Below are 72,089 nucleotides of genomic sequence, written 5' to 3'. Positions count from 1 at the left end.
AGCATTCTCTCAGGTGTCTGTACGTTATGCTGTCGTGACTGGGAAAAGAGCTGTGTTAGCTATGGACTATTTGTTGAATGTCTTGTGTTGTTACTGGAGTATTGAGTTCTGTTTGTCAGACGTTGTCGAGGTAATGGAAGGTAGGAGCGAGGAACGAGAGTGAAGTATTGTTTTTCTCATGGACTGTCTGGAATAAGAAGTAATCGAAGTTGGGGTCGTCACGGATGTTCAAGTTGTCAGAGAGGTAGAATTCAAAGTGCTTTGGTTAGATTGTCGGCAGGAGGCGGTAGGAGGGAGCAGGATTGTTGCCAGTGAGGCGGTGAAATCCCTTCTAAGACCTGGGAGAGTTTACGGGCAGTGTAACGTTGAACCTGCAAGTTTGGCCCCAAGTTCGGCATTTCTTTGCTTTCAGTAGATCTGTAAAACAGCATTATACTTGAAACTTCCTGGCAGATTAAAACTGTGTCCCGGACCGAGACTCGAACTCGCGACCTTTGCCTTTCGCGGGCAAGTGCTCCACCATCCGAGATACCTAAGCACGACTCACGACCCGTCCGCACAACTTCACTTCTGCCAGTACCTCATCTCCAACCTTCCAAACTTCACAGAAGCTCTCCTGCGAATCTTTCAGAACTAGCACTCCCGGCATAAAGAATATTGCGGAGACATGGCTCTGCCACAGCGTGGCGGAAGTGAAGCTGTGAGGACGGGTATTGAGTCGTGCTCGGGTAGCTCAGTTGGTAGAGCACTTGCCCGCTAAAGGCAAAGGTCCCGAGTTCGAGTCTCCGTCCGACAAACAGTTTTAATCTGCCAGGAAGTTTCAACTCAGCGCACACTCCGCTGCAGAGTGAAAATCTCATTCTGGAAACATTCTAGTTGTCGGTGGCTTCTAAATGTGTCTCGGTCAAAGGTCTGTGGGAAGGAGCGGTATAGGCGACAGGATTCGTGGAGGAATAGGATAGCACGAAGAGGGAGTGCGGGACAGTGTGGATTGATGGGCCACTCGGAAGGTGGTGAGTTATGCCGTTGGAAGGATAACGGATGGCTTCCTAGTAAGGTAGCAATGGATACCCTGCAGGCATCGCAGTTGGTACATGAACAGTCCTGGATGTGTTTGGGGAAGATTGGAGGAGTAGGTGCGCGGTTAGTGTGTGTGGTCTAGCGGAAGGTGAGCCGGACAGTGAGATGGTCCCTGTCAAATGGGTCGACGACTGCTGCAGTAACGCTTCCAAGTAGTAGCCATCTTACGTTGTACAATTCCTATGTTATGTCAAGTTCGTTAAAATCTAACGAGAGATGCATTGATGGGCATGTATAAATCCATATGGAATTGTTATTTTTATGTTTACTTCACGCATTAACAAAAATTAAAAGCATATTTGTAATGGAATTCGCATTTTGTACATGTTTGTACTTGTCTGTGATATTTCATACAGAGTCCGTGTTATGGTGTTTTGAACGTAACCAGATGGTGGCTGACTAATTTCCCTCCTAGCCGGTGGCTGTGTCACCGCCAGTTTCCTTTTTTTACGAAAAATATTTTTTGTACTAGGTGTAAACAGTTTTATGTCCCATGTTTACACTTCATGCCTTATGACACATCCGGTGATGGCAACCGAGTGTCCATTGACTTTTATAAAGATGTCCTGTCTGTTATTTTTTATTGAGAATAACTAGTCAGCGACAGACTATTTAATAAAAACATCCTTCAAGTATTGTTTGAATAAACTTTGCTTACAAAAATTGTCCACTTTTAGTTTGAACGCACTTGTGTCGAACAAGATGAAACTGCAGGCGAAGACGCTACAGATATGAGATATACGTGTTAAGTATGTTAAGTAAATATGAAATGTGTGTGTGTGTGTGTGTGTGTGTGTGTGTGTGTGTGTGTGTGGGAGTGATAGATAGACAGATGGAGAGAGAGAGAGAGAGAGAGAGAGAGAGAGAGACAGGGCGAAAGAGATGAAATATAAATGTGACACGTGCGCACATTAGTGAAGGAGTCAGAACTTGTTACTAGAGACGGATCGTAAATTGCTGTATAGGTCACACATACGAGTACTGGGCTTCCATATATCGCAGGCTACGGACCGTATTATTAATGCTAAAGGACGTATCATTAATGTGACGGACCTCTAGAGAGGTCTATATATCATGAGGGTAATACACATCGCGTCAGCCATACGGACCCTTATCGGACACTGTCGGCCATTTATGAAGACAGTGAGAACAATATACGGGCGAGCAACCACCCAGAGTGGTTAACAAGCCCGCCCGACCTGCGTACAACGGTCACAGCGATGGCCCTCACAGTCGACTGGCTGGCACGTTTCCACAGGGTAGAACTCATAAAAATTCGCCTGCACGTGCCACAGAGAGGTGGGTGAATTGTGGCAGTAACAGTTCATTTCAGAAATAGCGTAAAAATAACACATTATTATATATTCAGAACTACATTAACGATTTCTTAGACTGCTCCGCTGTACATAAATAGCAACACTCGATGCCAACGTGCTCTTTAACAACCAGAAGCTGTCTGTAAATCAAAAACGGAAACATAAACTCCAATATTCTACGTTCCTTTCTCTTACAAAAACTAAATATAGTCTTATGATAAACACCTGAACTCATTCAAAAATAAAATACTGGAGAACATTTTCTGTTTTCATCGATAACTTTCATTGAACTTTGCAATAATAGAAGAATTCACGAAGATAGTGGGAATTAGGGCATGAAATAATTTTCAGAATCATAAGATGGCAACACGAAAGCAGAAATGACTAGATTGAGGGGAAAAAAATGAAGTTCCAAACCTATCCAAATTACTGCTGGAAAGTGGAATTAACCTCGGAGGAGCCACTGCGCATGATCGCCAAGTATTGCTTCCGTCATGCAGCATTCGCATTTCTTCACACTTAATATCGTCAGTGTCGCGGATAAATTGAGTCGATGTTTATAGACTTTCGGAAATATTTTTGTTCACTACTAAGTCGACTCCTAACCAATGTATGTTCGTATGTGATATCTGAATATGTTTGTGAGCGAAGCGAAAACTTTCTGACTAGCATGCCCCTGAGCATTATTCTAAATGGAGAGTACTCATGTCTTTGCTAAGTGTAATAATTCCCTCAGTATTTATGTTAGACATTAATGAATTAGCGCATATTATTAGATGCAGCAAATGGCAGATATCGATTCATTGGTAGGATACCGAAAAACTGCATTTTGTTCGCAAAACACACTGCCTACGTAACAGGTGCACATCTATTTATGGTATACAAGTAAGGACGCGCAAATGCTCAGGCGTCATTAACTGATTATGTAGTGCAGCAAATGTTGAGAGACTTTAACCAAATACCCGAAGAATTACGATGTATATTTCGCAACAACAGTTAACAAAATTCCAGAACTAGATTCCAGAGCGGTAACTACGACTACTGGTAACTGTAGTACTTCCCGATTCCGTATAGGTCCTGAAGATAAAATACAGCTAACAGTGGATCACCGAGCATTAAGCGCGGTAGCTAAAAACATAATTTCCTATTTGTTGATTCTACACTGAAGAGCAAAAGAAACTGGTACAGGCATGTCTATTCAAATTCAGAGATATGTAAACTGGCAGAATACGATGCTGCGGTCGCCAACGTCTATATAACAAGTGCCCGGCGCAGTTCTTAGATAGGTTACTGCTACTACAATGGCAGGTTATCAAGATTTAAGTGAGTTTCAACGTGGTGCTAAAGTCGGCGCACGAGCGATGAGACACATCATCTCCGAACTATCAATGAAGTGGGGATTTTCCAGAACGACCATTTCACAAATCTACCCTGAACATCACGAATCCGGTAAAATATCAAATCTACGACGTCGGTGCAGCTGGGAATAGATCCTACATAAACGGGGCCAACGACGAGTGAAGAGGATCGTTAAACGTGACAGAAGTGCAACCTTTCCGCAAATTGCTGCAGATTTCAGTGCTGGGCCATCAACAAAGTGCACGTACGATTCACTGAAACATCGATATCAGCTTTCGGAGCCGAAGACTGCACGACATAAAGCTTTACACGTCGTCTGGGCCCATCAACACCGACATTGGACTGTTGATGAGTGGAAAGATGTTTCCTGGTCACACGAATCTCGTTTCAAATTGTATCAAGTGGATGAACGTGTACGTACATGGAGATAACCTCATGAATCCATGGACGCTGCATGTCAGCAGGAGACTGTTTAAGCTGCTGGAGGCTCTGTAATGGTATAGGACGTATGCAGTTGGAGTGGTTACCCCCCCCTCCCCCCGATACGTCAAGATACGACTCTGACAGGTGACACGTATGTAAGGATCCTGTCTGGTCACTGCATCCATTCATGTCCATTGCGCATTCCGACGGACTTGGGCAATTCCAGGAGGACAATGCGACACCACACATATCCATAATTGCTACAGAGTGGCTCCAGGAACATTCTTCGGAGTTTAGATACTTCCGCTCTCCAACAAACTCCCCAGACATGAACATTATTGAGCATATCTGGGATGCCTTGCAGCGTGCTGTTCACAAGATATCTCCACCCATTTGTACTCTTACGGATTTATGGACAACCTGCAGGATTCATGCCGAGCTGGGTAGGCGCGCGGTCTTGGACGTGTTGCTACGGTTCGCGCGGCTCCCCCCCGTCGGAGGTTCGATTCCTCCCTCGGGCATGGGTGAGTGTGTTGTCCTTAGCATAAGTTAGTATAAGTTAGATTAAGTAGTGAGTCATCCTAGGGACCGATGGCCTCAACAGTTTGTTCCCATACGAACTTACCACAAATCTCCATTTCCTGCAGGATTCATGGTCTCAGTTTCCTCCAGCACTACTCCAAACACTGGTCGAGTCCATGCCGCGTTGTGTGTGGCAGTTTCGGCGGGTGTATCAGTTCCTTTGCCTCTTCAGTGTATATAGATAGTCAAGATAAAATCAGGCCAGCAGAAGGTCGTATATATATGCATATAAGCTTACTTCCATCCCCAGCCATGAATGGATTGAATAAAATTTTGAAGTAGAATGTACTCTCCACCACTCTCTTCGCACTTATTCTGCGTGTATAAATGTAGTATTAGAAATGAAATGAATCAAAATTTGATTAAATCCGACGATAAAATTTTATTGTTTTTCATGTGAAGCGTCGGCAATTAATAGATATGATAATAACGACAGCTATCCAGTTTTTTTTCAATCCTCAGCATTGCGTAGCCTTTTTATTCAGTTAGTGAAATCAGTACGACCTCAGAATGAAGTAAAATATACACATTTCAATAAGTCTTTTTTCTACGACAAAATGAAAACAATGGTACAACGCTGAATCCAAAGTTGAATTTTTTGTAACAAGAACTAGATTCATTCTTAATTGTATAACTTACAATTGTGTAACTTACAAAACAACAATTGCGAAAGATACCCTTTGCACATTCTTTTCATATTGTGAGTTAGCATATCCAGAATGACTCCATGATTACGGTTATCATCGTCCTATTTTTATTTATCCATTTTTATCCCATATCTTTAAGACGTCGATGTGTCGCTTTTCGAATCTGGAAATTCTAGCGGTAGAGTGTATCATGAAGTCATTCGTGTCCAGGGCAACACATCCAAGCAGCCTTAATGTAGTTAATACTGATCACCTGACATAATTTTGAATGGATACTATAGTAGTTCCCGAACATGCGTCAGAGCATTAAGCAATGTGGCTTTGGAATCTGGGTGAGACATCTAAGTCATAACACCCCTCGCATCTCCCCAACCGTTATACGAGACATGATGGGCTCAAAAAGAAGGTTTCTAATGTGTGTGTATCATAATATTTAGGCGAATAGTTTTTGAGACACAGTTATGTTCTTTTATTGTGTTCGTCCTTCGAAGCGGCGTTGTCCAATGCGACCTTTTCTGTTGTGTAGAGTACATGGTAAACGTCGCGAATCCGTCCTTACATAAACACGCCCATTTACCCGACAATGGTAATACATATTGCAATATTTTGCGCAAAAATTAACTGATAATGTCGCGCAAATATTATTCAGTTATTTGACAACAGTGATACCAAAATAGTAGACAACATACAATATTAAAATACTACAAGATGTTAATACACTTTAAGTAACAGAAATACAAATGTAAATGGGGAGGCCCTTATTGGTCAGAATTATTTCGTACTTAATTGTTTCTTATTTGAAAATATTTACTATTGATCACAATACGAAGCAAATACACACAAAGACGCAAAATACACACTGTACAAGATACGAAACTCTACTGAAGCATGTGCTCAAAATGCTTCCCCTCTGCTGGAATGCACATTTGTAGTCGCCGTTCGAATGATTTGTGAACGGCTGCGAGGGTGTCACGTGAGATATCTTCGCACGCTTCGATGATACGTTGCTTGATACAGTCTGGCGTAGTTGGTATTTGAGCACACATTTAATGTTTGATTTCTCCCCACAGAAAAAATTCAAGAGGGGCCAAATCAGGAGACGGGCTGGCCACTTCACTTCAGTACGTAATCCTATACAACAATCCGGGTTAACAGCTCTGTAGCCACACGCGAAGAGTGAGCAGGACAGCCGTCATGTTGGAACCACATGCACTGACGTGTAGTTACTGGTTCCTCTTACAGCAAAATGGTCAGAACGTTTCGCAGGAACTGTGCATAGTTATTGCTTTTTAGTACACCCGGAATGACAAACGACCTCACAATGACATTTCCGACGATGCCGAACCACACGTTAACCCTCCACGGTTGCTGATGCTATACCTGCCGAGGAGTCAAGCAGTATATTGCTCCCTCCTACGTATATCTCGCGAAGAGACCATGAGGATAAAATCAGAGAGATTAGAGCCCACACAGAGGCATACCGACAATCCTTCTTTCCACGAACAATACGAGACTGGAATAGAAGGGAGAACCGATAGAGGTACTCAAGGTACCCTCCGCCACACACCGTCAGGTGGCTTGCGGAGTATGGATGTAGATGTAGATGTAGAAGCCAATGAGGGTTCTCTACTGACCAATAATGCATATTATGCAAATTCACATTTCCGTGGTTGGTGCAAGTCGCATCCTTAGTAAAAAGCACACATTGAAAAAACGTTGGATCATCTTGCAGGCGCTGCAGAGCAAACCGGCAAAATTCCTGGCGCCGTTGGAAATCCACACCCCAGAATGCTTGATGTAATGAAGCGGGTGAAATCTATGCTGGTGTAATATGCATAGAATACTTCTCTGACTTACATCACATTTCGAGGCGATACGTGGCTACGAAGCAGTAAGGTCGTTATGCGCCAACGATAGAATGCCCTCTTCATGTACCTCGACAGTTGCAGTTTTCTACCTTGTCCTCTGTAAGGCGTTCCATGATCCCGATTCAAGTAGTTTCTTGCAAATATGTGCAAGAAGCTGGCGCGTAGGACGCTCACGATCAGGAAACAGCTCTCCATATCGCTTTATTGCTCTAACAGCACTTCTTCTGCATTCGCCAAACACTAGAAGCGTATCTAGCTTTTCTTCGTTGGTGTACATGTCTGCTCCAAGAAACTGTGACTGAAATGCGATGTTTCATTACCCCAGCAGCACATTTATACCCTTCTCTCCAGCTACCTCGTGAGTTATCGAGAAGCAGGAAAACAACGCTTTTCCTGTTAAGTTCCCCAGTGGTCAACAGGAAAAGTCTCATTGGACAACGCCGGTTTGAAAGACGCATACGATACGGGAGCATATCTATGTCTCAAAAACTATTCGCCTCAATATTATGATATACACATATTTGAAACAGTCTTTTTAAGCACATCATGTTACGCTAAGATTTAACACAGGGTTCCATTAAAAAAAAGAAGGCCCTCATATCTCTGTAATAAAAAATAGCACAAACAGAAGCTACACGATGTCAAAGTTAGCTTAAGGAGCGCTATGCGTGAAGCGTTCAGTGAATTCGAAAGTAAAATTCTATGTACCGACTTGACAGAAAATCTTAGGAAGTTCTGGTCTTATGATAAATATGTAAGTGGATCGAAAGAGCATATCCAGACTCTCTGGGATGATAATGGCATTGAAACAGACTATGACACGCGTAAGGCTGAAATACTAAACACCTTTTTCCAAAGCAGTTTCACAGAGGAAGACCGAACTGCAGTTCCTTCTCTAAATCCTCGCACGAACGAAAAAATGGCTGAAATCAAAATAAGTGTCCAAGAAATGAAAAATCACTCAACAGAAGAAAGTCCACTAGATCTGACGGGATACCAGTTCGATTCTACACAGAGTACGCGAAAGAACTTGCCCTCCTTCTAATAGCCGTTTACCGCATGTATCTGGAGGAACAGAAGGTTCCAAATGATTGGAAAAGAGCACAGGTAGTTCCAGTATTCAAGAAGGGTCCTCGAGCAGATGCTCAAAACTATCGGCCTATATCTCTGACATCGATCTGTTGTAGAATTTTAGGACATGTTTTTTCCCCGCGTATCATGTCGTTTCTGGAAACCCAGAATCTACTCTGTAGGAATCAACATGGATTCCGGAAACAGCGACCATGTGAGACCGAACTCGCTTTATTTGTTCATGAGACCTAGAAAATACTAGATACAGGCTCCCAGGTAGATGCCATTTTCCTTGACTTCCGGAAGGCTTTCGATACAGTTCCGTACTGTCGCCTGATAAACAAAGTAAGAGCCTACGGAATATCAGACCAGCTGTGTAGCTGGATTGAAGAGTTTTTATCAAACAGAACACAACATGTTGTTCTCAATTGAGAGACGTCTAAGTAACGTTAAAGTAACCTCTAGCGTGCCACAGGGGAGTGTTATGGGACCATTGCTTTTCACAATATATATGTTATTGACCTAGTAGATAGTGTCAGAGGTTCCATGCGGCTTCTCGCGGATGATGCTGTAGTATATAGAGAAGTTGCAGCTTTAGAAAATTGCAGCAAAATGCAGGAAGATCTGCAGCGGATAGGCTCTTGGTGCAGGGAGTGGCAACTGACCCTTAACATAGACAAATGTAATGTATTGCGAATACATAGAAAATAAGGATCCTATATTGTATGATTATATGATAGCGGAACAAACACTGGTAGTAGTTACTTCTGTAAAATATCTGGGAGTATGCGTACGGAACTATTTAAAGTGGAATGACCATACAAAGTAATTGTTGGTAAGGAGGGTGATAGGTTGAGATTCATTTGGAGAGTCCTTAGAAAATGTAGTCCATCAACAAAGGAGGTGGCTTACAAAACACTCGCTCGACCTATACTTGAGTGTTGCTCATCAATATGGGACCCGTACCAGGTAGGGTTGACGGGGGAGATAGAGAAGATCCAAACAAGAGCGGCGCGTTTCGTCACAAGGTAATGTGGTAAGCGTGATAACGTTACGGAGATGTTTAGCAAACTCAAGTGGCAGACTCTGCAAGAGAGGCGCTCTGCATCGCGGTGTAGCTTGCTGTCCAGGTTTCGAGCGGGTGCGTTTCTGGATGAGGTATCGAATATACTGCTTCCCCCTACTTATACCTCCCGAGGGGATAACGAATGTAAAATTAGAGAGACTTGAGCGCGCACGGAGGCTTTCCCGGCAGTCGTTCTTCCCGCGTACCATACGCGACTGGAACAGAAAAGGGAGGTAATGAGAGTGGCACGTAAAGTGCCCTCCGCCAAACACCGTTGGGTGGCTTGCGGAGTATAAATGTAGATGTAGATGTAGATGTAGATGTAGATGTAGAAATTAATGTATGCAAGTAGCCCTATCCAAGCAACCCACTGTCCAAACGGCATCTTTGTATCATTTTGTTTTGACATAATCGATTTCGAGTAAAAGATAACCACATTAATATTTTATTTACAAGATAGCTGTTCTGTACTTTATTCAAATGATGTTTTAGAAAATCGTAAATACAAAAAACTTGATCATAAAGGTATAGCCGAGCGGTTCTAGGCGCTTCAGTCTGGAACCGCGCGACCGCTATGGTGGCAGGTTCGAATCCTGCCTCGGGCATGGATTTGTGTGATGTGTTTAGGTTAGTTAGGTTTAAGTAGTCTAAGTTATAGGGGACTTATGACCTCAATTCTTAAGTCCCACGGTGCTCAGGGACATTTTTTGAAGAAAGGTATAATTATCTCTGTTCGTGATAGATTTCCGTACAGAGAACAACAAAGAGTCTAATGTCACTATTTTGGTTTTGCACGTGATCCTGTTCTGACATTTTTGCTGTTTATCCTACTTCTTTATAGCTGGCACATAAGCTGGAAAATGTCTTTCAATACGACCAGAGTTCTCGTTTTCCAATTTTGTCAGGTGGTACTTCAGAACCAGATTTCAACCAGTGTTTGAATTATTTTTTTTTTTCGTCCTGGACCTCAAGTAAGTGAATACATTATTGGTGCTGCACAAATGTTATTTAAGGCACATCGGCTTGAAGTTCAGTGCGTCGAGCTGATCAGTGTAGATGACTCAGCTTCATTGTCGAACTAACAATGCATTCTACTGACGTATGATTCACTACTTTCGTTCGATTTTTCAATGTGTTGCTCATGAGTACCCGCCTAGTCATGTTTCCACACACACACACACACACACACACACACACACACACACCGACCCACCCACCCATACACACACACACACACACACACACACACACACACATGCAGCCATCTAACAGCTGCCACGTTACCGCATTCTGTATAGTCGTTTCATAAATTTATATACAGGAGGAGGTGGAGACGACGCTAAAATACACTGACGGAAAACACTCTCAACAGCAAGAAGGAGTTGTGCAACATAAGCGAAATTTGGTAGGCGTTTTCTGCATCAGGAAGATGAAGTCTGTTACGATTTCACGCCACTCACACAAGATTGGCGCTAGTAGTGGCACTATGAAAATGCAAATCGGGTTTCTTTAAGTACACGCTGTAACGGACGTGAGTGTTAATTACCTTTGAGATTGGACGTAGTGAGTTGATGTTAGTCAAGAATGCCTATAAGGCGACAAAGACGACAATCTCAACACTTCAATGAGTTTTAACAAGCTCGTGTAATAGGACTTCGAGAAACTCACTGTTACTTGTGCGATATTGCGTAAAGACTCGGAAGAAATGTAGCCACAGTACACTGTTGCTGGCAGTGGTGGCCACGAGAAGGTACGGTCACAAGGAGACTGTGCTCCGGACGGCCAATACCGAGTTGGTCCTTTTCAGAATAGTTCTCTGGAGCATCGTACTGCATCAGCAGCAGCAGTTTGAGCAGCATTTGACACCACAGTGACACAACCTACTCTTACAAATCAGTTACTTCAAGGACTGCTCCCAACCAGACGCCCTGCAGCGTGTATTCCACTGACCCAAAACCACCGTCATTTGCAGCATCAGTGGTGTCAAGTGAGAGCTCGTTGGAGGACAGAGTGGAAGTGTTTTCTGATGAAAGCTGGTTCTGCCTCGGTGCCAGTGATGGCCGTGAGTTGGTTAGGAGGAAGCCAGTTGAGGGCCAGCAAACAACCTGTATCTGTGCTAGACGAACTGGACCTACACCTGGAGCTATCGTTTGGGGTGCGATTTCGTATGACAGCCGGAGCACGCTCGTGCTGCAGTCTGTCTGCAAAACTGTACGTCAGGCTGGTGATTCGACCTGTTGTGCTGCTATTCATGAATAGCATTCAGGGGGTTGTTTTCCAACAGGATAAGGCCCGCCCACATCCCGCTGTCGTAACCGAACGTGCTTTGCAGAGTGTCGACATGCTGCCTTGGCCCGTTCGGTCACCAAATTCTTCTCCAATCCAGCATATATGGGACATCATGGAACAACAACTCGCACGTCATCTACAACCAGCGTCAGCCGTCGCTATACTGGACAAATGCGACGGGCATGGAACTCCGTCCTACAAACTGACGTTCCGAACTTTTACAACACAATGTGTTGTATCCACGGACCCAACCAACCAACCAACCAACTCGCGCACGCGCGCCCTGACCGTGACATCGCTGGCCACAATTCCTGCCGCGGCCGTCAGCGTCTCAGGGCGTTACCGCCGACGGAAGAGGTCGCGCCATGATGGACCTCGGGTCCGCAGCGCCCTCTGCCTTTTGTGTATAAGGAGGAGCGCTGACCCCGAGGCGGACAGTCTATTGTCGATTGTCTACTGCTAGCCTTTCGTGGAGTTTATAGCGGAGCCATTCCAGTGTGATACTTGCTACTGTATTCGATTAGGCTCAGTACACGGATTACTCTTGGATATTACTTGGACTTGTATTGCTGGTGCACGTTTCGTCAGAAATAAAGATAAGTTATCTCTTCTTTCTAGCTGGCGCAATTCTTTACCATTAATTATTTTTCGGCCAACAGACATAGCTACATCCTGGTCACTACCGACGCTTCATACAATTTGTGGTGGCTGCCCCAAAAGTACCGCCGAGAACCTTGGGTTTGGGAGCCGTCACAAAACAATGCATGAAGGTCTGCAAGCTTGCATTCAACATTCTGGCGGCTACATCTGTAATTATCGTACCACTATTTCACAACTGCAATGGCTTATCTCGCGCTTGCATTAACCTGTTAACTTGGTGGAAGTCAAAAATCACGCCAGTCTGTGTGTGGTGGACAGGGTCAAAGGGAGACTGAATGTCATTTGAGCTGTGAACTTTCTCTTTATTTTAACAGAGCACGCAGAGCTAGATTTATTAAACATCTTTTGGAAAAATACCTCGAACGGTATTGACTACTGAGAAACGAAATAATTTACAAACATAAAACAGTACCAGATTGATTCAAAGCAAATAGGTTATTTACAATAACAAAAAATTTAGCAGTACATTAAAAAATCAAAATAAAAAATATTTCTGGAAGAAAGTTTAAGATTTACAATCCAAAATAGCAGTAGACTCCGCGAACACGAACTATATAAGAAAATTACTATACCACTGGATAACGGAGGTGAGCAAGAAATAGCCAGACAAAATTGATGTTAAATATAGCGTTCGGAACTGTACAACCTTCATGAATTTAGCAGATCTGAAGTCTATTAGAGTTTGGACAGTTCAAAAATTAACAGTGCATACAATGGGTACGATTAATAACCATTCAGTTGGCCGAGCCGTACTTGCATAAACACATTGAAGTAAATAAATCAAGTAATTACTCAAGTGGCAAATTATCCCGTTAACACATCAAAAATTTACATAAGCTAAAAGTAAAAAATTAAAGGGAGAGCTGCGTTAGGGTCGCGATAATGAGACACAAATAAATATATCAACGTGGTGTACAACCTGGGCTTGGCAATGCGTAGCGGGCTCGGACAGATTAAGTGGTGCAGGATCACCTGCATTTGGCTGGCCGTTCGATCGGCCGCTGATTTGGTTCCGCTTTCGGACGCTGCGCCTGCTCTCTCAGCCAGGCAAATTTCAGCCTAGTCCCACCAAAGTAAACACAAATGGTAGCCTAATTAAGAAAGCAATACACAATTTAGTACAGGAACTGTGTCAAGCACCTGCTATTAACCAAACGTATCTCACGATAGTCAAAATTACAACAACAAGAAAAACAAGTAAATAATTTTTCAGGGAGTTAACTTAGTCCAATCAGCTCCACTCATAAGGCGACCGAAATGTATATACAATTGCAGAGCAGCAAGTTCTGCTGCCAACCACATATTGCACCAAACCTCATCCGCGTGGGCGAAGGGTAAACAAGTAACCGCCGTGAGGAGCGGAGTACTAACTCCAAAGCTAACGCGTTCGATTGGCTAACGAAACACCCACTAAAGGCGTATATAACATAATTTTTGAATAACATTACAGCTACGTGTAAGGCAAACATGACCAACGCAAAATAATATTCTCACTGAGGGAGACCTAATTAAGGTTAAGAGGCCCTATGCTTACAAACAATAAGAAAACCCACAGACGGACTAGGTAGTATAAACACCCAATAACGCAACAGATGAAGTAGTGGGTTCCAATAATATGCTATTGGCCATTAAAATTGCTACAACATGAAGAAATTCAGACGATAAACAGGTATTCATTGAACAAATATATTATAGTAGAACTGACATGTGATTACATTTTCACGCAATTTAGGTGCATGCATCCTGAGAAATCAGTACCCAGATAAACCACTTCTGACCATAATAACGGTCTTGATACGCCTGGGCATTGAGTCAAACAGAGCCTGGATGGCGTGTACAGGTACAACTGCCCATGCAGCTTCAACACGACACCACAGTTCATCAAGAGTAGTGACTGGCACATTGTGACGATCCAGTTGCTCGGCCACCATTGACCAGACGTTTTCAATTGGTGAGAGCTCTGGAGAATGTGCTGGCCAGGGCTGCAGTCGAACATTTTCTGTATCCAAAAAGGCCCGTACAGGATCTGTGACATGCGGTCATGCATTATCTTGCTGAAACGTAGGGTTTCGCAGGGATCGAATGAAGGGTAGAGCCACGGGTCGTAACACATCTGAAATGTAACGTCCACTGTTCAAAGTGCCGCCAATGGGAACAAGAGGTGACCGAGACGTGTAACCAATGGCACCCCATACCATCATGCCGGGTGATACGCCAGTATGGCGATGACTAATACACGCTTCCAATGTGCGTTCACCGCGATGTCGCCAAACACGGATGAGACCATCATGATGCTGTAAACAGAACCTGGATTAATCCGAGAGAAATGACGTTTTGCCATTCGTGCACCCAGGTTCGTCGTTGAGTACACCAACACAGGCGCTCCTGTCTGTGATGCAGCGTCAAGGGTAACCGCAGCCATGGTCTCCGAGCTGATAGTCCGTGCTGCTGCAAACGTCGTCGAACTGTTCGTGCAGATGGTTGTTGCCTTGCAAACGTCACCATCTGTTGACTCAGGGATCGAGACGTGGCTGCACGATCCGTTACAGCCATGCGGATAAGATGCCTGTCATCTCGACTGCTAATGACACGAGGCCACTGGGATTCAGCACGGCGTTCCGTTTTACCCTTCTGAACCCACCGAGTCCATATTGTGATAACAGTCACTCGATCTCGACCAACGCGAGCAGTAATGTCACGATACGATAAACCTCAATCGCGATAGGCTACAATGCGACCTTTATCAAAGTCGGAAACGTGATGGTACGCATTTCTCCTCCTTACACAATGCATCACAACCACGTTTCACCAGGCAGTGCCGGTCAACTGCTGTTTGTGTTTGAGAAATGGGTTGGAAACTTTCCTCATGTCAGCTACCGGCGCCAACCTTGCGTGAAAGCTCTGAAAAGCTAATCATTTGCATATCAGAGCATCCTATTCCGGTCGGTTAAATTTCGCTTATGTAGCACGTCATCTTCGTGGTGTTGCAACTTTAATGGCCAGTAGCGTAGTACACGTGGGGCATGATACATGAAATAAACCCGCTTAATACATGATTCCGCGCCGCCACAAATCCGATGACTTACAGCAAATATCACACAGATTGAAGCATTAAATAAAGAAACAAAATCGTTGGTTTCATAGGAGTACACACACAACTTTCCCGCCTAGAGTCAGAAGCGGGATCAGTAGCCAGAGGTCTGGTATGGAACCGGACGTGAACCTCTAACAGAGAGGAGTCGCAGTACAGGTACAGGAAATGGCAATTATAGCTGTTTTTCTGCCAATGCTCGGCTCACTCGCATCCGATAAACAAAATAGGAAGCTCACCAGTCATATCTGTACAGTGATCCAGTAATGACAGCCAGGAGCCGACACACAACTTCAATACAGCGGCGGCCTGCCATCCATATCCGGGTCCGGTCGGTCGCTGAAGCACACAACACCCACCTTCCCTCGGTACGCGACCCACAAGTCCAAAGGTTTTGAAGCCCGCGCAGACGAGGTAATAATGGTTCGCAATCCAGGAACCCACCTGAATGTCTCTTCCTGGTATCGCTGTTACGCTGACAGCCTGTTCCTACAAACTGCCTAAACTGTACTAGCTGTCAACTGCAGGCAAACTATTCACCTCGCCGCCAGGTTCCAAGCCGCCTCACACGGAGAAAACTGTTTCACCCTCCCGATCTCACTGTCACGACCCTCACGCCTCCGATATTCGTGCAGATCACGCCACCATAGGGCAAATATGTTCCGCTAGTGACTGCATCCTGACCTACAGATCGCACAACGATTAATCGCTTATATATATTACATAGAGAAATGCATTCCCAAAATTTCATTACATCAAAAATTTTTTTTAGTTGCAATTTTTTTTTCAGGCAGTGCACTTCCGTTCATGCCAACACAATGCAGCACCTACCGTAAGCAGGTCATGTGACGAAAAATGGTGTCAAAAACAAACAAAATAGAAAGCTATTGGCCAGAACTTGACATTGCGTTTAAAAAAAGGTGGATGCCACCTAAATCAGCGTAATATTGCGTCAAAAACTGGGGTCGATAATTTCACGAAGGACGATTTTTGGTAATTGGGCTGGACGTATAAATGTAGGTGGGGAGAGAATATTGAACTTTGCAGGAACATACGAACTAGTCATCACGAACACCTACTTCAAGAAGAGGATGTCCCACCTGTGGACTTACTGCAGTGGTAACAACATAAGCCAGATAGATTTCATTCCTGTACGGCGAAGCGACATAAACTTCGTTTCGGATACAAAAGCTATTCCATACGAAACAGTTTCTACACAACACCGCCCGCTAGTTGTCAAATTGCGCATCAAACCTCCAAATCAAAGGAAGAGAGAATGCAATGGCCCAGCGCGTACAAAATGGTGGCGACTCAAAGAAGCAGAAAAGGAGATTATTTCATCCATCACTCTTCACGCTCCAAGATCGTGCACTTTAAAAAGCAGCTATACAAAAAGTTCCTCGCCTTTAAGACAGATGAAACCTGGTAGGATTATCGTGAAGCTAGGAATGCAGCAAAGAACGCAGTTGCGGCAGCCGAATAGGCTCACTTCAGCAAGTCTGCGGTGAACTAGAAATACCTACTTGAGAACGAGAAATTTATCGACTGCTCCAATTGCAGTGTTAACTCTAGTAGAGGGACCCATTGCACCAGTCACCAAGGATGAGGTTGTCGAAGTATTACGGAAAATGAATAACGGAAAGACAACGGGGCCAGATGATATTCCTGCAGACTTGTGAAAATCAAAACTCTGGGATTCAGCTGAATGGTTGACGGATTACTTTAATAAGATCTTTGAGGGGGACAGATTCCAGCTAACTGGACTTGTAGCACAACAGCTCCGTTTTGGAAGTAGAAGGGAAGTACAGGTGAATGTAACAGCTACCCCAAAACGCCTTCTGTCAAACACCATGAAAATATTCGAGGGCATCATCGATATAAGGATCCGACAAATTATCAGTCTCTCCATCAATCAATGTGGATTCGTGAAGGTCTGTGGAACGGCAGATGCTATCCACGCAGCTCGCCTGCCTCTCGAAAAGCGCCGTGAGAAGTCAAAACATCTACACTTTGCCTTTGTTGATCTCGAAAAGGCCTTTGACCGAGTGCCACACGAGTTAATTTGGCTGGCCCTGAGAGAGCATGAGGTACCTGAAGAGATCGTTATGTGCGTCAGACTGCTCTACCAGAACCCGAAGAGCCGGATACAGTCGCCGGCCGAAGTGGCCGTGCGCTTAAAGGCGCTGCAGTCTGGAACCGCAAGACCGCTACGATCGCAGGTTCGAATCCTGCCTCGGGCATGGATGTGTGTGATGTCCTTGGGTTAGTTAGGTTTAAGTAGTTCTAAGTTCTATGGGACTGATAACCTCAGAAGTTAAGTCCCATAGTGATCAGAGCCATTTGAACCATTTTTGAACCACGTCACAAATAATGAAGTTCGCAAACTATACGGTGTTGCACCAATAGTAGACAAAATGAGAGAAAGCCGCCTACGTTGCTACGGGCGTGTCCTTAGCGCAGACGAGACAACAGTGGTAATGACTACTTTCAGCCTAAATGTAAATAGGAAACGGAGGCAGGACGACCAAGGCAGCAGTGGCTTGACACCCTGGATTAAGATAGAAGGTCTGAGGCCTTCATCCTGTTCAGGCACACGATAGCAAGAAGTGGCGACAACGAGCCGAAACAGCGGACCCCGCCAGCACGCGGAACAAAATGAAATGGCTGTGAGCAGCATGGGACTTAACTTCTAAGGTCATCAGTCGCCTAGAACTTAGAACTACTCAAACCTAACTAACCTAAGGACATCACACACATCCATGCCCGAGGCAAGATTCAAACCTGCGACCGTAATGGTAGCGCGGTTCCGGACTGTATCGCCTAGAACCGCTCGGAAAAAACAGGCCGGCCACGCGAGACAAACGCAAAGCAAGAAGAAGATCGCAGTGTATCGAAGCAGGTGAACGAAACCTGTTGCTGCCAGCAGGAGGGTGAGGAACCTAAAGCAGCATCGTGACAAGCGGCTATACAGGGTGTTACAAAAAGGTACAGCCAAACTTTCAGGAAACATTCCTCACACACAGATAAAGAAAAGATGTTATGTGGGCATGTGTCCGGAAACGCTTAATTTCCATGTTAGAGCTCATTTTAGTTTCTTCCACCTACGCTCAATGGAACACGTTATCATGATTTCATACGGGATACTCTACCTGTGCTACTAGAACATGTGCCTTTACAAGTACGACACAACATGTGGTTCATGCACGATGGAGCTCCTGCACATTTCAGTCGAAGTGTTCGCACGCTTCTCAACAACAGATTCGGTGACCGATGGATTGGTAGAGGCGGACCAATTCCATGGCCTCCACGCTCTCCTGACCGCAACGCTCTTGACTTTCGTTTATGGGGGCATTTGAAAGCTCTTGTCTACGCAACCCCGGTACCAAATTTAGAGACTCTTCGTGCTCGTATTGTGGACGGCTGTGATACAATACGCCATTCTCCAGGGCTGCATCAGCGCATCAGGGATTCCATGCGACGGAGGGTGGATGCTTGTATCCTCGCTAACGGAGGACATTTTGAACATTTCCTGTAACAAAGTTTTTGAAGTCACGCTGGTATGTTGTGTTTCTGTGTGTTTCCATTCCATGATTAATGTGATTTGAAGAGAAGTAATAAAATGAGCTCTGACATGGAAAGTAAGCGTTTCCGGACACATGTCCACATAACATATTTTCTTCCTTTGTGTGTGAGGAATGGTTCCTGAAAGTTTGGCCGTACCTTTTAGTAACACCCTGTATAACGATAGACCCCGATGCTGTGCCTTCCGCGACGTCCTACCTGATGGTAGTGCGTGGCGGCGGCGCACCGCACCGCACCGCTCTGCCCAGCCCACCTCTGTGGCAGGCACGTCCCCAGCCCGCGTCGGCGGGCCTCTGCACTTTGTGGCTTTGATTAGCACGGCCTTTGTAGTGGCACTCGCTGCTGCGTCCCTTGATACTGGTGGAGGCTCTGGAGCTAGCTGAACAGCACTCCCACCCCGCCAAGCAAGAGCTTTACAGCGACAGGCGTAAAGGAATGCGAAGCCATTTGGGCCCGACACTTACCGCTGACTGCCATTCGGCGCCTCGTCTAGACGATCGCAAGTGAGTCATTCAATGATAGAAAATTAACGCCTCTCAAAACGTGAAGCAAATATATCGTAATCGCATCATACACTTTATATACGGTCTTTCCGTATTGATGATTCATTATCCTTTTCAGACCTGAGTTTTCATGCAGGAAACAACATTATTGTTGCAATGCCCTTAGGTGATTTTTTTTAATAATTTTAAATGCAAGACTTATACAAAAACTTCTACGCATTTTGGAAACATACTTTGTTCACTTGGCTTCATTTTATGGACTTATAATTTTAATTAATATTGTGTTTATGCTGGTTGCTGGTGAGGAAGAAAGTTAGTTATTAGTATTTTATTAATGATCTCATTCATAAGCAGCCATATCACAGTGTTCACAGTCTCTCAAGAAAGTCATAATTAAGCTTTACTTGTTTACTCAGAATCGGACGATGACTCTCATTGTCCGCAGTCTCGATGATTCGAAGCGATCTGCAGTCCGGAGTAAATAAAATATCATGGTTTTCTTGCGTTGCGTAGTCAGTCGGGGAAACCTCAGATCAAGCGGAAAGTTTGCTTTGATAGAGTTTAATTATCCGATGAAATAATGGAGCTCTTGGATCTAATAATTGCAGGTTCGTTTCCAATTCATCGGAAGTTCCCTTCTTATTACCAACGAAACGACACGTCCGTGCAAATTTCCGATTAGGGAATACATATACGAGGGCTATCCACAAAGAACATTACGTTTTGGAATTAAAAATAAATAAAGTATTGGAAATTTGTTTTATTATATACAGATGGCTCAAATGGCTCTGAGCACTATGGGACTCAACATCTTAGGTCATAAGTCCCCTAGAACTTAGAACTACTTAAACCTAACTAACCTAAGGACATCACACACACCCATGCCCGAGGCAGGATTCGAACCTACGACCGTAGCAGTCCCGCTGTTCGGGACTGCAGCGCCAGAACCGCACGGCCACCGCGGCCGGCATATACAGATGAAAGCCACACTTAAATACTACTTTTCTACATAGTTGCCATTTAAATTAAGGCACTTATCGTAGCGATGGACGAGCTTGGAAATTCCTTCGTCGTAAAATTCGGCCGCCTGCGCCTTCAACCACGTGGTTACCTCTTCTTGAAGTTGTGCGTCGTCATCAAAACGCTGCGTAGCCAACCACTTCTTCATTGCTGGGAATAAGTGGAAGTCGCTCGGTGCCAGGTCGGGACTGTACGGCGTATGAGGAAACAACTCCCACTTAAAAGATTCGAGAACTTCACGAGTAGCATTTGCCGTGTGGGCCCGGGCGTTGTCGTGAATCAGCAAGATCTTTGAGCCCAACTTTCCCCTGCGCTTGTTTTGTATTGCTCTTCTGAGGTTGTGCAGAGTTTGGCAATACCTTTGAGAGTGTATTGTAGTGTCTCTTTCCAGGAAATCCACAAAAATCACACCTTTTCTGTCCCCAAAGACAGTCATTACGTTGTTGAAGCCGCGGGCGGCCGAATTTTACGACGAAGGAACTTCCAAGCTCGTCCACCGCTACGATAAATGCCTTAATTTTAATGGCAATTATGTAGAAAAGTAGTATTTAAGTGTGGCTTTCATCTGTATATAATAAAAAAAATTCCAATACTTTATTTATTTTTAATTCCAAAACGTAATGTACTTTGTGGATAGCCCTCGTAGAATGAAATTCCTTACACACCTTTGATGTAAATGCTCAGTATATATATATTTTCTTGAGTAGCATACAACATCTTTTAAATCTCTTTCTTCCAGAAATCTCGATAGCAAAATTACGACTATTCAATGTGGCTATTCGGCACGGAGAAGACCCTAGAAGTCCCCTCAACCCACCAGAGAGAATATTACAAAGAGTAATTATGTGCTCATGGAATAGTAATAGTACTGTACTACTCAGCTCATCGATTCTGCGAGTATATAGATGGTCAAGTAGGAAACGTAATTCACTCATAGAATTGTGCAGGTATAATTAGTAGAATATAAAGAGATATTACAGACTAAAGTAACTAATTACGAAATACTCTCCAGTGTAATAACTAGTAAAATCATCATTCAGTAATTACCATGCAAAATAAAATTAACAGTATTAAATTTTTTAAGTCATCAGTATTCTGACTAGTTTAATGCGGCTCGCCACGAATTTCTTTCCTGTGCCAATCTCTTCATCTCAGAGTACCACTTGCAACCTACGTCCTCAATTAGCTGCTGGATGAATTCCAATATCTGTCTTCCTCTACAATTTTTGGCGCCTACAGCTCCCTTAGTAATGTGGAAGTCAGTCCCCGATGTCGTGACAGATGTCCCATTACCCTGTCCTTTCTCCTTGTCGGTGTTTTTCACATATTCCTTTCCTCTATGATTCTGCGCAGAACCTCCTCATTCCTTACCTTATGAGTCCACCTAATTTTCAACATTCTTCTGTAGCACCACATCTCAAATGCTTGGATTCTTTTACGTTTCAGTTTTTCCACAGTCCATGTTTCACTATCAAGCAATGCTATGCTCCAAACATATATTCTCAGAAATTTCTTCCTCAAATTAGCCCTATGTTTGATATTAGTAGACATCTCTTCGCCAGAAATTCTCTTTTTGCATTTTTGCAAGTGCCAGTCTGCTTCTAATCTCTTCCTTGGTTATTTTGCTGCCTACGTAGCAGAATTTCTTAACTTCATCTACTTCGTGACCATTACTCCTGATATTAAGTTACTTGCAAATATTATCATAGTGATGCCCAACAGTTGGCAACACTTGCACGTGATGAAAAGATTGAACATTCAAAAATTTGTACTTCAGCTTGCCACTAGGAAAAATAATTCTGTTTCACCTAAGACACGGTAAACGTTAACGTACACAACTGTAGTCAGAGCGTATGATAATCTTAAGGAACCCAGTGAGCGTTCGCACCGAAAACCCATCTTCGGAGTGTGAATGCGGGGAACCGGTATGGGTAGGTGCGAATTAATACTGTGAGAGAGCAGAACTAACCCCTCTCTTCCTTCTTTCTTCGCTGATAAGCCAAGCACTGGACTACTTTCTGAACATGTCGCCAGATTTCTGCGCAGTTACCTAACAAACTTTCCATAGTTTGTAACTGTTTATTATTAAGATGGTTCAGAAGTATACAGACGTAATTAATCCTCAGTTTGGACATTAAGTTCAATAACATCCACAACAACTGAAGTTTTAACAAATTTCACATCAACTGAAATCTGAAGAAAAAAGCTACAATTTTAATAACATACATAGTTTAGGGTCAAGTCGATGTACAGAAATTTCTGTAGAGGTTCGGTAAATCTCTTCCCAGTTATTAATTGATTATTGAAATTTCACACTCACTGAACATTAAAGCTACAGAATGGAAATTGTAATAGAGGAACTGTTTTAGCCAGAAAAAGTCGTATGGAAATATTAATTGCAATAGGATCCAGATCACGTAACTAATGAGGATTACTGGATATAACTCATGAGAAAAGAAATTTCTGGCATAACCTGACTAGAGGAAGGGATCGGTTGATAGGACAAATTCTGAGATATCAAGGATCACGAATTTAGTATTGGAGGGAAGTGTGGGTTGTAAAAATCTTATAGACTGGCCAAGCAGTAAGAAGATTCAAAAAGATGTATATTTCAGTTATTATTAGGAGATAAAGAGGTTTGAACAGAATAGAGTAGCATGGAAAGCTGCTTCAAACCAGATTGCCTAAAACGACAGCGGTAGGGGCACGTGATTCACCCTGCAGGTTTCATTCTCCGTGTAGACCTAGAGACCAGTTCGTATTATGGTTGTTTTGCAGAGAACACATTCGAATCAGATGATCAGATCTGGGAGTCTTTCAAAATCGGTTGGTTTGCTACAGAGAAATTATCTGCGGTATAGCGATAGTGCCAAGTGGAGCAAGGCGAGGTTGGTGACTCCAATGAAGTCTGACAGTGTGTCTATAACGGCGCAGAGAATTAAAGTTTACGATTAAATCTGGTAAGGTATATCTCCATATTCAGCTTTGCTGTCTCGAAGAAAATCCTTGATTATATGACGCTTGACACCGTGCCTCCGTAAAAAGTTCGCACACTTCACCACAATGTCCATTACTTGACGATGTTCCCTGGTCTTCTGATGAATGTGAAACGTCCCCTTAGAAAAATTATAAATGACTGTGCTTCAACTGACACACAATATTTTTACCGCAACGCAATCTGACTTTTAATAATCCTTACTAAGAAATGGCCCTGACTAACAATAACCTATACCTTTCATGAATCACTTACCTCACAAAAATCTTCGTTACTCAAACTACTGCAATATAGCGAGCGCCAATACTGCCAGCTAAATAAAAGATTCTAACTACTGAAGGGACTAACTACTGATAGGCATAGTTAGCAAATGGAAGATTTTGATAGAGAACAAACAATGTATTTACCTTAATAGTGTTCAAAAGTCACAATATATATATCAGTCCATGATATCCAATATTACAAATTTACTCTTTCTGATGAACACACGTCCAGATCATCCGCTCTCGAAACTCCGCCATCTCTCTCCCCACATCCACCACTGCTCACCTCCAACTTCGCAACGCTACGCGCTGTTAACACCCAACTGCCCAACACTACAATAGCAAATACTCCAACAATGCAAACCAACCACAGCCTTCACACAGCACAGTCAGTGATTTTCATATAGAGCGCTACGTGGCGTTACCAACATAAAAACCTAAACAGCCTACTTACAAATGAAATAGTGTATATTGCATATGTGTTTTCGAAACTTAGCCATTAATATTATTTTTTATTCGAGAGAAAAGTTTTCTGACACTCAATCATTAGTGGCGCACCGCCTGGGGTCACAGAATGCATAATATCGACAGACACACACACGGCATCAAAAATATCGAGCCTTGTTGTTGCTTAGTTCTGTGATACAGTATCTAGCAGCCACTCTGTACCTCGCAGGTGCATTTCCACAGCATGTACAGAAACAGCAAGTTGACCACTATAGGATCTATCTGTATTTCATCAAGCGAAAATGCTGAGAAACACCTGGCTTTATTCTTCATTTGTGACTGTAAATTATCTCCCATATCGATAATTCGACGGAAAACCATTTGGGAGAATCAAACACCTTCAAAATATGTTAATTCTCTTGGAACTTTGCTTTCTGCTTCTGCAAGATTCTACGAGAGATCCCAAAGAGAACCGTTTGCCAGACAGTTCTATGACATCAGCCACTTTATACCTTGAGCGAATTACACCTTCATTTAGGTTTACTTCTGCAGCATTCAGCCGGCCGGTGTGGACGAGCGGTTTTAGGTGCTTCAGCCTGGAACCGCGAGACCGCTACGGTCGCAGGTTCGAATCCTGCCTCGGGCATGGATGTGTGTGATGTCCTTAGGTTAGTTAGGTATAAGTAGGTCTACATTCTAGGGGACTGATGACCTCAGATGTTAAGTCCCATAGTGCTCAGAGCCATTTTTTTTTTCTGCAGCATTCAGATGAAATGAATAAACGTATTGCAAGTTTTTACTGTTCTAAAAAATCCCCGATTACAATACAGTTCGTTGCGAACTCACATTTCAGTTAGATTACAGTCTATCGTGGCAAGGCGATTGTACTGATGTATATTTATTTGCAGAAACAAGCATTTTACGACATACCAGGCGCTGTGGACACACTATTCTGTCATCGAAGAAGCAGTCACTGGGCTTCCGCCACTGTACACTTCTGCTGCCGTCGTAACCACACTTTCGCGAGGAGGCGCCTCTGTATTAAATTAGTTGAAAGAAATCAGAGCTACCACCTAATATCGTGTCGAACATACTTTTGCCCTGCGTAGTGGAACATCTCGATGAGGCATGGACTCAACAAGTAGTTGGACGTCCCCTGAAGAAATACTGAGCCATTCTGCTCTTACACCCGTCCATAATTGCCCGTGCAAGATTTTGTGCACTAACTGACTTCTCGATATGTCCCATAAATGTTCAATCAGATTTATCTCGGGAGAAATGGGTGGCCAAATCATTCGCTCGAGTTGTATAGACTGTCCTTCAATCGTATCGCTAACAACTGTGGCTTGGTGTCATGACGCATTGTCGTCCATAAAGTTTTCATCGTGGTTTGGGAACATGAACACCATGAAGGGCTGCAAATTGGTTCCACGTAGCTGAACATAGCCATTTCCAGGCAATGATCGATTTCATGTAACGTAAACAAAGCCTACAATATTATGGAGCCACCTGCAGACCGCACAGTGTCGTTGACAACTTGGGACCACGGCTCGAACAATACCATCAGCTCTTACCAAAAGAAGTCGGGACTCATCTGAACAGGCCACGGTTTTCCAGTCGTCTAGGGTCCAACCGATATGGTCACGAGGCCAGGAAAGTACCTGGATTACGCGATACTACCGCCATCCGTATACGTACAGTCGCGCACAAGAGTATCCGAACTACCTGAATTGCATTTCGTTTGATTCGCATGCAACCCACATAACGCAGCAGTCCAGCAGATCCTCTAATCGCTCCTTGGCACAGTCGTTTGACTATTGAAAATGGTTCCAACAAGTCACCACTAGAAAACACTACTCTGTATAGCAGTAACTCAAGATGTAAAGTAATGGCTCAAATGGTTCAAATAGCTCTGAGCACTATGCGACTTAACTTCTGAGGTCATCAGTCCCCTAGAACTTAGAACTACTTAAACCTAACTAACCTAAGGAAATCACACACGACCATGCCCAAGGCAGGATTCGAACCTGCGACCGTAGCGGTCTTGCGGTTCCAGACTGCAGCGCCTAGAACCGCTCGGCCACTCCGGCCGGCGTGTAAAGTAATACCACGATACTACAAATATAAGAGAACACCTTATCACAGATAAGACTGTCCTTAAGGCTTGTAAGCTCATATTTATTACAGTAAATGACATAAATGAAATGTTACCACGCTCATTATAACGTCAGATAGGTAATGCACGTAGTAAGTTCGTTATATTCATAATTTCCTCTTCAAAGTAACATATCGAATTTATTATTTAACACAAAATGACATTAAAAATTTATGTTATTCACTAACACCTAGTTGAGAATATGTACGAAATTCAAATGACACGACGAATCGTCTCGTTCTGCATATGGCTCCAAACCCAGGTCATGCAGAATTTGTGGAGATGTTGGGGAATCTGCAGTTTTGAACAAACAAATTGTAGCCGAGATGTGTTGTCACGAAGGGATCAATTTCCCCGTTAAGGGCGGTCTGAGTTACATTCCCAGTTCAGAACCAATTTTATCGACATACAGGACCTCAGATAAAAGATGGAATAAGTATCCTGTGGGCCTACATAGCATTTGTTTCGTCACTAGAAATAAGTAACTAGTATATGAAAGGTTACTGGTGATAGAGTTTCTACGTGTCGCCACTCCAGACTTTATTGTGGTTAAACGTAACGTCTACGTGGTACAGAAGGAACATCATTTTTAATGTGAATTTCAGACCATAATGCCGTTATATCTTCTTCACTTGGTGTAGCCATAAGAGAATGGAATCTGTCTCTCCCTATCTAAAATCATTGATAGAAGTTGGAATCGAACCCAGACCACAGATATTTGAAACTATCATCAGTCCGAACAGACCACCAAACCCTCGTCTCTGTCGCTCATTTTTCTATCGTAACGCCGTTGCGTGACACTGGTTGAGAAATCTGACACACAGGCTCCCTGTAGTAATTAGCAGGAAGTTCAGTAAATTCATTTACTTGGTTGACCGAATCACCATGAGCTAGCTGCCTCGGCTACCCAGTGCATAAATTCGACTCTCTTTTGTAATCAGCGAAATAAAATCACGTAACTGGCACCTACACAGAACTGCCAACAGCGTAGGATGCAGAAATTTAAATAGGAAGTGTTCCTTTCCACTTGAGCTACTCTGTTTGTTGAAAACGTCCAGCAGTACAAAAGAAAAGGTATAACTGTTTGTCTCTCGTAAGTATAGATCTGGCCATATGCAATAAGTCACAGCGCTGTGGAATGCAGAAGTTCTGGAGGAATTGTTTTTGAGTTCTGGAGCTGTAGTAGCTGTGTGTCAGCTAGTAGCGTAATGGTAAGTGTCGTGACCTGTAGATAAGATGTCACGAGTTCGAGTACATTCATTGCTACATTTTTAAAAAAGCAATTCTGTCTGCTGAAGGTATCAATGTAATGGAACTTGTAACATAACTCACTTCACTTCTCAACCCAAAATAGTCGCATGTGGGAAAAGAGCTAACTTCAGCGACATTTTGTTCTTTTCAGATTTAATAGACAACCAGGCATCAGATGCATATCGAAACTTTTGTATTATGTATGGGGAGAGCGCATCGCGCCAAAATACGTCGGAAAAGTATTATCTACATTAGCTGTCGTCTGGTAGTGGCTTTTTATTCTTCTTCAAACCTTGTTTGACAGCTTTAACTCAGAACAAGTTTTCTACATGCATGTAATCAACAAACTGCATGTGCATTGTCAGACTGTTATAGGTTGCATCAGAGAATTCGCATATATCGTTGATGAGTAATTTCTGTCTCATGTTTACTATTGTTTTAACAACACTAAAGGAAACCTTACGAAAATTGTGAGCTGTATTATAAGAAATGAAATAAAACTACCCACGATAACCTCATAACGAAAGTCTGTTTTAATAAAACTAAGTATCTGTACACAAGCGTGCCTCTATCGTCACGAATTAGTAAAATACTACTCACTTAGATTTTGAATGGGTCTGTGTTTAATTGGTATGCTGTGTCATACTCAAGAGGTATGCAAATGTGGAATTTCATAAATAAAGTTATGTACTCCTTGAAACCCAAAATTCGCTAGCCAGCAGCGGAAAGAGGCGTTACCTGATGTGCAGCATTGTAAGTTTTTCACCATTGCACTATCAGCCGAAAGTATTTTCTTGCGATTTCCTTATCGGTGTTTGACCTGGCTGCTTGTAGCTCTTTCACCGAAGGGATAAAAACGCTACAGTCAGTGAGACTGGAACTGCGAACCATAATAGAGGCTTATACAAAGGTGAGCACGTTACCACGTTACCACAGAGTTAGCGAAGATGTGTGTGTCTTACCTTCCTCTTACGAGACCAATAGTGGCTAGAAAGTGTAAACCGCTATTTAAAGGACGTGATTAGTTGCGATTTCCACGCGCAACTACTTTCCTGGGCTGAAAACCGTAAATTTACAATCTTTTGTTACACTTCAAGCGATAATACCTCGGATTATTCAATTGAAATGACAGGTAAAATCAAGTGAACTTTGAGGCTTAATTCCGTGCACACCAATAAGTAACTCGTCGATCACAGAGTCGCCAAATATACGTTGCCTTGTTGCCAAATCTCAGTCACAGTACCAGCAGGAAGAAGACGAACCGATGTGATCCTACAGCAGGCTGGGAAGTGACCATAGCTGGTGTCTCCAAGTCACGGCTGCTACGGCCTGGAATATGTAATGCGTCTGATTCGCATTTCTATAACTAGGTTTAGGGACTGGAGCGTAGTTACTAATAATACTCAGAACTGACTGCAAACTAAGCATTATAAATCAGTAACTCTCATAGCTGATTTTATATTTCTTTCGTAAGTGTACTCAAAACTAAGAAACTCATTCTCAGACGTTTCCGTGCCTCGCCGATAGTCGAGCACAACAAACAAATAAAAGTATAAAGAAGTGTGTGTGTGTGTGCGTGTGCGTGTGTGTGTGTGTGTGTGTATGTGACAGAGAGAGAGAGAGTCATCATATTGACGACTAGCCATGAAGAGTCATGAATTACCGAAATTTTTGCCAATACCAGTAACCAAAATAAAACCTGAAAATAAAGACGACAGTTTTTGTAATAAACCGGGACTTCTATCAAGACCCTTTTGTCCCGGTTAACTAACCACGAAAGATGTCTGATATACCTCCATTCTGAAGTAACAAAGTGTGCATGCATTTAAAAATGAAGTGCATGATGTGACTTTCTGTGACGGATATACGAACCCAACACGTAATCGGATTGTTAACTAAGTAAAATCATATGTTAAGTATCGGTTTTTCTTATCAGCTGCTAAGTGTTTGAATCTAAAATAAGGATACAAACTTTTGTGCCTAAGCGACAATCGAACTGCACACCTACCGTGCATCCACTAATATAGCTTAAGTATCAGTTGCTTACTCACCAACAGTAAGATGTGTGCGTGTTTGACCAGAAATAACGACACCTGTTGCGGTTGTTGGCAACACATGAACAGACATTAAAAATGCACGTCAATTTTCACTAGCAGGCCGGTGTGCACGTGATAGGGCTTGAAATGAAATTATGAATATTTTTGTACTGGATCAGGATTCGGACCCACATACTTATCTTTGGAGGAGACCTACAGAAGATTGCAGTCTTTGGAAAAGGAACGAAATGATTGAACTGTACTGCTCCAAGAGATTCAGGTCCTCGAAAGAGGAGATACGAATTCGGATCACAGTCCAGCACCAAATTTTTCAACGTCTCTAGTTCAATCAAGTACAAGTAAAATAAGAGCCCTGTTCCTTTAAATGGCTATCGGTTCATTAAGTAAAATAAAATGTTCTGGTGTAAGTATATTCACTGGCGGCTGTATTTCTGTTGACCATGACTTCCGCTATGTCATTTCCCAACGTAAACCGGCGCTGCCCAGTTGGTAATGAAGAAACGTGATGTTTAATACGGATTCTGGATTATAACGTCTTTCTCTTGAGGTTACCAGAGGTAAAGTAAATCTGTTTGTAACTCTCAAAAGTAAATGCCTGAACCCACGCATTGCACCTGTGATAGTTTGTTCCACCAGACCATTGTGGCCACATTTCCCAGCCCCAGGAGTGTGCTGTAACGGATGATGTGCTTAGGTTACAAAATTAGTCACGGTGGAAAAAACGCGAGTCTATTAAATGGTTAAGTAGAAGCAAGCTTCTGACGCGGAGATTATGCTATTCTCATGTCAGCAGGCTGTAAGGACTCTTCTAGCCATCATAGGCTCGATGTGAAGCCCTTTTGAAATTATCGCAAATTCAGCAAATTTCTTAGTTCGAGAAAATCCACTGGGAAGTGTGAAGTTACCGGTTAATTCGATTATTACCGTCATTATTACCATCATTTTCCTCACACCGCTGCTGGAACACTGTACTTGAAGATCATTTGATGCCTTTTGGTCTCCATAGAAGTAGTTTCCCAAGAACAGGTTCTTTCCCTGTCCACGGAATGCTTTTCATGTTAATATCAAACATCAGGAATTACTCGTAGATTGCATTAAAACTAAAGTAATTGATGAAAACGTTACTTGATAACAAAAACGCGCTGCCTTTCCTCATTTACTTGCGCCTAGAAATGGCTGTCGAGTACTGCCAAACCAAAAGGCAAGAGATCTTACTGCCTTCCGATATATGTCGCTGTCAGTTCTTCCATATGATTTGGTCGACATGACCTGTTTCAATTTGTGTATGACAGACAATGTTTTAGAAAACCAATTGTTTTCCTTTGCAATAAACAGAAAGATTTTCATTCTAAGCTATCCAAGTACAAAATTTTCGCAATATTAGTTCAAATTTAATATTCGCTTCTATAATCTAGGAAAGTATTTCACACTTGCAAAACTCGCATCCGACTCATTGACCTTACACTTACTCGCTGACCATAAATTCTAGCTCAGAGTGACATCAGATTAAGTAACCTAATGTAGCGAAGACTGTTTGCCAGTGCTCTTTCTCACCGGAAAATTCGCAATTCACTCATTTGGCTCCATCAGTACACTGTAACAGTTATTTCTGTGGGTTGTGCAATGCATACGGACTGTAGAATTTAGTGGTGCTCTCTCTTCCACTTCTGTACACAATACGCCTGACCTAAACGAGCCCTTTATCATTACAGGCCCTGGGCAGTGCAATATCATACTAACAACAGTAATGTGCTTATACTGATAACCTGACAGTTCGTTTTACCTGATTCTGTAATCATTTAAATAGAACAACACGACCCTTCAGTGGGAGACATTTCGTCCCCCTTTTCCTTCTGTGAAATTTGTCAGTAAACGTGTCATTTTAATGAAACATTTTTTTACATACCATGATTCAATTTCCTTACAACAATTTCTTACTCTCTCTCTCTCTCTCTCTCTCTCTTTCTGCTTTTTATCTCTCACTCTCTCTCTTTCTTCTCTCTCTCTCTCTCTCTCTCTCTGTCACACACACACACAGTATTATTAGTAACTACACTCCAGTCCCTAAACCTAGTTATAGAAATGCGAAACAGTCGCATTACATATTCCAGGCCGTAGCAGCCGCATCTGGGAGACACCAGCTATGGTCGCTTCCCAGCCTGCTGTAGGCTCACATTGGTTCGTCTTCTTCCTGCTGGTACTGTAACTGAGATTTGGCAACAAGGCAACCTATGTTAGGCAACTCTGTGATCGAAGAGTTACTTCCTGGTGTGCACGGAATTAAGCCTCAAAGTTCACTTGATTTTACCTGTAATTTCCATAGATTAATCCGAGTTATTATCGCTTGAAGCGTCACAAAAGATCGTAAATTTACGGTTTTCAGCCCAGGAAAGTCGTTGCACGTGGAAATCGCAACTAATCTCGTCCTTTAAATAGCGGTTTACACTTTCTAGCCACTATTGGTCTCGTAAGAGGAAGGTAAGACACACACATCTTCGCTAACTCTGTGGTAACGTGGTAACGTGCTCACCTTTGTATAAGCCTCTATTATGGTTCGCAGTTCCAGTCTCACTGACTGTAGCGTTTTTATCCCTTCGGTGAAAGAGCTACAAGCAGCCAGGTCAAACACCGATAAGGAAATCGCAAGAAAATACTTTCGGCTGATAGTGCAATGGTGAAAAACTTACAATGCTGCACATCAGGTAACGCCTCTTTCCGCTGCTGGCTAGCGAATTTTGGGTTTCAAGGAGTACATAACTTTATTTATGAAATTCCACATTTGCATACCTCTTGAGTATGACACAGCATACCAATTAAACACAGACCCATTCAAAATCTAAGTGAGTAGTATTTTACTAATTCGTGACGATAGAGGCACGCTTGTGTACAGATACTTAGTTTTATTAAAACAGACTTTCGTTATGAGGTTATCGTGGGTAGTTTTATTTCATTTCTTATAATACAGCTCACAATTTTCGTAAGGTTTCCTTTAGTGTTGTTAAAACAATAGTAAATATGAGAGAGAAATTAATCTTCAACGATATATGCGAATTCTCTGATGTAACCTATAACAGTCTGACAATGCACATGCAGTTTGTTGATTACATGCATGTAGAAAACTTGTTCTGAGTTAAAGCTGTCAAACAAGGTTTGAAGAAGAATAAAAAGCCACTACCAGACGACAGCTAATGTAGAAAATACTTTTCCGACGTATTTTGGCACGATGCGCTCTCCCCATACATAATACAAAAGTTTCGATATGCATCTGATGCCTGGTTGTCTATTAAATCTGAAAAGAACAAAATGTCGCTGAAGTTAGCCCTTTTCCCACATGCGACTATTTTGGGTTGAGAAGTGAAGGGAGTTATGTTACAAGTTCCATTACGTTGATAGCTTCAGCAGACAGAATTGCTTTTTAAAAAATGTAGCAATGAATGTACTCGAACTCGTGACATCTTATCTACAGGTCACGACACTTACGATTACGCTACTAGCTGACACACAGCTACCACAGCTCCAGAACTCAAAAACAATTCCTCCAGAACTTCTGCATTCCACAGCGCTGTGACTTATTGCATATGGCCAGATCTATACTTACGAGAGACAAACAGTTATACCTTTTCTTTTGTACTGCTGGACGTTTTCAACAAACAGAGTAGCTCAAGTGGAAAGGAATACTTCCTATTTAAATTTCTGCATCCTACGCTGTTGGCAGTTCTGTGTAGGTAGCAGTTACGTGATTTTATTTCGGTGATTACAAAATAGAGTCGATTGTATGCACTGGGTAGCCGAGGCAGCTAGCTCATAGTGATTCGGTCTGGAATTCACATTAAAAATGATATTCCTTCTCTGCCACGTAGACGTTAGGTTTAACCACAATAAAGTCTGGAGTGGCGACACGTAGAAACTCTATCACCAGTAACCTTTCTTATACTAGTTATTTATTTCTAGTGACCAAACAAACGCTATGTAAGCTCACAGGACACTTATTCCATCTTTTATCTGAGCTTCTGTATGTCGATAAAAGTGGTTCTGAACTGGGAATGCAACTCAGACCGCCCTTAACGCGGAAATTGATCCCTTCGTGACATTACATCTCGGCTACAATTTGTTTGTTGAAAACTGCAGATTCCTCAACATCTCCACATATTGCGTGTGAATGGGTTCGAATCCTGGCCCGGCACTAAAGATATCATTATGTATTATCAAGCTCTAGCATGAGAACACCTATCTGCAGGTGGATAATAATTTTAATTTTTAATGTATTTTCATTCGTTGTCAACACTTTCGGTATGTGACATATTCGACTCCCAGTGAGACACAGAACTATTTGCGAGATCACTGGAAGACCACGATGTTATTCCGAACTGCTGGCGGAGAAAAATTCGGTAGCTGACGTCTCCTTGTGTGGTTCTCTATTCCCAGTCAGCACTGAACTCTTTGTCATATTATTTTTAGTTCAAACATGCTCACATGTCGCTGCTGGTGCAACGAATCCATATTTAACGTTCGTTTTCTCTAGAATATAACAGCGATAGGTGCCGGGTTGGAGTCCTGGGAAGGAAAAACTTAATGTTTCGTCTCTTCATTTCAGTTGAAACATCCAGCTACTGCCGAGAAAATCCGGTATGTCACAGTTGATTGTGCTTCTATATCAATCCGATTAGGTTCTGGGTTCGAATCCCTGTCCAACACAAAGCTTTACCTCACGGCATTTCAAGTAAGTTAGTTGTGAAGAGGCAATATTTAACGTCTCTCGTAGTTCTTTAACAGGGAGAGTAGATGCTGGGTAGGAATTCGCGTCCGTTAAAAATGCTTTCGTTATGTTATTTAAAGTTGATACACTGTCTAAAATCGAGGTGTATCACTCTCTGTATGCCTAATCAGGTATGACTGTTAGTTTCTGTCAGTCACCAAATCCTTGCTTTGTCTGCATGACCTGGGTTTGAATCCATATGCAGAACGAGACGGTTCGTCGTGTCATTTGAATTTCATACATATTCTCAACTAGCTGCTCGTGAATAACTTAAATTTTTAATGTAATTTTGTGTTAAATAATAAGTTCGTTATGTTACTTCGAAGAGGATATCATGAATATGACGAACTTACTACGTGCATTACCTATCTGACGTAATAATGAGCGTGGTAACATTTCAGGTATGTCATTTATTGTAATAAATGTGAGCTTACAAGCCTTAAGGACAGTCTTATCTGTGATAAGGTGTTACCCGATATTTGTAGTATCGTGGTATTACTTTACATCTTGAGTTATTGCGATACAGAGCAGTGTTTTCTAGTGGTGACTTGTTGGAACCATTTTCAATAGTCAAACGACTGTACCAAGGAGCGATTAGAGGACCTGTTAGACAGCTGCGTTATGCGGGTTGCATGCGAATCAGGCGAAATGCAATTCAGGTCGCTCGGATACTTTTGAGCACGACTGTACATATCGTTATGACTTTTGTCACCGTTGTGTATTAGTGCCCTAGACTACCAAGGCGCTTGATGTCAGCTCATTCACCATCGCAGAGCCGAACTGAGACCGAGACGGCTCGTGAACGCTCATGTCCGCGGGACCCATGTAGCTACCGCTAATTTCGAAACTTCCTTCGTGATCAGCCATGGTGTGCTGTAGCTCTGAATCTTAGGCTTTCACTCTCTTAGCTATGTACACTTATGAGGCCAGTGTCACCACGCTAGTAATGATCAATGGTCGAAATAATTATGCGTGTATCTCTGAGATTCCCCAAGTAATAGCTACTTGGCCAGCATCTCATTCAACAGATTTTAACATATTTGCGTTTTTCATGTGGGACGATGTGTAAAAATCTTTTATACGGGAAATGTGTCAAGGGTGTGACTTCATTCGAACATCGTCTTGTTTTATCGGTTACCAACAAACATTTTACTGCATAACTACTTGGAAGCTAGAGGACGCTAGTCTGAAGAAATATGAGTGTAGCAGCAAGCACAGGATGAGCATGTGTCCTAAATCAGTACAATAATACGTCTACGTAAATTTTTACCAACCTCAGAAGACCATTTACAAACAGGAAACTCCCTCATTTTCAATAATAACATTCGGCTGAGTCATCGCCATATTAGAGTTCGCCTTCGTTGTAAGACACATTTATCCCTACTACATAAACGCTAAAAATTAAAATTCTAAATTAATGACTTGTCAATTAATATATATGCCCCACTGGTTTTATCTGCAGATGAAACATCTGTATTAGTTACATAAACGCAAAATATTAGCATGTTTGTCACAGAAACACACTCCAGAAGACAGTAAAGCTATATGTATGTATGGAAGTGCGCGCTACGAGAGAAAGCACTTACTGTAGATAAATGCCACATAATCGTAATACATTGACTTGCACAGAGAGTTGTCTGTTTCGGATGTTGACTAGGTGAGGACATGGCAGTTATCACGGTGAATGAGGTAGGAAGGTGGAAGGAATTCCGGGAGTTTTTCAAGGATCTGTACGCTACGAACAAATGGCGACTGTCAGAGCATTTATGGAGGCAGTCTGAATGTTTGTCGGTTCAAGTCATGATGTTTTAGCAGAAGAGAGCTCGAAAAGAGAAAATATTTGTTCCTCGTTTGATTACTGGACAGCTCACTAACGACTGGAAGTTAACGATGACAAAAATCTGATACAGTAGATGTTGATGCAAGTGTTTAGGTACGGATAATACAAGGGACAAAAGTGTAGTCATTACAATGAGATGGCAAAGAAAGCAGAAGTCTGAAGCCGATGTCAAAGTGAAACTTATAATATTATCCCATGGAAAAGGTATTGCGAATTTCCAGTGTTTGTCTTGACTACAGTTTTCAAACGGTTGTGGGAACAAATTTTGATAAAAAATACTGGTTGGGGCAAATAAAAGTGGCCCAGACGAAACCATTTGTGGCAGCATTAGCAGATGAGGAAAAGTCCTACAGCTACTTCCAACAGGATGGAGTGACTGCCCATACAACTGGCCGAGACTTGGAATATATTTACACGATCTTCACACCTGAGAGAGTTGTTGGGAGAGGTCAGTCTTGTCGCGGCCCCAGCTGGTCACCCGGGTCACCCCATCTCTGAGTGCGTAGTTAGTTAGTATAGGGAGCTCTCAACTCTAAGGTGTATCGCAACAACCCTCACAGTCTTCAAGAACTGCAACAGAACATTTAGGATGAAATTCCAGCAATTCCAGCAGTCCAGCTCTGATCTTCCTTCTTTCAACTTGCTGACCAGGGTCCAAAAGTGCCAAGAGATGAACGGTGGTCACTTTCAGTATCTGCTGTAGTCACTCGAGTACTGTATTTCGTTTCCTCTGCTGTGTTTTCTTTGTACCCTTGAACTCAGTTCTCTAGTCCACTTTTATTTGCCCCACCGTGTACGATGTGGCCTCATTCGTGGTTCTTTCTCCATGACAATGTATCTAACTACTCAGATGTGGCAGTTCACTAATTTTGTGCCATCAGTCAGATGAATTTCCATTTCAGCCAGAAGACTCACTAGATCTCACTCTAAGTGAATTGTTGTTTCGAGAAATTGAAATAAACGTGGTAAAGACCTCAGTACGTCACCTATGATGTAATTAGAACGTCGGTTTGGGTACTGGACGCAACAAAATAATACATGAAATGTGTTCGCAGTTGCGAATACGGTCATCCATAATCTGTGTAATGAAATGGCGAGAATGAAAAAATGTGCCGGACCGGGTTTCGAATTCGGATTTCCCACTTATCGCGAGCAGTCCCCCTACCATTATGCTATCTGAACACACATTATGGACAGACCCTCACTTCCGTATGTTGTCAACCGTGTGTGTGCAAGCTGCACTAGTACATCCGTTGTGTATGTTCCCATGCAGGGCAGACATGGTAATTGAAAGTCGGTTCTCCGATGTCGGCTGATAAACACAATATTCCAGTGCCTCTGTTGTTCAGAATGACGATGCAATGTCCATGTTCGAAGGAGCATTGCATCGATCTTCTGAACAACACAGGCACTGAAATTACGTATATACGAGTAACAAAAGGAGGTTACCAGGATTCCGTCGCGAACAGGGAACAACACAAAGACAGCCATGTGACTAGAGGAATGGACAATTACAAAGGCTCGGACTGAACGTTCGGAAATTGGACACGAATATTAAAATCGAGTTCTGTTACTTTTTCAATGGACCTCATACATGTGCAGGTTGATGGAAATTATGTTATAATCCCACCCATAGCAGAAATGACTTCGTAATTTACATAATAAATTCGCAGATATTTAGGTGGAATTTTTTTCTGCGCAATAATGTCAACAAGTTTGCGAACTGAAATATCTTTGGTCATCTGCTGCTGGAATCTAGATTGCTCGACACGTTGAGTGGCAGATGGTCATTCTGTCCGTTACCAACGTGCTAGACATCCTGAATGATGAGGCATGAGTTTTAAGCGGTGGAGGTGCCTTTGAAGGTTACTTTTGTACTTTTCCTTCCACCGCCTGAAAATCGTTGCCTTCAGAGAAAACGTATCCTGATACAAAATAGAAATACATTAAAATTCGTTCCCACCAACGGATGGTGTTCCTGTTTCTATAGGGCAAACAGTTTGCCTATAACAAGTGAGAAAATATGAAAACCTCGCTTGTGTTCCATGAATGCCAGATATAACACTGAGGGTTGCATAAAACGACATCGGTAGGCACCAAATGTATCAGATCAGAAAATAACTTCGGACATTCGCTTCACGGGGTTTTGCTGTTAGTGAAAGCAGATGCAGTCTGCCGACAGTAATTCTCTTTTTACCTTTTCTCGTGTGCGCTGATTACTTTGTATTATCTGGAAATAGTGTAGTGGCGTTTTCGTTTGCCTATCCCTCATATTTATGAATGATACGTGATATCCCCCACCCATCTACTGTAATATATACAAGGATACTAAAAAGATGGACCTGGGTAGACTATTAACAAGACAGGGAGTTGACAATCGACATTTGGGAAGTCCGCTAAAACATTACTGAACGAGATACAAATCAGCCAGCCAATGTAAAATTCTGTCACGAGGAAACTTCGTTATCGTTTCACAGTATAGGTCTGACGCTGCAAAGATAGCTTTGACTCCTTCGATATGTTCTGAATGGCATCCGTACTACTGGATAGAGCTGCAGTGAAAGGCCCCTCTGAAGAGGGAGACAAAGGGAATAGGTATTCCGGCTTCAGTTGGAGAGCGCGGCATTCTCTGTCTCTCTCATGTGCTCCTCATCCCGTTAACTTGATTTCACGGTAAAGTGAGTTTGTCAGTTCCAGCGCAGCAGTGGTGCCTCCAGTGGCGGAGAAAATTCAGCGTCCCAATGAAGGGCCGGCGGAAGCTCCCGCCTCGCATTGTCTCGGAGCCCCGGTGGGCGATGGCGGCGGGCATTATCTGCAGGACCTGCCGTGCCGCGGCATTCGCCTGGGCTCGCTGCCTGTCTGCCGTCGTCTGAATGAGCCCTCCTGAAGCTCCCGTGCCGTCAGCCGCACTACACTGGCCATTACCGTCGCGATCTGCAAGTATTTAAGTGTCCAGCAGTACAATGTAATCAGCGTACACGAGAAAAGGTAGAAAGAGAATTACTGTCGGCAGACTGCATCTGCGTTCATTAACAGCAAACCTCTGTGAAGGGGATGTCCTAGGGTATTTTCTGTTCGAATATATAGGGTGATTCATCTGCCTACCGATATCGTTATATGCAACCTGCAATGTTATATCTTTCATTCATAAACCACGCGCGAGATTTTCATATTTTCTCACTTGTTATGGGTAAAATGTTAGCCCTATAGAAATAGGAACACGATCCTTTTGTGGGAATGAATTTTAATGTAGTTGTATTTTATACCAAGATACGTTTCCGCTCAAGGCCGCGATTTTGGTGGTAACCTTCAAACGCACCTCTACACCCCAAGAGTCATACCTCGTCAGTCATGATGTCTAGCATGTTGTTCGTGGCACTTCTTCCTACTACTGTACAAAAATATCGGACTACCCGAACTGCTGCTGATATTCGACCTTTTTTAGTCTTAATTGATTGGGCTATTGCGCAACCAGCATAGCTGGCTAGTCATTAACTTTATTTTCCTTGAAGGAAAAACTACTTTGGTAAAGGTAACGGTAAATCCAATTATTACAATGAAATGAACACCCTTAGCTGCTTACTGGCGGTGACATACGTCAACGGGGACAGATGCAAATGTGTGCCCCGACCGGGACTCGAACCCGCTATCTCCTGCTTACATGGCAGACGCTCTATCCATCTGAGCCACCGAGTATACAGAGGATAGCGTCACTGCAGGGATTTATCTCTGGCACGCCTCCCGCGAAACCCACATTCTCAACGTATTGTCCCGCACTACATCCGTAGTGCCACCGCCCATTATACTCATTACTCGCGGCGCGTTGCCGATTCCCGTAAGAGTTCGTCTCTGTTTGTGCATTCGCAAAGATGAAGAAGATGGTCAAGTGGCCGGTCAGCCTTAACTATATACAGGATGTTACAAAAAGGTACGGCCAAACTTTCGGGAAACATTCCTCACACACAAAGAAAGAAAATATGTTATGTGGACATGTGTCCAGAAACGCTTACTTTCCATGTTAGAGCTCGTTATATTACTTCTCTTCAAATCACATTAATCATGGAATGGAAACACACAGCAACAGAAGGTACCAGCGTGACTTCAAACACTTTGTTACGGGAAATGTTCAAAATGTCCTCCGTTAGCGAGGATACATCCATCACCCTCCGTCGCATGGAATCCCTGATGCGCTGATGCAGCCCTGGAGAATGGCGTATTGTATCACAGCCGTCCACAATACGAGCACGAAGAGTCTCTACATTTGGTACCGCGGTTCCGTAGACAAGAGCTTTCAAAGGCCCCCATAAATGAAACTCAAGAGGGTTGAGGTCAGGAGAGCGTGGTGGCCGTGAAATTGGTCCGCCTCTACCAATCCATCGGTCACCGAATCTGATGTTGAGAAGTGTACGAACACTTCGACTGAAATGTGCAGGAGCTCCATCGTGCATGAACCACATGTTGTGTCGTACTTGTAAAGGAACATGTTCTAGCAGCACAGGCAGAGTATCCCGTATGAAATCATGGCGGTGAATCGAGGAAGTACAGTACATGCTGACGAAATTAAAATGATCTCTAACATGGAAATTAAGCATTTCCGGACACATGTCCACATAACATTTTTTCTTTATTTGTGTTTGAGGAATGTTTCCTGAAAGTTTGGCCGTACCTTTTTGTAACACTCTGTATAGCTGCTTGTCACGATGCTGCTTTAGGTTCCCTCACCCTCCTGCTGGCAGCAACAGGTTTCGTTCACCTGCTTCGATACACTGCGATCTAAGATGGTATCTGTTCTTTGGGACATGTCCGAAAGAACAGATACTATCGGTGACCATGCAGCTCGTTAGAATTAAATTACAATGAAGTAAACACCCTTAGCTGCTTACAGGCGTTGACATACGTCAACGGGGACAGATGAAAATGTGTGCCCCGACCGGGACTCGAACCCGGGATCTCCTGCTTACATGGCAGACGCTCTATCCATCTTGTTTTTTTTCGGGCCTCCTTCCTCCCCTACAGCCCGTCCTTCCACTCGCCATTTGCGTCTTCTTCGGCTAGCTTCTGGGCTATGTTTGTTCCATAAGTGGTAGTTGACTGACGAAGTAAATTTATACAAGTAAACAAAATCCCTTCTTTTGGGGTTGTGGAAAGAAAATAGGTCTGCCATATTCTTCCGTCATTGCGCGGGAGCGATTCTAAAAGGAGAGCCAGGAGTACTTCAGCCTGCTGGCGTCTCATGTTTGCGTCAGCAACCTAATTGTGCTTCTACACGAGGGCAAAGACGAAACGAAATAGCCACCTTGTTGGCGTAAAATGAGTGAAAAACTTAATAACTAATTTAATAAAGAAAAAAAAGGAATCCTAAGATTGAACAAAATATCGTTTGATCTTTCTTCAGATCTGTCACTATGACAATGTTCGGTTCAAGAAATTCGCGTAATTTACTTTGTATTTCTTTTGTCGTTCGAGCTTTTGATGTTCTGTCATCAGGTGCATCCAATAATCTGCTTTACTCTTCGTAATAGCCGTTGATATGTAGTGGACTGTCAGCCCTTTGAGACAGTTGGCTGACCTTCTTTTAATTTTAGGATATGGCACGTCATCAGGCAGAAGGATGTGTGTCGCTGTAATCATGTTAGGTGACGTGCGGAGGGCATGTGCTATTTTTTGCCTGAAGAGATTCCACACGTCTTTCACATCGTCACAGACGAAGCGGTGCTCGTCAGTGTAGATGACATTGCAGCTGGAACAGTTTGGTGTACGTGCCTGATGTATCGCGTGCAATTTGGAGTTGGTGGGGATTTTTCTATTGACGGCGGGGTACCACGTCGATCGTACATTGGTTGGTAGATGGGGGTCAGATATGTTTTCCCATATGTTTTTCGAATTATAATGTCGAAACTTGTTTTCTATTCGATTGCGCAGTTTTCCTTCCAGCAAGGTATTTTAAACCTCCTTGACCTGATATATGTCCTTCTCCGGTATTCTATGTCGTACATAGCTGTGTTCCACAAGAAAATGTTTGTAGTGGTACAGCTCGTGGAAGATGAGATGCACATCGATTGGTGGATCTCTGCTGCCTGGGGTGATTTCACGTAAGAGATGAGCCACTAAGGTCCTCTGTGATCGTTGCCACTGTTTATAATTTTTGATAACGTATAGTGCTTTCGCTTTAAGGTAGATGTCTGTCAAATGCAGCCCGCCATTGCGTGTCGGTAGCGTCAAGGTATCATATGAAACCTTAAATATCTGAGCTCTGTTGACAAAATAACCAAGCGCTGCTTGCATTTGGTGTGCTATCGTTCGTGGCAGAGCAACATAGTTGACTTTGGAAGTTATATATGTATTGGCTAGTTGCACTTCATGTATTGCATTTAAATTACGCAAACTGTGTTGTTGTATGCTTGCCCGTAATGTGGCAAGTAATTTACGATAATTGAGAGCGGCCGTGCGGCAGATATTAATCATATATTCTATTCCAAGGTATTTTATTTTTTCCGCAGTGTTGATAGGTCCAGCGGCTCTAATCTCTATACCTCGACCAAGATTCATAATACCAGATTTATTGCGGTTGAGTTTAACTCCTGACGACAGTTCGTAGGTCGCCACAAGTTAAAGTGCACCTCGCTTTCGTCAGTCACAAGTACCCTACATCGTCCGCGTAGGCTTGACACATGTTCTTCTGTCCGTGTATATGAGTTCCCGAGTCAGGGATACTAAGAGAGGTTCAAGCGCAACCGCGAAACCCGTCATGGACACGGGGCAACATTGTCTTACCGAACTCTTAATGTTGACCAGGCGACTGAGTTGTCCGTTGACACTGATTCTTGACGTGCTATTCGTCAGTATGTTTTTCACGGAGGCTATAATTTTCTGTGGGAAGTGCATGGATGTCATACACCGGATCAGGTACGAATGATTAACTTTATCAAAAGCTTTTTCAAAGTCAAGCTACATCAGAGCACAGCGAATGTTGCAGGCTTCCGATATCGCTATAATGTCTCTGCAGTCGCATAAGGTGTGATATATCGTTCTATCCTTTCCCGCACTTGTCTCGTAAGCTCCTGTCACTGTAGTACGAATAACTGAATTGAACCTTTGCATCACGATACGAGCGAAGATTTTATAATCACTATTGAGAAGTGTTATGGGTCGAAGATTCTCCACAGTTTTACCTCCTGGTGTTTTGGGGACTGAGACCACTGTACCTTCACAGAAGTCCTTCGGAAGGTCAGTTTCGGCATTTACTATTTCATTGCAGACGAGTGTCAATTTAGCAATTATCTGTTCGCGAAAAGTTTGATAAAATTCAGCGGGTAGCCCATCTGGTCCTGGTGATTTATTCGTAGGGCTCCTCGAGATGGCATCTTCGACATCTTCATCCGTTATCCTTGCTGCGAGCACATCAGCTTCTTCTGGAGTGAGTCACTCTGTCGTCCTAGCAGTAACAGCTCGCTGCGCTGTTTCATCTGCTGTGTATTGGCCAGCAATTCACTAAAGTGTCGATGGATCTCGTCTCGTATCGCAGCTTGATCTGTCAAGAGTCTCCCCTCTGAAGTTTTCAGTTCCGTCAGAATTTTCCGTTTTTGCCTTTTATTCTCTTGGAGAATGTGGTACATCGATGTTGTCTCTTCTCGTGTACTGTTCAGCAAACGCGTTCGTATTTTACAGCCTTCGAGATGTTGTCTCTGTAGGGTGAGCAATTTTGCTTTTATTCTGTTGATCTGGCCATGATTTGTTACGACTGTAGCATCCCGAACGCACAAGTCTCTCAGACAGCTGAAGTAAAAGTCTAATGTCCGCTTCCGCCAGACGACTTTTTCACGGGAGTAAGTTTCCATTTCCTTTATTATTGCGGGCTTCGCGCAGTTTAGCCACCAATTCAGTGTCGTACCGTACAAGTGGAACTTCCTTTCACATTCTGCCCAAATGGTGTGGAAGGCTGCGTGACATCCAGAATCGGAAAGCTGAGCGACGTTTAGCTTCCACTGACCTCTCGCCCTGTAAGTTCCTTGTTTCTCTAAATTTATCGTACATATGTAAGCGATGTGATCAGAGAAAATAGTGGACCATAGCTCGGACTGTAAAACTTGTCCCTTTAAGTTGGGTGTCACGTAAATCCTGTCGATGCGACTGGCAGAATGGCTGGTGATATAGGTGTAATCTAGCTTATCACCGTGTTTTAGTTCCCAAGTATCAAGCAGATGGAAGTCTCTGACGATGTTCTCCAGCTCCAGAGATTTGTTAAAATTTGGCGTCCGATCTTTGGGACTCAGCACGCAATTAAAGTCACCCGCAAATATTGTTTGTTCAAATCACACCGCGGAAAGTGAGGCGATGTCCTCCTTGAAAAATTCGGCCCTGCGGCGCTTGTTTCTGGTTCCTGACGGGGCATATAGGTTGATAAATCTGGTATTGTTTATCGTGACAGCGAGACCTCTACTGTTCGGCAGTTTCTCCACGTCTGCCCTCTTTAGTCATAATCGCTGTGCCGAAGCTATTGTCATTGCCAGGATTGATTACGGAGTTGTAGCCAGTGATGTCGTCCAAACGGATAGCCGTTACTTCTTGCAGCATTAAGATGTCAACATCAGCGGCGTACAGAAAATCTTGGAGATTCCTCAGATTGAGGGTGCTGCTAATTTTATTTATGTTCAAGGTCGCAATTCTGTACGCCTGCAAGGACGTCATGTCGACTATACCGTGTCAGGTAGGATATTGTTTGCCAGGTGAAGTGGAATTTTGTTCCACTTAGAAGAAGTCGGCATCATCTTCTGCTGCTGTGGTTTGTTGCCGGGTGGACACATCTTGCCGACGGTCGGGTGCCGTCCGTCCTGAATGATGTGGTATGTCAGCCATCTCTGCATCATGGCTTTGCTCCTCCATGTTATCCGCCCAATCTCGTGTGCATGTAACATCCTGCGTGTCCGTTTTTGGTACACGTGAAGGGTCCTTCGGACTGGCTGTACCGTCTGGAATGTGGATTCCACGGTCGAGTTCAGTGTCGTCATTTCGGGTCGTCTTTTTGTTGTTCGATCTTCCAGAGGAGGTGCCTGTGTCGTCTCCCTCATTTCTTGGCCTATCTGTTTCGCCTTATCACGCAGGATAGGCGCGATTTCTGCTGTTCCTTGACGGGCTATTCGACGTTTCTTCTGTTTCTTCGGCGAAACAGTTGTAGGCTGCTGGTCATTATCCTCCGACGTTGCAACCGTGCCCTCTTTGTGTTGCCCGACTTCTTCGAGTGGTTTACACATGCCTTCTTCTGCCGTCTTAGCCTGGTCTGGTTCTGCACGCCTGTGAGTTTCCTCGTCTTGTGAGTGTGCTGGCCTGTAGCTTCTGTGCTGCTGGTATCCATGGCTACCTTACCATCGGGAACGTCGGCATAAGCAACTACCGCCCTGTCGAAACACATGTCTGGGGCGACGTCACTGCGAATTGCGGCGGCGTACATGACGGGTAGCGTGGCCATCTGACTAGGCTGGTCTCGCTCCCCAGTCGGCAGTTGCGTCACACGCCGTTGAACACACTGAGCACGGACGTGTTGGGTCGAACCACAACCCGAGCAGGTTCTCCGTTGGCCGTCGCAAATGACGATCGCTCGATATCCATCAATCCAGAGATACGATGGGATATGTTTCAGCATGTCAATCTTAACTTGCCTGACTCCATTTAATACTGGATGCTTGTGCAAGCTAGACCATTTTTCGGCAAAATTGCTGATAATGGCTCCATAGTCTCTGATGTTAATTTCCTCGGGCGTTATTTCAAAGGGGAGCTCAAAGGTTCGAATCGTTCTTATGCCCATCCCTGCACGCGAAACCGTGACCTGCCCTACGTGTCCGTCTGAATGTTTGAAATTTGCCACCCCACCACATGCTTCTACAATTTGGTCGCACTTGTCAGAACTGGATAACTTAAGGAACACAGTCGGACTGACAATCGACAGGTGAATTTCAATCAATTCATCCACTTTGATCTGAAAAGTTTCTTCGATAAATGCCTCAATTTCGTAAGATTTCGGTCGGACGTAGTTCGGATCGAAAATCAACTTCAAAGTATCTCGACACGTTATCTGTTCCATTATGTCATTCTAGAAATGTGATCGTGGACTGTGACTAACACAGAAAGCGCGCACTCACCACACAGCGCCGGCTGCTCGCATCGACGATGTGTCCATCTGAGCCACCAAGGACACAGAGGATAGCGGGACTGCAGGGATTTATCTCTGGCACGCCTCCCGCGAAACCCACATTCTCAACCTATTCCTGGTGGGTGTCACCTGGTGTCACCCGACAGTGTATTCGAACCTGCCGTAGCAGAGGCGGGTGTGTCTCAGGAACAAACACGTTGCTAGCAGACGGCATGCCATACCGTTCAATGTGAATTCCAACATATTTTTTATGAAGGCAGCAAGGGCAGGTACAGATGCATGGTACCACTCCACTGGTCGACGTCGGAACCAGCGTCTTGCTCTCCACAATCATCGAAATACTGCTTCCCGCAGGTGTTTGTGGCACAACTTGACAAGAAGAAGGGACCGGTTGGTAGGACATGTTCTGAGGCATCAAGGGATCGCAAATTTGGCATTGGAAGGCAGTGTGGAGGGTAAAAATCATAGGGGGATACCAAGAGATGAATACACTAAGCAGATTCAGAAAGACATAGGTTGCAGTACGTACTGGGAGATGAAGAAGCTTGCACAGGATTGAGTAGCATGGAGAGCTGCATCAAACCAGTCTCAGAACTGAAGACCACAACAACAACACCGCAGAATGGTTCCTTCATTGGACCAAACAGATGGTGCAGTATCTAGTCTTAGGGTGGATAAGGAAGAACAATCCAAAGAAGCTTTGTGAGCTCTTATCGAGGGCGCAAACTTGTGTTAGGCCTTGCGTTATCTTGGAGAGCGAGTCCCAGAAGACAATCGCCATAACTTTGTCGGCGGCTTTGAGTTTGTTCTTTGGGGGACAGGTGGTGTGGCGCCACAGCACAGATTGCTGTTTTGTTTCCGGTTCGAAATGATAAACCCACGATATTCGACAAATATTGTCATGATCAACCTCGTAACGCGCGAGCAATTCAGCATAAATAGTCCTTCGTTGATCTTGTTAAAGTGTCAGGGCTGGCGAGGAAGGGAAAGCAGTAGGCACCCGTTGAGGTGAAGAAGTTGAATATTTTGTAAGGGCATGGTGATTTAATGCAGGAAAAAAAAGGCAGGCCTAGAGAAGCGCCGAAACTGAATGGGATGCTGCCAAGAGAGCAGGAGAGGAGAGCGTCTAGTCGGGTCGGAGGCTGCCAGCAGAAGAGAGCGGCTCCACCCCCACGTGACTTCCTCCTACCGTCCCTATTGGACAGCGAAATTGTAGACGTGCAGGTCGGTAGCTTAACCTCGTCAGCGACACGTGAGTTTAGCTGCTGATGGTTCAACACGTGAATTTCAAAATGGTTCTGTCCGGTTTCATGCAACGTGACTTACACGCTGAAACTAGCCGACAGGCAGAAGGCGCTGGCGAACATCAAGTGAAAAATAGAAAATCAGATTTTAATAATATTAAACCCACTCAGCAACGGCCCCCACAGTACACTCTTCATCGTCTTCTGTGAGGCGGTGAGGAACCCAGCGGACACACACCTCTGAATAGTTCAACTGACGGACGAGTGTGTCAGCACTACCAATAAAGGGGTCCAGTTTTGCAGTGAGGTGTTTTCGATCCGTCAATCACCTCGAGAGTGGCCACTAGCTCCGGGATTGCAGGACTCACAGCTGTATACGTCAGGCCGGCGCGCTGGAGATGGGACAGGTTTGCAATTATGATAGACGCCTGATTTGGCGACTCAACGCGCTTTTGTTCACTGTCCGATCCCCGTCGACATTCTGAGAGTGCCAATGAATAACTGCGACGCTGTGGTTTTCTGCCACAAGAAAAGTAATGACTGTTCTCTCCTTGGAACCCACCTCGGTTACAAACGCCATTTCGAAGGCTACCTACAGTGCTGCCACCTATCGGAACTTCCTGAAACTGTAGGGGCTGATGCGGGAATCTTCCGCAACGTCCCACAACAAATTCCTCAGATTTTCAACCGAAATTGATCGAGAAAATAAGTACTGCATTATTTGTTGATCAATCCTCGTACTTACGATGCTCTGCGATGGCCGCGAGCACAGTGCTCTTACGGACAGGAGGGTAGTTGCGACTTGGGGAAGACCAGCCGGGATCACAGAACTCCTTTTCAACCGAAATTGATCGATAAAAAAAGTATTGCATTATTTATTGATCAATCCTCGTACTTACGATGCTCTGCGATGGCCGCGAGCACATTGCTCTTACGGACAGGAGGGTAGTTGCGACTTGGGGAAGACCAGCCGGGTTCACAGAACTCCTACGACAGCACGGCAGTGTCGAGCTTCGAACTGCAAACAGCGTGGACGCTGGCTGTCTGGCCCGAAATATGGATTTGGTGAGCTAAGTCGTTCAACAGTGCTTTTCACTCTGCCATTTAAGTGTCCCTGCGCTCAGTCCGGAACCGCGCGACTGCTACGGTCGCAGGTTCGAATCCTACCTCGGGCATGGATGTATGTGATGTCCTTAGGTTAGTTAGGTTTAAGTAGTTCTAAGTTCTAGGGGACTGGTGACCACAGTAGTTAAGTCCCATAGTGCTCAGAGCCATTTTTTTTTTGTCCCTGCGCTGAGCTGTTTTGATGTCTGCCGGCGAAGACATCCACCGGAGCCTAATGTAATTCAGTATCAGTGGCAGTTAAAGGATTCTTGCCACACTTTGCCATAACTTCGGGGTATTTAACAGGTCAGATTAGTCGTCTGTCGCGCGTCTTTGCGGCCACTTGCGTGACTCAACCTCTGTCTGCGCCGTGGTATTCCGTCTTCTTCACGATAATTCATAGGCTCTACACTTAATATTAGATCTTCAAACATTTAAGCACTCTTTCGCTAGATAATCATGACTGTAAGTTAAGGTTCTTCATTTATTTCGAGAGGCACTCCCTGTGACAATTCATGCTGCCCTTTGTGTATACGCTCAGTATCTCTTCAGTCCTATTTACTATGGGCCCTACACACTTCTCCAACTTCGTGTATACTCTGCAAACCATCTTATGGTTTATGACGATGTGTGTCATTATCACTTCCTGTCTTTTCTGTTGCAGTCTCGGAACAACGATTGTCCATAATCCGTTATGCAAGCCTGAAGCTCTCGAATTATTCCTTCGTAGTCTTTTCGTAAAATGTAAGTAGGCGGATGCAAAATATTGATTGACACTTCCAGGAAAGTAAGCTCTCCTAATTTTAGTAGAGGTGTGCACATCGCCACTGGAGTTGGGAAGGCATCTCCGTGATGCTCTTGTGCATACTAGTCAAAACTGTGATTAAATGCACTACTCTTCTTTGGAAATTGTATATGTTCGCTATCAGTCCTGTATGCTAAGGATACCAGACTGACAAGCATTACTCAAGTATCGGACGAACGATGGTTCCTTAATCTATCTCTGCAGTCGATAGGCTTCCCTTTCTGAGGGTTCATCCAGTGAATCCGTCTGGCTTTTACCTTTCCTACGAGTAGTCAAGCGGTCGTTCCACTTTAAATTGCTCCTCACTCATAGTCACAGATATTTAAAGATACGATTGTTCCAATGATTGTTTGAATCAAACAATATTCAAAGTGGCACGAACGCTCTGTAAGCACTTTTTCTCTCTGTCTGCATTTTACCAGTATCCTACCATTTAACCATTGTATGCCACATGTTTAACTCACGACAATGTCTTTCATATCCTAAAAAATTTTTTAGACTCAGATATTTTCAGAAGTTGGTAGACTCCAAATATAACTCATTGCTGTTGTTGCATAGGTCACTGTTTCCCTGTTTCTGGTGATATGCAGCATTTTATATTTCTGTACGTTTAAAGTTAGTTACCAATAATTCACTATGAAAACTTGTCAAGATCTCTCTGGATATTTTTGCAATTTAGTGTCAGGTATTACTTCATTATAGATTATTGCACCAGCTAAAAAGTTATACATATAATGTGTGCCACATCATTAATATACAACATGAATATAAAAGGTCTCAGTGCAGTTCTATCGGGCTCCCTTATATTCTGTCGATGATTCTCCTTGAAATATAATATACTCGACATTTTTATGTGGTGTTCGTACACTATACCTCTTTTACAAAAGCTGTGCATTGGGTTGTAGATACTGTCTTTGTAGAAAGGTGTAACGAGTGCGATGGACTCTTCAGGCAAGAAGAGAATATAAGCCGTTAAGTCTGCTGCTACTGATGAATGCTACAGATCTGACGGTACTTCGATAACTAACAAAGAGATTACAAAACCTTAAAAAAAAAGATTCATTATAGCCATTGCGGATGGCGCACTGCAACCATGATTTAAACTGTCGAAAGCGCATCAGGTTACTTACTATACCCAACTAAATCGCAAGTTGCGAAAGAGAAATTTGTGGCAAAAGTTGAAAAAATTGGTTAGGCTGACACTACGCTTCCTCAGGTACCAAGCAATCTTCATTATGAAGTGATGGGGGTAAAAACTAAGGAGACAGACCTAGGCTTCAGTGCAGAAAGCAGATTCAAGTGGATGAAGGCTAAAGGACTTAGGCGGAGATGAAGTTGTACAAAATAGGTTAGCATACAGATCTCTACAAAAACACAGAAACTGAGCAGTACGACTAACTGAAGAAAAGATTATACGCTGCACCCCCATAACAAAGAAATTCCTAGTCCAAACAAAAGTTTCGTTTGATGTTTCATACGACCGTATTGCCGATAATAGACATTGTTATGGTGCTCAGTCAAATTCTTTTTAGAAGTCAACAGATACTGCATCCACCTGAATTCCTTGAGCCATTGCTTTAAGTATTTCATTTGAGAAAAGCGTCAGTTGAGTCTCGTATCACTAATGTTTTCGAAATTCACACTGGCTGACCTGTTGGATGATTTTTGTCTGCAATGCATTAATTACGAGCTGAGAATCATTTCTGAGATTATAAGGCAAATGAATGTCAACGATTTTGGACAGTTTTGTGCATACTACGCCCTTTTTTAATCCAAGCGAAAATAAAAATCATTTGTAGTTCCTAAAACTCGCTGGCGACCTACCAGGTCTCCCCAATAACAGAATGGAAGCGAGTTACACGATAAAAATACCTCACGAAATCGTAGTCCAAATTGGTCTCCATATTTCTTATGTTAAAACTCTGTACATGGAAAGAACTTCTTGGTTATATTGAATTTATATAACAAAATCTTAATATCTCGGCACTCTACATCGTAAATATAAAATCATAAGTGTTATACGCCTTGGAAATCTTGATAAATGGAGGTAGATAGTTAATCGAAGGCATAGAGAAGAATAGTTCTAAGGAAGATAGTTGCATAGGAGGAATTTGGACGAAACTGAAATCTCAGGAATAACATCAGTATTCCTACATTTTGAGGAGGAAACGAGTGAAATATTTCGCACGCGACTTTGTGATCGAGCCATCCGCAGCTGTGGTAGTTCCTTACGAAGCAAAATCTCTAGAAACAGCTGTATTTTGAGCCAATTTTATTGAGCCATTACCGGTGTCGTGCTGTGGTCGAGCGGTTCTAGCGCTTCAGTCTTGAGCCGCGCTGCTATTACGGTCGCAGGTTCGAATCCTGCCTCGGGCATAGATGTATGTAATGTCCTTAGGTTAGTTGGGTTTTAGTGGTTCTAAGTCTAAAGAATTGATGACCTCAGATGTTAAGTCCCATAGTGCTTAGAGCCATTTGAGCCGGTGTCGTGGCATTTAGCCACACCATCAAGTGCACATGGTCCTTAAAACATGGTAAACAACATCGGCGACGAATATAGAACATTCAACCTTCTTAGCTAAATTGTAATGTCTCTAGGTCGAATAGTCTATGAATAAAAAGTTTGAGGAGGGAAAAATCTGCGCATAGTCGTAATCATTAAAGCATGGTGAACTACATGCTGAAAAATATAGAAAGCCCAACCGTAAAACCAGAATGTCCATTGTCGAGATAGTCAATGAATATAATACTGGGAGAGGAGAAACATCTGCACGTAAACGTTAAAACGTGGCGAAGAATATAGGATGCCTGCATCGTTTAAACAATAATTTCCTTAGGGCATAAAAAGTTGGGCGACGGAAAACACCAATGCCATATGACAAGGACGCACCATCAAGTCAGCGGCCGGTGGTTTCAGCGACTACTCACCTGAGTGTCTTTGCGTTGAGCTGAGCTATAATGCTAAATTTTTTCATCTGCGTGAAAGGTCAGAACAAATTGTTTATCGAAACTGGAGGAGATCCTCAGGAAGCTGGCGTCTCAGGTGAAATGATATTGGCCTGATCTGCATGTTGAACATTCCCTAAGAATCGTTGTTAGCATCGCGGCCTCTACATAGCGTGCTCACGGGTTCAGTTCCCAGTGGTGTCGAAGATTTTATTTGCTCGAGAATCGGGTGTCTGTCTTATCCTAATGATTTCTTCTCATGAAATAGGCAAAATGGCGTGAAACAGAAAGACTTGAACCATAATGCCAAACAACCCCAAATGAAGTCTTTCACCCGATAAAGCCACACAGTCATTCCATTTCATCGATTAGAAGACAATCCGAGGACTGGAACGAACAGAACCTGTGCAGAAGAATCGAAGAGAAACTTTAACTAGGTAATGACGGTACATTTAAATCATGAAAAAAATAGAATCACCAGTCCATCAATCACCTAGCTGAGAGTTTTTTGTGTGTTACTGTCTCTATTAGCCACAGTCCTCACTGGGGTGGTATGATACGCGATAGGATACGTGATGCGACTTGTAATATAATATCACAAGGAGCAAACATTGGTGGTGTACGTAGACACATATATGAAGCAAGGGTACAATGGGACAAAAGCGATTTGAAACTGATACGATTCTCTGACGCAGCGCTCATTGAAACTCGGAGTGCTGGTTGCCCTGAGCAGCTGTATCGTATGATACACAGGCCATTTGATGTGCGTCAAGAAATAAAGTTTGTTGTACATGAGGCAATGCTACATTCTTCTCTGTAGTTAATTACTCAAAAGGGAGAAAACTCCCCACCGCGCCCCACTCAGATTGAGTGGTAAAATGGTCCAATGGACAGTCCGACAAAAACTCGTTTCACAGGACAGAGTGAATTAGGTTATAGTTGTGGAAAGGTGCTGAAATAAGTTACTGTCAGTTGCACAAAACATACAAACTTTATTTTCCTAAAACACTTTATCACACATGCCCTTAAAAGCATTCAAAACAATACGGTTGAATGCTCAAATGCAATTTATTAAAATTTCCTTATGGAATACACACGGGTGAAGGCCTTAGATAAAAAATTTTACATGAAAACTCGGCTGAAGGCCACACATTGGAGATAGAAGAACTGAGTGCTTAAAGCCTGGATAACAAGAATTTCAGATAGAGAAGAAAATTTTAAGAGGTTTTAAGCAAGTGACTTTTCAAATTTTAATTTAAGATAGCTGAAGGCCTTATCTTAAAATATTTTTAACATAAAGTTTGGCTGAAGACCACATAATGAACATAAAACAACCCAACGCTTAAGGCCTGCATAAAATAACTAATCCAATGAGAAAAATCTCCTTTAAAAAAATAGTTTATGCAAGAATCTTCAAAGTTTTAATTTAAGACCGCTGAAGGCTCTATCATAACATTAAACCAAACTAAATTAATAGACAGCTGAAGGCCTCGCACCTTACTTGAGACTAAATGAAAATCACAATCTAAAACAACACAACAGTGGCACTCAAAATTGCTCCAGGGTTCGGCCTGAGGAGGTAACTCTAACATAAGTTTATGTGAGACAGGCAACCAAGTGTAATACTAAATAATCGGATGGCAACCCGACCCAGGGACGGCAGAAGGACTGACCAACAGCATGACAACGGAAATATCAACGAGGACGAAGGTACCAGCAGCACTACATCTTTAAAATTGGCGTCTAAATACAGTGAAGACACAATAACCACTCAAAAATATGAACAACACCAAATTCTGTCAAACTACACGCCATGATAGAGAGCATCAATTCGGTGAGGAAAGAAACACTGCCGGAAAATTAGGCTAACGACCAGGGCGGGTATTGGAACGTTAACAGCCACAAGGCAGAAGACACCGCTGGTGCAGTTTACTAGTAAGTATCAACCAATTCAGTTGTTAAACACCATACAGGAAGATGGCTGCAACATTTTGCCTACTCCAAGATACCATATGCTGCTGCTTGCGGGAACAGCCCAGAACGCAACAACCAGCAATGAACGAAAAGATGTCACAGCGGTTGACGTTTCACAACAGGTTAACTGATCACTCAACTTCAGTATCCAGGTTCTGTGGGCGACGAACTTCTTAGCTTTCGCAGGTAGTGCCTCACCCATCCGACTGCACGTGCACGCCGCCAATGGCCCCCAGCCTGACCGCGCGCCGCAGAGACTTCCTCACTGCGACAGACTGCCACACACACCACACACGGAAATATAGAGGTCACACCAAATATGGCACAGCAGTACTTGTATAAGCGCTACTGCTGCCACTGATGGAGGCACGTCAAAAAAAATGGCTCTGAGCACTATGGGACTCAACTGCTGAGGTCATTAGTCCCCTAGAACTTCGAACTAGTTAAACCTAACTAACCTAAGGACATCACAAACATCCATGCCCGAGGCAGGATTCGAACCTGCGACCGTAGCGGTCTTGTGGTCCCAGACTGCAGCGCCTTTAACCGCACGGCCACCTCGGCCGGCCGGAGGCACATCAGTCACTCGTTATGACTGTAACTCAGGGAGAAATAAGACGCCAGTCAATTGTGACAAATACCAAATAACAAGACATCTCAACGGGTAACTCAGGGAGAAATAAGACGCCAGTCAGTTGTGACAAATGCCAAATAACAAGACATCTCAACGTGGGCATGGCATGACTCAACCTGCCCCCTCAAACACCAACCCGGGTAGAGGGGGGGGGGGGGGGGGGGGGGGTAACTCAACAATAGGAGTAACCAAATTTAACTTGGCTAAGGTGGACCCGGTACTGCTTACCGGTGTGGTTATCGTTAACCAGCAGATTCACTGGGCCTAAAATACGCTCAACAGAGCAAGGACCCAAAAAATGGGGAGTAAATTTTCTAAGATCTCCGACATTCACCTGCCTACCGGGAAAAATTACAGACATAGACCTGATCTCCTGGCGGGCTCATTATCACTAACAATTACTTTGGGGGGTCAAAAAACATTTAAAACATTAGTTAAATGCGAAATAGTTGTGGTAGCAGTCACGGAACAACCCAGGTAATTCTCGAAAACACATCAATAATGACCAATATGTACCAGTGACCTCTATTTGTACGAGGTAAGGGCGTACATAATCGATTAAGAGTTTGTGCATAGGACAGGATTCAAGCTCAGAACTCAACAGACCCTGTTGAAGAGCATTCTTGGGCTTGGCTACATTACACAACCGACATCGAGAAACCATCTCTCTCACGTCACGGTCCATGGAGGGCCAAGTTTAATTTTTTTGCAAGGTCTTATAAGTTCCTAAGTGCCCACCCACCAACGAATCATGAAAGTAACAAAAACCAGGCGCACCAGAGCTACTGGCAAACATATTTAGAATTGCTTAGCACGCCCCACCCTTTTACACAAAATTCGTTTCTAAGAAACGATATTCATCCGACAGTTCCCCAACCAAAAGGCGTTGCTTAAAAGGCGCCCAAGCAGGGTCCTGATCCTGATGCTGGGCAACACCATCAAATACATGAGGAATCTCGCCTAACACGATACAATTAAGACAGCCTCCATCTGTCTCCTGGGGGCCCCTCACTATGTGTAGATTCAGTGAACATCCGGCTGAGGACGTCCGCTAGGACATTTTCAGTGCCTTTCACGTGTTTAACTTCAAATTAATTGCAGAAATGCGTACTGCCCACCTGGCAATACGCCCAGTTTTACGTGGCCTGGCTAACACCCACCTCAATGCCTGAAATATCCGATGCTCAACGTAGAAGCGTTACTTATCCAGTGCGAACAAAACGGCCAACGCCTCGCACTCGTAGACGGAATATTTAATTCCGGCACCAGTTAACTGACGAGACGCGTACGCTAATGGTTGCCTCTGACCTTCGAACTCCTGGAGGAGGATAGCCGAAATGCCGGCATTAGATGCGTCAGTTTGGACAATAAACTTTTTATTGAAGCCCAGTACTCCGAGAACGGGGGGGTTGGCTATAGCAGTATTAATATGTTCCAAGGCGGCCTCTTTGGCGGGTCCCCATTCAAAACGCACTCATTTCCCGCGCAATTCATTTAAGGGCGCCGCCAACTGAGTAAAATTAGGGACAAAACGCCTAAAATAGTTCGCCATGCCTATGAACCAAACAATTCCATGTTTATCAGTAGGCGGAGGGGAGCTTGTAAGGCCTTAGTGCGTTGTTGGTCGATGAGAGTACTCTGACATGACACTAGGTGACCTAAGAAGGACACCTGCTGCCTGGCTGACGTCAGTTTACTAGGTTAAACAGTCAACCCGGCTCCCTGCAATCTCAACTTGGAGGATATGATCCAAATGGTTCTGAAACGAACGGCTATAAATAACTAAGTCGTCCAAATAATTATACAAACACACTAACTTCAAGTTCTCAAGAATATTATCCAGCAGACGAGTAAGAACTGCTGCACCAGTAGCCAAACCAAAGAGAAGCCTGTTAAACCCAAACAGATTCCAGTCAGTACAAAATGCAGTAACATGTTTACATTCTTCAGCTAATGGAATCTGATAACAGGCTTGGTTCAATTCAAGAACAGTAAACCAATTAGCACCGGCAAACCAAGTAAAGGAATTATGAAGGTCAGGTAGAGGGACAGACCCAAGGACAACCTTAGCGTTCAGGTGCCGGTAGTCAACGACAGGTCTGGAATCCTGCCCCTGATCCTTAGGGACAATGAAAATGGGGGAGGCATAGGCAGATGTTGAAGGCCTTATAACCCCTTGCTCAAGCGTTTGGGATATTTTAGCTCTCAGTATCTTCACCTTAGGAACTGAGAGGCGATATGGGGACTGACTAACAGGAATATCGTAAGATAAATGAATTAGGTAATTGATAACATTAGCCATGCCCAACCTATCACAAAGAAGCTCCGGGAACCTCTGTAGCAAATCCTGTAACTGAGAGGCCTGAAATGGGAAGAGATGGGCGAGATCGAACTCATTAGGCACAGCCTCAACTGCCAGGAAATCGCAGCCCAAAAATAAATCGACCAGCAGCCTCTTGACCAAGGCTAATGACAAAGGCCAGGAGAAATTCCCAACCGATATACTACCCCTGAGCCAACCATGCAGAGGCAACACCTGGGCATTGGCCACTTAACATCTCTGCACCAGAGAAAGCACCGACTGAAATTTTGTAAGATGACCAAATTTAAAAAAATACCATTCGAAGCTTAATAGCGAAAGTGAGCTACCAGAATGCATACGAGCGCAAATCGGTTCCCCACCTAATCAAGAACAAAGTTCGGCTGTAGGTCACGCACAGTACTTGGGACTAGAAGAAAATCACAATCTAAAACAACAGAACAGTGGTGCCCAGAAACGCTCCAAGGGTCGGTGTGAGGAGGTAACTCTAACATACGTTTAGATGAGACAGGCAGCGAAGCGTAATACTAAATAATCGGATGACAACAACAACCAGGGACAGCTGAAGGACCGACCAACAACCTAATTACATCCCTTCCGCCTGACCAACTGCACAACAACGGAAAACCAGCGAGGACGAAAATACCAGCAGCGCTACATCTTGAAAATTGGCGTCTAAATACAATCAAGACACAATAACCACTCAAAACTATGAATAACACGAAAGGCTGCCAAACTACACGTCGTCCTGGACAGCATCAACACGGCGAGGAAAAACACACTGCCAGAAAACTGCGCTAACGACCAGCGCAGGTAACTGGAACGTTAACTGCCACCGCTGGTGCACTTTTTTAATAAGTATCAACAAATTCAATAGTTAAAAACCATACAGGAAGATGGCTGCAACCTTTTGCCTACTCCAACCCTCCATATGTTGCTGCTTACAGGAATGTCCCAGAACGCAACAACTGGTAACGAACTAAAAGATGTCACAGCAGTTGACGTTCCATAACAGGTTAACTGATCACTCAACTTCAGTGTCCATGTTCGGTAGGCGGCGAACTTTGTAGCTCTCACAGCTAGCGCCTCACAAATCCGATTGCACCTGCACGCCGCCGGCGGGCCCGGCCTGACCTCGTGCCCTGGAGACTTCCTTGCTGCGACCAACTGCCACAAACTCCACCACAGAAATTTAGTGGTCACACCAACGATGGTACAGCAGTACTAGTATCGATAAGCGCTGCTACTGCCATTGATGGAGTCATGTCAGCAACTCGTTATGGCAGTAACTGAGGGAGAAATAAGACGCCACTCGATTGTGACAAATGCCGAAGAACAAGACATCAATGCGAGCCAGCCATTGCTCAGCTATCTTACTGCTAAGTCTCTGGGAGAGGGTAGGGGCAGGGGAGATGGAGAGATGGAGAGTTTTCCTTGTAAGTAGAGCTCTTACTCTTGACATAAAAAATTGAAAACTTCAGTTTTGGTATTCATGCAGGCTCTCCGCTAACTTTCTCGTTTGATTTTGAGAAATCTATTCGGTAAAACGTGTTGTATCACATATTCTATCGTCTCACTGACAATTACTCCTTATGCAACAGTTTACTCAACAGCTCTCTCTAATCGAATGCAAGTTATTCCCTGATGTCTTGATATATGTCCTATGATCTGTCCTTCTTCATGTGCTTACTCGTCTTCCTTTTTTCTGTGGAGCACGTTTTTATTTCTTTTCTTATCAGTGCACAATTTTTTTAAATTATTTTTGATGCACCAATTCTCTTCGAGTCTCTTCTTTTATAGTTCTACATCTAAATCTTCATCCATACTCCACAAGCCACCTAACGGTGTATGGTGGAGGGTACTTTGAGTGCCTCTATTAGTTCTCCCTTCTATTCCAGTCTCGTATTCTTCGTGGAAGGAAAGATTGTCAGTTGGCCTCTGTGTGGGCTCTAATCTCTCTGACTTTATACTCATGGTCTCTTCGCGAGATATACGTAGGAGAGAGCAATATGCTGCTTCACTCCTTGTTGAAGGTATGTTCTCGAAACTTCAATAAAAACCCGTACCGAACTACTGAGCGTCTCTCTTGCAGAGTCTTCCACTGGAGTTTATCTATCATCTCTGTTGTGGACTGACAAGACAACCAGTCCACAGTTACGGGTAACCGAAAGGCATGCGCTTAAACTCACGCAGGCTGGCGTGAGGTCTGAAACAGGATACGTAATGAATGCTATAAAGAAAAGTACGTAGCTGCTGGAATACTTAACTTTAATCCACAATTGGTGAACATTAGTCTTGTTACTGTACATGCTTCATTAGATACATAGCAAAGGATAAATGGCGCCTTGCTAGGTCGTAGCAATTGACTTAGCTGAAGGCTATGCTAACTATCGTCTCGGCAAATGAGAGCGTAATTCTCAGTGAACCTTTCCTAGCAAAGTCGGCTGTACAACTGGGGCGAGTGCTAGTAAGTCTCTCTAGACCTGCCGTGTGGCGGCGCTCGGTCTGCTATCACTGATAGTGGCGACACGCGGGTCCGTCGTATACTAATGGACCGCGGCCGATTTAAAAGCTACCACCTAGCAAGTGTGGTGTCTGGCGGTGACACCACAATCTCCGCAACGCTTTCGCGATTACTAAATGATCCTGAAACGAAGCTCGCTGCTCTCCGTTGGATCTACATCTACATCTATACTCCGCGAGCCACCTTACGGTGTGTGGCGGAGGGTACTTATTGTACCACTATCTGATCCCCCCTTCCCTGTTCCATTCACGAATTGTGCGTGGGAAGAACGACTGCTTGTAAGTCTCCGTATTTGCTCTAATTTCTCGGATCTTTTCGTTGTGATCATTACGCGAGATATATGTGGGCGGTAGTAATATGTTGCCCATCTCTTCCCGGAATGTGCTCTCTCGTAATTTCGATAATAAACCTCTCCGTATTGCGTAACGCCTTTCTTGAAGTGTCCGCCACTGGAGCTTGTTCAGCATCTCCGTAACGCTCTCGCGCTGACTAAATGTCCCCATGACGAATCGCGCTGCTTTTCGCTGGATCATGTCTATCTCTTCTATTAATCCAACCTGGTAAGGGTCCCATACTGATGAGCAATACTCAAGAATCGGACGAACAAGCGTTTTGTAAGCTACTTCTTTCGTCGATGAGTCACATTTTCTTAGAATTCTTCCTATGAATCTCAACCTGGCGCCTGCTTTTCCCACTATTTGTTTTATGTGATCATTCCACTTCAGATCGCTCCGGATAGTAACTCCTAAGTATTTTACGGTCGTTACCGCTTCCAATGATTTACCACCTATGGCATAATCGTACTGGAATGGATTTCTGCCCCTATGTATGCGCATTATATTACATTTATCTACGTTTAGGGAAAGCTGCCAGCTGTCGCACCATGCATTAATCCTCTGCAGGTCCTCCTGGAGTACGTACGAGTCTTCTGATGTTGCTACTTTCTTGTAGACAACCGTGTCATCTGCAAATAGCCTCACGGAGCTACCGATATTGTCAACTAAGTCATTTATGTATATTGTAAACAATAAAGGTCCTATCACGTTTCCCTGCGGTACTCCCGAAATTACCTCTACATCTGCAGATTTTGAACCGTTAAGAGTGACATGTTGTGTCCTTTCTTCTAGGAAATCCTGAATCCAATCACAAACCTGATCCGATATTCCGTAAGCTCGTATTTTTTTCACTAAACGTAAGTGCGGAACCGTATCAAATGCCTTCCTGAAGTCCAGGAATACGGCATCAATCTGCTCGCCAGTGTCTCTATTTCTTCCGTCAGTCCTATCTGGTACGGATCCCACACCGGTGAACAGTATTTTCCCACATTCCATCATTAAAGACGATTCAAGGTTGCACACTAAACGTACGTTCTCAGACATTTCCTCCTGAAATTTGTGCAGAAGTTTGACACCAGTAGATTTTTTTTCTGGACAGAAAAACCGCTCTTTCATTGTGCACCTCTAATTTTATGTTCTCCGTGTTTCGACCGTCATGTGTCATGTTGCTTCCCAGGTATCAGAATTCCTTAACTTCGTCTTCTTATTGGTCCCCAGTTTCCATGCTGAGTTCATTTCCGCCACCCTTTATTATTTTCGTATTTCTTCGTAATCCGTGATCATTAAAAGAGAAATATCTCTTTGTTTAATTCAGCTAGCAGTTTGATAACGGTAACTCGTTTTCCATTGTTTCTCCTGTTTGGTAACGGCGAATGACGGTATTGTCCCTTTGAAAGGACAGAGCCGAATAATTTTCCCATCTCTTCCTGTATGAATTAGTGGTGCATCCGTAACGACTCGTCTTCGACTAATCGGTAGAGTCACATTTTCATTTCCCAATGCAAACATGGACCTGATGACGAAATTCCTGGAAGTGTACATAGGCTATACTTTTGAAACAGTTTTAAACTCTATTGCATTTTTATATACAGCGTTCAGTGATATGGCAGGGGAATATTCTTTCCACTGTTACGATCCATGGCAGTTGTCTGTCTCTTCTATCAAAAGCCTTAATAAAGTCTACAAAAGATATGCAGATTTAACAGTTATTTTCTCTTACTTTCAGACTCAATTCATTACAACGAACACGTTGTTGGCGCAAGAACTTCCCTCTGTAAACGATTCTGTTTCTCCAAAAGCGGGGCATCATTTGCTGTAGTACTCTTTTACTGATCAACCCGATACATATTTCGTATACTACATACGTCACAATTATACCCCTGTAATTTACTCATTCCTTTCGATTTAATTTTTAGACTTGAGACACAACAAAAATATGGTTCAGATGGCTCTGAGCACTATGGGACTTACCTTCTAAGGTCATCAGTCCCCTAGAACTTAGAACTACTTAAACCTAACTAACCTAAGGACATCACACACACACATTCATGCCCGAGGCAGGATTCGAACCTGCGACCGTAGCGGTCGCACAGTTCCAGACTGTAGCGCCTAGAACCGCACGGCTACCACGGCTGGCTGAGACACAACAAGGCACCCTATATTCATCTGGGAATGTCCTCTGTAATCAACATATTTTATTCACCACCCTACGCATGACACTGTATTTCATCAGCTTTAATGTTCTCCTGTAGACTTCGTCTATTCGCTGATGATCAGTTAACTTTTTGTGTTGAAGAAAATGAAATGAAAATATTGCTCACAAGCTGATTTTATTAAGGACAGTAATATGAAGTAATATGTAGACTGAGGTAATGGCATGAATATTCGATTATATAAAATCAAAAAAGCATGTCCTGTAAATCAAAGAACATCTGTCTATACGCACATCACTAAAAGTTTTGCATCACCCCGGTTCCCAGAATTCCTGAAGGTAGACGTTGACTGTCGATATTGTATCACAGACCCAGTCCCTTTGACTGTTCAGACATGCCACAAAACCGACCCAAAAATGTAAACAACCATGGATGAGCAGCGCCTATTAGACGGAGGGAGTCCGACAGCCGATCACGTTCAATCATTCCACGAGGAAGGAGGTACACGGATCGTGTTGTCCGTAGTTCAACCATGCCTAGACGGTCAATACCGCGGTTTAATCGCGTCCTCATTGTTACTTTGTGGCAGGGAGGGCTCTCAACAAGGGAAGTGTCCTGGGGTCTCGGAGTGAACCAAAGCGATATTCTTTGGACGTGGAGGAGGTACAGAGAGACAGGAACTGTCGATGACATGACACTGTACCGACAAACGTTGTAGGACATGTGGAAAGCACGTCACAGAGACGGTTACTACTACAGGTAATGAATTTGGTATCGCGTGGAAGAGTAACTCTTGGAGGCCATAAGAAGAGGTTGCCTAAATAAAACTGACCCACGAAAAAGGAATAAGCGCCGTGCCTAATCCCTGAAAGTGAACATCATGTTGACTATGATTAGATGCGAGAATCACATCAAGCCTGCAGTAATCGGAAAATTTCTGTTACATGCGCTGCAATATGACATAACAATATCAGCCTCTTTTCCCAATAATAATACAGATCAGTATTTTATTAGGCATAATTGTTCGTTTCATATAGTCAAGCCTTATTCAGAGTTATACGTCGGAACAGATTTCTGCCTGAAATAGTCTATGGAGACTGCCGACATGCCGTTTCCATGAGTGGCAGTCTTTTTCTGTTTTTTACAAACGGCTACTGATTCACCGCAGTGTAACAGCCCTTAGGCAGTTGATCCGTAGCGGCACCGATGACTGCATCGTGTTTTATAACCTCTTCGCTTAGGGCAATAACGTAAAAAGCCCCCAACGACCGTAGGCCATTTTCCAACAAATTTATGGAAGAGTAAAACGAGATGGACACTTGGCGCGTCCGTAAATCGGAAGCCCATGAATACGCTCTTGCTATCCATCACGCTAATTCGCAACGCAATTAAATTCTTTCTGCATCAACCAATTACGATTTCGGCAGTGACGGTCCGTCATAAAATTTAACGGCACGTCCACGGGCCGTCTGGCTCCCTAAGTGGATGAATGGCTGGCGGAATCAATTTACGTGACTCGAGTACTTATCGGCTGCATACGGGATAGGCAGAGCGTATTACGTGAAGTGTTTGACTTCTGTCGACATGCAAAAATTTCACTGTCGACACGCCACCAAATTGATATCAGTTAATCTGAAGCTGTGATCCAACCTCACGTATTCTCGAAAAGCTGATGTGGTGTAAAGGTTATGTATAAGCACTGGTTAGACGCATTTGAAAACTTGCGCCAACTATACTGTTCTTACGGATTGCACAGCCGGCGTTTCGTGAACCGTATAAAAAAGTTTTGATTCTCCTTTCTTCAAAACAATTTATACAAGGTCTATTTTTTATCGTTCTTCAGCAACTGTGATTGTATGTATCGAAATAAACAGTAAACAGTTACGTAAAAGAAATATCCCCATTAACCACTTCTAGGAACTTAGTGGCTTTCTTCAGAAACCGGATAAGAAATTAAAATTTCTTTTATGGAGCTGGTTGCTGGTTATTTCGATATAAGTTTGAAGGTCATAGTTAGGTTCATTTTGTGCAGTAAATTGGACATAAGTACGATGTAACGAGCACAGAAAGTTCTTTCGCATTTTTGGCACAATGAGAATTATGGTTAGTACTAGCTGGGTGCATAAGTACGGAGTGTTTTTGTTTTACATGTTGATATTTCGGTAGCTATGGGTTTATTTACTAATAGTCATTTTCATTTGTAGTTCACTATTGCCATTTCAGTTTCCATATTGTCATTTTGTAATTTACGGATAGTGAGCGGAGCTGTGGACGCTAAATATGAAGTCCAAAGTGGTTAAATCTGAACATTTCCGACATAATCCTCTGTTTAAATTTAATAGAAGAGTGACAGCAGGGCAGTAATCCAAAAATATTTCGGCCTTGCCTGTGGATAATGCCACTGGACAGAGCAAGGAAAGAAAATGGTTTTCAATGGTTTTCTCGTTTCAGGGAGGATCGTATTGTTATTACTGACTCTCCATATTCAGAAAGAGCTTGATAAAGATGGATTGTAACGACATGCCGCTTATTGAAATGTTTCTGTTAATTTATCCTCGCAGGGGTTGTTCAAGAAATCAATTTAGATTGTTTTCAGTACAAAGGATGAAGTTAATAGAATACTATACAATAGAAGAAAATGGAGCTCGAGATGAAGCAAATCGAAGACTGGTGCGTACTTAACACCGAATAGACTCGATTTTTACACTTACGGTACTGGTTCTACGAATACGTCAGGAGCACGAAATATAATCTCCACGCTCTATGAATGTAGAGCATAACTTTCGAGAGTTTCAATAGCCACATTACTTGGAATCATGAAAGTCACGCGCGTTCGTCCATCGTGCCATGACTGTGTCTTAGTTCAAGCTGTAAGACCGCTTTCCGTTTTAATTTTTTTTTCCTATCGATTCATGTGCCCAGACGACAGATCTATAACTGAACAAATGGTTCAAATGGCTCTGAGCACTATGGCACTTAACATCTATGGTCATCAGTCCCCTAGAACTTAGAACTACTTAAACCTAACTAACCTAAGGACAGCACACAACACCCAGCCATCACGAGGCAGAGAAAATCCCTGACCCCGCCGGGAATCGAACCCGGGAACCCGGGCGTAGGAAGCGAGAACGCTACCGCACGACCACGAGATGCGGGCATAACTGAACACTCGAACGATTTGCGCTGCTATTTTCGAATGTTCAGAGCTGAGTTTTGGCAACACGTGAGAGACTAACGATCGACTAGGAACATTAATTCTTGACTAAAGTTAGTGATAAGTTCCTATTAAGAAGAAAAGCCGGTGCTGCAATTGACACTAAGAAGTGCACAGATTTTCCACAGTCATACCTTGTAAACACTGGCGACAGCTTTCAATATCACAGATAGCTAACACAGGAGGATTCTTTGATACAAATTAGTCTGTTTTGTAGCATCGTGGAAACAACGCTCCACCTTCGTTATCTCACACACACCTAAATTCACATTCAGTTTATTGCGTGAACGATGATCTACATAAAGTTAAATTTAAGTTAGTAGTACTAGGTGACTTTAAGCTGAAAATCTAAGAACTGCGTTAGTAACTCACAGTGATTTGGCGCTATTCCAGCAGGGTTGTGCTTCGTTCGGTTGCTCTTATATCTGTCCATTATGGCTCGTCTCTGTAGTAAAGAACAGATGAGCCGCATTCCCCAGTTCCACGCTCACTGACACAAAAACGGCAGTAATTAAGGTACCTAATCGAGAAAGGAGCTCTCAGACAGAAGAACGCCGTCTGGGAACGCATGTCGCCGGATACAATCGGGACGCAGCTGCCATCTTCCGGTCCGTTCAAAAGCTGAACAATAGCCGCTACTATCTCGAGAACAATCTGGCTTGATACAATGCCGGGAGAGGTATAAATGAAGTCCAGCACACCTACGTTTTCTACGTCAAATCAGAAATACGGTACAACTTAATAACAGGCGTGTTGGAAAACTACTAGAAATATTCCATGCTATTTCTTACGAAACTTTATCAGGAATGTTTCGCTATGAGGGCAACATGAGACTATAAATATTTGATTACGTATCGAGAACTTCTTTCCGTCGATGTTGCAAATCACAGCGTAGAACTAATTTTCAGTAAAGTTAATGTCTTCACTTACCTAATTTAGAGCCTTAAGAGATACTTGAAACGACTCTTGTCCAAGCGACAGTAGTGATGCAAAGGCGTGAAGCCCCGTGGTCTCACCGTCGTTGTCGGACGCTTCGAATATCTACGTGTTAATACGTGCGAGAAAAAGGCCAGATATCAGAAGTTCATGAGCGAGGTGCAAAATGTGTTAATGATGGCTGACAGGCGCCAAATTTTACCATAATTCTATACACGTGCCACTTCATGGAAAGGCTACCACAGTGCTCTTGTCCACATTTATAATTATTTGCAAAATGCTCCACTGCAATGTTTGTAGTACTACACGTGCGGTGATTTCCGCTCAAAAAACTTCGGAAAATTCGTCATTTCGCGCCAATGATGTGCTGGAGCGAAATGCGGTTGGCATCTCTGCACACATCTGTGTTTATTGTCTAAGTGTCGGAAGTGTCACTGTTGTATGTCTGTTATTGTTCATGGCTGTATTTAGTAGAATGTTGTGTCGCACAGTTTGCGAATATCGAGATGGCAGAGTGACAGAGTTAGAGGAGCAACGCGTCTGCATTAAATTTTGCGTGAAACTGAAGAAAACCTTTACAGAGACACATCAAATGATGAGGGGAGCCTACGGTGAAGAGTGCTTAAGTCGTACTCGTTGTTACGAAGGGTTCACACGATTTAGAAATGGCCGGACGGAAGTTAAAGATGACCCTCGTTCATGACGTTCATTGTGCGTGCCAATCTGAGACTGACTACCCTGAGAGTTTTTCAGAAGAATCGAACACTTTACTTACATCATGCCATGAAATCCTGATACAGCATCGTGGAATGCATGTGTTGTCGCCAAGTTTGCCCCGTCTAACATGAGCCAAGACCAAAATGATCTTCACCTCGCTTTCTGAAAACAGTTTTTAGATCGCGTAAATGAGAACGAGATGTCCCTTAAGGGAATCATAAGTGGTGATGAGACGGGGTCTACGGTTATGATGTTGAGACCAAGGTTCAGTCTTCACAATGGAAACGTTCTCCAAAACCAAAGATCGTCAGACCAGGTCAAATATCAAAGACATGCAAATACTTTTCCACTACTTTGAAGGATTTGTTCATCATGAATTCATGCCACAGGGACAAATTTCTTACTATTGGAACTCTCTGTGATGCCTGCGAGAAAATGTGAGAAAGAAACGGCCTGAAATGTGACGAGACAGTTCATGCCTCTTGCGGCACGATAACGCACCCGCACATTCATCCCTGTTGGTGCGTGACTATTGCACAAAAGACGAAATCACTGTCCTGCCTCATTTGCCGTACTCTCCAGATACGGCTCATGTGGACTTTAATTATTTCTGAACTTCAAATCCCCGTTGAAAGAGCGAAGATTTGCAACGATAGACGAGATAAAATAAAATTTCCAGACATCCGTTCTCGAGATCTAGCTAGAGGCATACCAAGACTGCTTCCAGAAGTGAAAACGGCGTTGGGAGCGGTGTACCAAGTGCGAAGGAGAGTATTTCGAAGGAGACAAGTAAAAGGTTAGTGTAGAAAAATTTTGTGGACCATGTAGCTGAATTTTTTGAATAGACCTCGTGTGTATTGTGTGTGTGTGTGTGTGTGTGTGTGTGTGTGGGTGGGTGTGGGTGTGTGTGTGTGTGTGTGTGTTTGTGTTTGTGTGTGTGAAGTGTAGTGTAATGTTTGGATTGCATTATGATGATAAGAGAAACTAGGGTGAAACCTGGTGCCGGGACATATCCTACTCCTCGCGAGTAAACCGAGCGAGGTGGCGCAGTGGTTAGACACTGGACTCGCATTCGGAAGGACGACGGTTCAATCCCGCGTCCGGCCATCCTGATTTAGGTTTTCCGTGATTTCCCTGAATCACTTCAGGCTAATGCCGGGATGGTTCCTCTGAAAGGGCACGGCCGACATCCTTCCCCATCCCTCCATAATCCGATGAGACCGATGACCACGCTGTCTGGTCTTCCCCAAACCAACCAACCAATCCTCGCGAGTAACACCAAGGGTACCGCCGAGCGTAGTGCCCCCACCAACTGTGTCACATGCCCTCACACCGTGAGACACTGCAGAGACGTTTGGTATTCAAACCTGGGTAGCGGCGCAAATTCTGGTGATCAAGAACTTCACGCCACCACCTCTCCTATTGTCGCTCGAATATTGGCAGTGAAATTTTACCACTACCAGGATTCGAATGGGCTTAAATCAGAGTCTAGTGCCACCTAGAAGTATGCGTTAGCGACCTCGTCTACAGAGGTGCGTTGTACCCACATATCACCATTTCTTTTTGCGTTTCCGCGATCGAAGCCGTAACTGCGACACCCACTTTCGAAATCAATCGATATCCTTATGGGAGGCCGAGGAAAACATTTCATACACACCGTTGCTCAGACTCGACACGAAAACGCCATAGGTGGTGGCGTAATCACCCCTTCCGTTGTGGCTTGGATTCCCATATATTTCGCTGTCGAAAACTACAGTTCGCAGTCACGATGACGTTCTTTGACAATCTTTGTAACTGCTGAACCCCCCTCCCCCACACTTTTAGAGATTCAACCTTTCCTTAAGGACATGGTGGGGCAGCAACCCCACTGAACGTAATTACCCTTCGAAGTGCACTGTGACCGCGTGTTTCCCGTGGTGTACAGGGAGGAACCAATAGGGTCGTTTAAAACCATTCGACGAAATTTGAATGCGATCCGAAGCGTGCTTGTACCTTATCAACCCTTCTGTTTGGCACCCTTCTGTAACGTGATCCGGGAGGGGTGCAACACTGACGTATCAACCCAAGAGTGAATAAAACGGCAGTGTCACTCTGAGACCATCCAGTTTGGTAACAACGATCTGTGTCATATGGCCAGGTTCGTTTTGCACTTTAAAAGTGTAACTGTACGTAATGTAAGAAGAATACTAGGCACCTGGAGACACTGTACACTGCTGTTCTTGAACTTGGTAATAGGCATGCGCAATGCAAAGGGCTTCAAGGGATTGCCTGTTTGCAACCACCTAGGGCTCCGTCACAGATTGTCTCTGTACAGATAAATTTTTAAGTTTCGAAAAGATGGGGGACGGGGCGGAGAGACACTGAAGGTGTTGCCAAAGTGGTGGGTCGTAGAAGGACCCTTTGACATTTTGTTCACCGGTGCAGAGTAGAATCAAAGCATTTGAGATGTGGTGCTACACCAGAATGTTGAAAATTATATGGATTGGTGTAACGCAAAGGACCACAAGGTTCATCGAAGGATAGGTGAGGAAAGGAATATACGCAAAAATTGTTAACAATAGGGGACAGGAGACCTGTTAAGACATCAGGGGTAACTTCCATGCCACTAGACGGAGCTATAGAGTGTAAAAACTATACTGGAACACAGAGATTGGAATACAACCAGCAGATAATTGAGGATGTTGAGTGTAAGTACTCTTCTCAGATGAAGAGGTTGGCACAGGAGAGGCGGGAATCATCAAACCAGTCAGAAGTCTGACTGAATAAAAAAGAAATTTGTCTTTACCGCATCCTTTCATGGTCACGTCACAGGAGGGCGTTAAACAAGAGTGCTAAAAAGTCACAAGCTCCCTTTCCTGGCTTAGATCACGTTTGATTTCCGTCGAATGGCTTTGAACGGTCATATCGGTTCCATCATGTACATTAGAGCAACGATGTGCGGTTACACAGTGATTCAAAGAGGTTCGATCACGTTCAGTGGTACTGCTGAAGCGCAATGTCCTTAGAAAATAATTCAAAAATGGCTCTGAGCACTATGGGACTTAACATCTGAGGTCATCAGTCCCCTAGAACTTAGAACTACTTAAACCTAACTAACCTAAGGACATCACACACATCCATGCCCGAGGCACGATTCGGACCTGCGACCGTAGCGGTCGCGCGGTTCCAGACTGAAGCGTCTAGAACCGTTCGGCCACTCCGGCCGGCTAGAAAATAGTTGAATTATCCGGGATGGGGTGGGGCGGGTGGGTGGTGGGGGGAGTGAGCTGTGTGAGCGGTATCAAAGGCTGTGTCCGCAGCTCGTGATCTAGTGGCTAACCCCGCAAACCAAACATCATCATCATCAAAGGCTGACAAAAGGCATCGTTCTGTGAGCTGTCGTTTTCGACCGCGAAGTGTTTGATGTTTGGGAATCAACGCCCCAAAAGAAGGGGTGGTTTCATTAACCCCGTTATGACACCCCCCTAAGGCCTTTCCGTGTCTGTTACGAACGATGATGTGCCTGGAACGTTAATTTGGTCACATACAAGAAAACCGAGTAATTTGTACACTGGGCATTGCGGTTCCGACTCCCAAAGCAGAGGCGTCAAAAGAAGCGGTGGGACCACAGTAAGAGGAAGAGTGACGACCTTCCCATTGCGTCACACGTCCATAGCGGCACTGAGCTGAATTATGGTGCCCATGTTACAGTATTAACTCACTTTACGACTCACATGAAATTATGGCCTTTTTCGCATGTGGCGACAGCTTGATAACTGAAGCGCCGCCGAGCGCGAGGATGATTTCAAACTCATGCTTCGCAATAAAAGACAAATACGAGGCTCGAAAGAAAATGATTAGTTGTCTTGTGCAGTGTATTTTCAGATTATCTTGGAAATACTATGATCTGTCTCCGTTGAGGGGAACGTTGTAAACAGACTATTTACTGAACGTTAAAGCCAATAATAGCACCCCTGCGATACTAAGACGAACTATTAAGTTAAATGTCAGAAAATAACTGTGTTAACGACTGTACAGACATTGGAATTCGTGCGAATATTAAATATGACAACAGAAGGAGCGTTAGGGGAGGAGACAGAGAAGCGCGGGTACGGAGAGACAGTACATGCTTTGATGGCATACAGCACTATAAAAACCAAGAAATTTTTTTTATATTGAACTGAATGTCGGCGTTTTGTCAGAAAATCACTGGACGCCCCCGTGTATCAAGCGTCTGCCAGAAAGTGTCGGAATTTTACAATAGCCAATCGAGAATGCGGTTAACCGTTCTGCAGTATTGCTGCTCACGTTCGTCGAGACCCCGCGTCTATAAAGTATCTGTGTATGAGATCAGGATGGTCATACCCAGTGCCACGCGGGATTTCAGTGACAACACGCAGCTAGCACCCAAGAGAATAGAGACATTGCTCGCTCTGCCCAAAACATGAGTTTACAGCCACGTCTCATATCCTGAGCCCACGGATGGGATTTTTGTCGTCAAGACAAGTAAATACAGATAAAATTCGACGACTTCTAACAGTCACGTACTCTCGCTACGGTACCAGTTGTTGCAGCTTCCCTTGACCAATCGCTCTGCAAATAGCATCACGTTGGAGTTATCTGTATTTGGAGGTTCCGAGGAGGATGAGCCTCGCCAAATAGTATGTAATGTCGTCAAAGGAACTCAGCACCTTGCGTTGTTGTATGGGATGCCTGTTGACACACAAAACGACCGC

This window comes from Schistocerca serialis, chromosome 1, assembly GCF_023864345.2.
Source record: "Schistocerca serialis cubense isolate TAMUIC-IGC-003099 chromosome 1, iqSchSeri2.2, whole genome shotgun sequence".
NCBI classification, from domain to species: Eukaryota; Metazoa; Arthropoda; class Insecta; order Orthoptera; family Acrididae; genus Schistocerca; species Schistocerca serialis.
The sequence above is the reverse complement of the archived record's forward strand: the minus strand, read 5'-3'. Positions refer to the sequence as shown.